We start from the raw sequence: 71,426 nt of genomic DNA, 5'->3' as shown, positions 1-71,426 counted from the left end.
TGAGGACTGATCGACACAGCCAGCGATGGATACAATAACTGTACGACTGTGCATCTTCTCATTGGGGGAGGAACTAGCTCACTGGTAACAAAGAGACCTGTGTCTTCTGGGGCTGCTTTAGTTGCTGAAAGGGAGTCCAGACGTGTGTAGAATGTTGCTGGTGGACGTTGAGTACCAAACGGGGCGCCTGTTGTGAATTCATTGCCTCTTGGGTCCGGCTGCCTTCAGCGTCCTCTAATCAGGCCTCCTGGCGGGGAGCCTGGTGTTGTGCTTTGGAGGGAGGGCCTTCGAGGCCCTGCGTGGGGAAGGAGCTTCTCTCCTCCTCCTGGTGGAGCACGTTTGCCTGTCCTGTCCTGCTTCACCATCCTTCACAGCATCTCCTGGCGCTGGGCTCCAGGACATGGCCAGCGAGGGCTGCCCTTGCTGCCCTTGCAGCCTGGCCTGGCGTGGAGGCCGCTTCGCCCTGGTTCTTTGACACATGGACTCCAGACACTGCATTCACATCAGCCCCTCCCCTGCGGCCCTTTAGATTCCTCTGTGCAGTACTGTCCGATTGTAGGTTCATAATTCTTTATGTTACACTTGCCCTGTTTGAATTCCTGTGTGGTTTCTGTCTCTTGATTAGAACCAGGCTGATACACTACGTAACAAGGAAAATCAAAGCTTTATTAATTTTTTACTACGCTTTTATTAGTCTAAAGTGGTTTCAACACAACATTGTTATACAACCGTGCTCCAATATCAAATAAAAATTAAAAAAACAATGGCCACCTGAAAGAATAAAATAAAATGATTTCAAAATAAAAGATTTAAAAGATGCTCTAAGGAAAGAGTAAACTTGGCAGAAGGGACAAAGTGGAGGGAAAAAAGGCACTGATGCCAGAAATCAAGTGTTAAGTTTTGAGTGTGTAAAATCCCCCAAACGATGTGCTGCGAGCTGTTTTTGCCAATAGAAAACACTCTGACACCCCGTGTGTGGGCTTTTCCCCACAGCAACCCACTCTCCTATGCCAGCTGGGTGTCGCACAATCTAAGTCCATTCTGACAGCATCCACCACAGGTTAGGGGCTCAGTCCCACAGGACTGCCCCCTTCAGCGGCCACTGCAAGACCCTGGCCATGGACGGCCTGTAAATCGGGGTTCCACGCCCCCTCCTCGGGGTTGGTTAGCCCGCCAGAGCAGCTCACAGAACCCAGAGAAGCATTTTACTTGCGTGGTTTCCAGTATATTGTAGAAGGGTAGAACTCGGGAACGGCCGGCTGGAGGAGAAGCCGAGGGCAGGGGTGGCGAGGCGCCCAGGTTCCCGCTGTCTGGGTGCCTCTCCCTGCCAGCCCCTCCGCGTGCTCACCAGCCCCGAAGCTCCCTGACCTTATGCTAGTGGGATTGTGTGGAGGCCTCCTCACGTGGGCCTGACTCACCAGTGACTCCATCTCCAGCCCCTCTCACCCTGGAGAATGGGGCGTGGGCCTGCAGCCTGCTAACCATGGCTCGGTCCTGCCAGCCCCTCTGCGTGCTCACCAACCCGGAAGCTCTCCAAACCCCTTTGTTTGCGGTTTCTATGGAGGCGCTATTACGTAGGCATTGGTTGATTAAATCACTGGCCACTGGTGATTAACTCCATCTCCAGCCCCTCTCCCCTCCGTGGTTAGAGGTTGGGGGTGGGGCCTAAGTTCCAACCCCTAATCGCGGTGGGTTTAGGGGACCAGCCCCATCCTGAAGCTCTCCAGGGGCCTCAGGGTCACCTTGTTAGCATAGTGTCAAGTGTGGTTGAAAGGGGCTTATTGTGAATAACAAAAGATCTTCCTCTCACCACTGTCACTCCAGGAATTACAAGGGGTTTAGGAGCTCTGTGACAGGAACCAGGAACAAAGACCAAACATCTTCATTATATCACAATATCACACAATGTAATGAGACTTTGTAAATATAAACAGCCCATCTATAAAAGGAATATGTACTATTGCCCAAATAATAAAAAAACTTTTGAGCAGACAGAGCCCCGACAGGGCTGGTTGTTGGAACGCCATCACTGCGGGTGTTTTTCCAGGAGGTTGAGACCAAGGGGCTGCTGGGCGTTGGCCCTGGAAGGAAGGCGTCTACTGTGAATTACGCTGAAGCGGCTCCCCCGGCTTTGCCGTCTCTACAGCCCAGAGCCATCGCTTGGCTGGTGGTCGTGGCATTGCTGAGAAGTGCCCCGTCTTTCCGCCTGCAGGACTTCAGGGGTAATGGAAGCGGTGAAGGAGGCTCAGACCCTGTAGCATCTCTGGTGCCAAAGGCCCCCGAGTGCCCTACGGTGAGGGTCTGCTGGCCAGGGAAGGTGGGCTCCTAAGCGGGGTTTCCAGCATCAGTCATGGTGGGGAAGGGGTCCTTTTCCCAGGCAGCAGTGCCTTTGCCCAGTGGATGGAGACACTGGTGGGTCGACAGTGCCCTCTCGGATGCACAAAGCTCCTTCCAGGGTCTTCCTCCTTCTGCCCAGGCTTCACCCACCTGGCCAACATTTAGCACCAGTTAATTCAGTAACCCGAGCCAAGCCTAGCAGAGTCAGTGCAGGGGGAAGCAGTCATTCTGGCTTGAGTTTCCGGGAGGAAAGGCCTTGGGCAGTGCCATTGTTCTCTCGCACAAAGGACAGTGCCATCCACCACCAAGCTGCTCACGAGGTGGGCCACAGTGACCCATGTCCACAGGGAGAAAAGGACGCCTGTGTTCCAGAGGGATGTGGGAGAAGGAACACAAGGCTGCTGTTGTAGCAAACGCAAGTGTCAGGAGATGAAAATTAATTGCCTTTCCTGCTCTAGGGACCGCTGCTCGGCCATCAGCTCTGGGGCTGGAATCTGGAGCTGGGTTCAAATCCTGTCTCTGTGGACAGAACTTTGGCGGATGACTTAAGCCTTCTCAGCCTCAGTAAATGAGGGGAATTTGTGCACGCACACGTGAGTGCACACACACACACACACACACACACGCGTGTACATATAGTGTGCTGTGCCTAATACACCCAATTAATGGTCATTATCATCATAAAAGTTACTATTCTCGTCTATCAAAGGAACCTGCAACCGTCGGGTGAACTCCTGGTACAGGAGGCAGACAAAGCAAAGCAAAGAGCAGCAAAGAAGCAGAGGGCAGGGATTTCTTTCTGAGCCACAGATATCAGGGTCCAGCAGTGCAGAATGAGCTCACTGGCTAATTTAGAAAACTTTGAGTCCAGGAGGCCCCAGTTTGGCCAATTGTGATAGAGCATCTGTATTTCATGGGTATCACGTTTTATTATTTTTATACCACATCAAATTCCATGAATCCATTTAGTTTCTAAGCAGTCATTCCAAAGCCAGAGCTCCCTTCGAGAAGGGCAAGCACAGCGTGAGCAGAGCTGTCAGCCTCCACGATGCTGGGTTTGCTTTGGATCCATGGCGACGTCAGGGTCCAGCTCAAGACAAGAGAGCTTTTGTTTTTGTTTTTGTTTTTGTGCTTTTTTTTTTTAAATTTTGAGAAGGCGCTGGAGGTTGGAGCAGTGCAGCACGCCCCACACGAAGCTGCTTCCTCAGCCTTGCTTTGTGAGTGTAGTTTGTTGCCCTGGAACTGTGTCCGGGGATGTGAGAGAAAGTGATTGATGCTGGGAAAGGCACCCAGAGGAGACTGGCCAGTGCCTTCCCTGGTAGAACTCAGTGCAAATATTTATCTGGTTATACTTTTAAGGACTCAGAAATTTGCCATTGTGAAATAAAATTCATATCTATGGCAGGACAAGAAAAATTTAAACATCAAAATTCTTCTCTGCCCTTTGCACCCTGCCCCCCTGCCACTGTGCGTCGTGTGTCCGCGTTAGGCATCCACCAAACCTCCCCGTCGGCAGGAACACCTGGTCAACCTTAAACAGCAGCATTCTCCCAGCATCAAGACAACTCCTCCAAGATAACTTTTCTTCTTGACCTTATAAAGGGTCACGTGACACACCACGATGGCGCTTAAATCTGGATTATATAAACTGTCAATAATATGTTATTTAATGTACAGCCTCTGTCTCAAAAAACTTATATATTAACTGCGTTTTCTCACAGCCGGGACAGTTCTTAGGGCTTTCTGAGATGCTCTTCCTGGGTTATAATCCTCAAATTTGGCTCAAATAAAATTTTCCAATTCTCTCTTAGATCGACTGATTAACTTTTCGTTCACACCATAAAAACATGCCAGGTTTAAGGTTAAAAAAAATCACTAGATTAGCCTACTTGGTGTTTTTACTCAATGGGAATATTTTTTGTTTAACTGCTTGATAAGCACTGCACGTTTTATTGCCTTGTCCCACGTGGACACAGCACAGCACACGGTATTCAACCACATGAAGCCAAGTGAACCACAACAAAAATCTGCTCAATTGTTAAAATTAGTCAGTAATGAGGATTCCTACACCTTGCTTTAAAAATAACTCTGTGGAGGGCTTCCCTGGTGGCGCAGTGGTTGAGAGTCCGCCTGCCGATGCAGGGGACACGGGTTCGTGCCCCGGTCTGGGAAGATCCCACATGCCGCGGAGCGGCTGGGCCCGTGAGCCATGGCCGCTGAGCCTGCGTGTCCGGAGCCTGTGCTCCGCAACGGGAGGGGCCACAGCAGTGAGAGGCCCACGTACTGCCAACAAAAGTAAAAGAAATAAAAACCCAACTCTGTGGAATTGAACCATCTCTAAGAAGAATGATCTGGGAGGTGGGAATGAGTTAACTTATTTAGAGATTTAAATAAACAATTTATCAAACAAAATAGAGAATATTAAACATAAGAACGTGTAAATCTGGCAGCCTAATCCCTAGCAGTTTTCCTACTGCAGGACAATAATATTTTTTGCCTGTTAAAAACTAAGTTAAAGACACTGTAAAGAGTTGGCCTGATATTTAAAATTTCAGTTTAACTGAAATATGTCCACAGGTATATTTATTATCTAATGGTACAATTGAGTGCCAATATAAATAAAAATGTAAAGAATACTTAGATAAAATCATAGGAAGGATAAACTATTTTTGGAAATTAAAACAACGTAGCCTCCATAATAGAACTGAATAAGTCGATACAGTTCTCTTGATGTGTGTATTACTCACCAGCAAGGCGGTCCCGGGGTGGTCAACCTCCCACATGGGGCCGCCTTTCCCAGAGCAGCTCCCGTCAGAACCGGTGGAGGTGGCATCCACCGTTGAGACCTCAGAAGTCGTGGAGGCCCCTTTGTCATTTCCCGTTGGTTACAGACAGGTGGAAGGCCTGCCTGGAATCCCAGGGAGGGGATGGAGAGGTGGCCCAGCCACAATGGAGAAGAGCATGTGGGAAGGGACACAAAAGGCTCTGCCAAACCCCATGTACATACACGGCAACGCCGCCCCCCAGATCTGCCAACCAGGCCTGCCAGGCCGCGTCCACCAGGGAGGCCAGAGCCCCAGGAGCTGGTCCACGTGCGCAGAGCCTCCTTGGGCATGACTCCTTGGGAACAGCTGCTTGAGGATGTTTCCTTCAAAACTGTGACCTAAAAAGGCAGGTTACCTGACTCCATCCTCTGGCCACACGTCCAGCGTGAGGACAGGCGCAAGAGAGCCTGACTGAGACAGTCCATTCTTTTCTTTTTTTAAAATAGATCTTTAATGCAATATAATTGCTTCACAATACTGTGTTAGTCTCTGTTGTACAACAAAGTGAATCAGCCACATGCACACATACATCCCCACATCCCCTCCCCCCAAGCCTCCCTCCCACCCTCCCTATCCCACCCCTCTAGGTCATCGCAAAGCACCGAGCTGATCTCCCTGTGCTATGTGGCTGCTTCCCACTAGCTATCTACTTTACGTTCGGTAGTGTATATATGTCAATGCTATTCTCTCACTTCGTCCCAGCTTCCCCCTCACCCTCTGGGTCCTCAAGTCCACTCTCTACATCTATGTCTTTATTCCTGTCCTGCCACTAGGTTCATCAGTACCATTTTTTTTTTTTTTTTAGATTCCATATATATGTGTTAGCATACAGTATTTGTTTCTCTCTTTCTGACTTATTTCACTCTGTATGACAGACTCTAGGTCCATTCACCTCACTACAAATAACTCAATTTTGTTTCTTTTTATGGCTGAGTAATATTCCATTGTATATCTGTGCCACATCTTCTTTATCCATTCGTCTGTTGATGGACACTTAGGTTGCTTCCATGTCCTGGCTATTGTAAATAGTGCTGCAGTGAGCATTGTAGTACATGTCTCTTTCTGAATTATGGTTTTCTCAGGGTATATGCCCAGTAGTGGGATTGCTGGGTCACATGGTAGTTCTATTTTTAGTTTTTTAAGGAACCTCCATACTATTCTCCATAGTGGTTGTATCAATTCACATTCCCACCAACCATGCAGAAGGGTTCCTTTTTCACCACACCCTTTTCAGCATTTACCGTTTCTAGATTTTTTGATAATGGCCATTCTGACCGGTGTGAGGTGATACCTCATTGTAGTTTTGATTTGCGTCTCTCTAATAATTAGTGATGTTGAGCATCTTTTCATGTGCCTCTTGGCCATCTGTATGTCTTCTTTGGTGAAATATCTATTTAGGTCTTCTGCCCATTTTTTAATTGAATTGTTTGTTTTTTTTGATAATGAGCTCCATGAGCTGTTTGTATATTTTGGAGATTAATCCTTTGTCCGTTCTTTCATTTGCAAATATTTTCTCCCATTCTGAGGGTTGTCTTTTCATCTTGTTTATGGTTTCCTTTGCTGTGCAAAAGATTTTAAGTTTAATTAGTCCCATTTGTTTATTTTTGTTTTTATTTTCATTACTCTAGGAGGTGGGTCAAAAAAGATCTTGCTGTGGTTACGTCAAAGAGTGTTTTTCTTAGGTTTTCCTCTAAGAGTTCTATAGTGTCTGGTCTTACATTTAGGTCTTTAATCCATTTGGAGTTTATTTTTGTGTATGATGTTACATAGTGTTCTAATTTCACTCTTTTACATGTAGCTGTCCAGTTTTCCCAGCACCACTTATTGAAGAAGCTGTCTTTTCTCCATTGTATGTTCTTGCCTTCTTTGTTGTAAATTAGGTGACGATATGTGCATGGATTTATCTCTGGGCTTTCTATCCTGTATCACTGATATATTTCTGTTTTTGTGCCAGTACCATACTGTCTTGATTACTGTAGCTTTGTAGTATAGTTTGAAGTCAGGGAGCCTGATTCCTCCAGCTCTGTTTTTCCTTCTCAAGATTGCTTTGGCTATTCGGGGTCTTTTGTGTTTCCATATGAATTGTAATTTTTTTTTCCTAATTCTGTGAAGAATGCCATTGGTAGTTTGATGGGGATTGCATTGAATCTGTAGATTGCTTTGGGTAGTATAGTCATTTTAACAATATTCGTTCTTCCAATCCAAGAACATGGTATATCTCTCCATCTGTTGGTATCATCTTTAATTTCTTTCACCAGTATTTTATAGTTTTCTGAGTACAAGTCTTTCACCTCCTTAGGCAGGTTTATTCCTAGGTGTTTTATTCTTTTTGTTGCAATGGTAAATAGGATTCTTTCCTTAATTTCTCTTTTTGATTTTTCATTGTTAGTGTATAAGAATGCAAGAGATTTCTGTGCATTAATTTTGTATCCTGCAACATTAGCAAATTCATTGATTAGTTCTAGTAGTTTTCTGATGGCATCTTTAGGATTTTCTGTGTATAGTATCATGTCATCTGCAAACAGTGACAGTTTTACCTCATCTTTTCCAATTTTTATTCCTTTTATTTCTTTTTCTTCTCTGATTGCCATGGCTAGGACTTCCAAAACTCTGTTGAATAATAGTGGCGAGAGTAGACATCCTTGTCTTGTTCTTGATCTTAGTGGAAATGCTTTCAGTTTTTCACCATTGAGTATGATGTTTGCTGTGGGTTTGTCATATATGGTCTTTATTATGTTGAAGTAGGTTCCCTCTATGCTCACTTTCTGGAGAGTTTTTATCATAAATGGGTGTTGACTTTTGTCAAAAGCTATTTCTGCATCTACTGAGATGATCAGTAGATAAAAATCAGGATGGTTTTTATCCTTCAATTTGTTAATAGGGTGTATCACATTGATTGACCTGTGTATATTGAGGAATCCTTGCATCCCTGGGATAAATCCCACTTGATCATGGTGTATGATCCTTTTAAAATGTTGCCAGATTCTGTTTGCTAGTATTTTGTTCAGGATTTTTGCATCTATGTTCATCAGGGATATTGGTCTATAATTTTCTTTTTTTGCAATATCTTTTTCTAGTTTTGGTATCAGGGTGATGGTGGCTTCATAGAATGAATTTGGGATTGTTCCTCCCTCTGCAGTTTTTTGGAAGAGTTTGAGAAGGATGGGTGTTAGCTCTTCTCTAAATGTTTGATAGCATTCGCCTGTGAAGCCATCTGGTCCTGGGCTTTTGTTTGTTGGAAGATTTTTAATCACAGTTTCAATTTCAGTGCTTGTGTTTCGTCTGTTTATATTTTCTATTTCTTCCTGGTTCAGTCTTGGAAGGTTGTGCTTTTCTAAGAATTTGTCCATTTCTTCCAGGTTGTCCATTTTATTGGCATGTAGTTGCTTGTAATAATCTCTCATGATCCTTTGTATTTCTGCAGTGTCAGTTGTTACTTCTCCTTTTTCATTTCTATTTCTGTTGATTTGAGTCTTCTCCCTTTTTTTCTTGGTGAGCCTGGCTAATGGTTTATCAATTTTGTTTATCTTCTCAAAGAATCAGCTTTTAGTTTTATTGATCTTTGCTATTGTTTTCTTCGTTTCTATTTCATTTATTTCTGCTCTGATCTTTGTGATTTCCTTCCTTTTACTGACTTTTGATTTTCTTTGTTCTTCTTTCTCTAGTTGCTTTAGGTGTAGGGTTAGATTGCTTGTTTGAGATTTTTCTTGTTTCTTGAGGTGAGATTGAATTTCTATAATCTTCCATATTAGAACAGCTTTTGCTGGACAGTCCATTCTGAAGGGGAAATGGGAGGCACAGGGTAGCACCGTCCAGCCCAGCACACAGCACCAGGCTTCATCAGCCCACAGTGCCCAGGAATGATTCCTCTGACTTGGCTTTGACCCCTTTCCATGCTCTGAGTCATTCTTCCTTTTCCATGAACAGTAGCCCCTGTTTGTAGCCTCCACCTACCTGGAGAAGTTCAGGGTCCAAACGCCTCTTTCCATCTTGTGCTGTCTCTGCTTCTTTTAGTGCAAGTTGCTGTGGATTCTGCTGGTACCATTCTCTTAATAACTGTGGGTTTTCTGCAAAGTTCATCGGTGTTCATGCCATTTGACAAAACCTACACCCGAATCTCTTTGAAACAGGCCCTTTTCTAATTGGTCCCCATGAGACTTCTGCGTCCAGTGACCTCAGGTTTGGGGCTGATTAACACAAGAGCATCCGAGGGGCCCGAGTGCCAGGTCTACAGAAGGCTTTTGCCCACCTGAACGGGTCTATGAGGCAGCAATTAAATTGTTTCCGAGTCTTAGAGGGTTTTCCAATCCCACCTCTTCTTGCTTTTATTCTGAGACCACACTTCCCCAACAGTGTCTCGGATTCAGCCTTTGCCCTGAGCTCACTCTTTGTTTGAGAATCTTCTGCTGGGAGAGACTGGAGGTGGGGGCCTGGGGAGAGGGTGGGGGTGAAAAGTAGTTTCATTTTTGAGCCAATCGTGGCTCCTTTATAGCTCTTTTAAGTTCTGTTTGCAAATTGGATAATCCTTCTTTAGTTCCTCTCTCCCTGACAGTAGCTTAGATGTGTAGCTGCAAGACCGCCGCTGACACTCTGACGCTGTCTGGAAGCCGCTTCACCAGTCCTGGCATCACCTCGACTTGCACGCAGGCCACCCTGGTGCCCGGCTTCCTGGGCTGAATAACAGGGGTCTTTCCTCCTGCCTCCAGGAGCATCGTCTTGCTGCCCCTGCCGTGGTCGACCACGCCTCCACCCCCGGTGCGCAGGCCCCCCAGCTCCTGCCTGATTGCAAGCTAGTGCTGTAGGCTTTAGGCTCCTGCTTTGGCGGCAGCCACGTCGAAGCACCAAACTCCACCCCAGTTCCCACCGCCACACAAGAAACACCAGCAAACAGCGTAAAAGCCTCAACCTCTTCCTCATTCTCAGTGTGCACGTCGGTCAGAGTGCAGGGGAACAGCTTGCTCCAGCTCCACAATGTCCGGGACCACAGCTGGGAAGCCTGGAACAGTGGAATGGCTCAAATGATGGCAGTGGGTCCCCTGGCCCCCTCCACAGTTGCACATCTGGCATCTGTGTGGGTCCCTGAGCGGCTTGGGTCCCAAGAGCAAGCATTCCAGCAGAACTAGAGGATGCTACATGGCCGCTTGTGAGCTGGCCTCAGAGGTCACAGCTGTTCTCCTGTTCTATTGATTAAAGCCCACCCAGATTCAGGGAGAGGAATGTGATGGGAAGAGTGTCAAAGACTTTACAGCCCTTAAAACCCCCACAGTTCACCCTCCATCCACAAATTACTTACACACAGTGGAGGGCACACATCTTTTTCAAGACATTGAGAGATTAATTTCAATTGAGGTGTACTTTACATTGTGTGGCTTACATAGTATACAACACCCATTTGCACCCTTTTAAAGATATGGACCCACTCCAGGACCCCAGAAGATTCCTTCACGCCATCCCTCCACTGTGCACCCTTCTTGCACTTATCTGTCGAGGCACGTATGCAATTTTGGGGGGAGGGGGCACATACCTATGAGTGGAATTGTTGAATCACAGGACAGGCATATGTCTAACTTTACCAGAAACTCCCAAATAGTTTCTAACATAATTATACCGGCTTATATCCTCCCTCCCCCAGCAACGTGTAACTCTAATCGGTCAAGGTACTCACCAACACTTCAGTTTTTTTAGTCTTTCAACCATTCTGATGGGCGTGTGGTGACAACTCATTATGGTTTTAATTAGCATTCCTTGATGTATCAATTAGCTTTTGCTGCATACCAAACTGTCCCAAAGTTTAGAGTTTTCAAACAACAATCATTTATTTAGCTCACGATTCTGTGCATTGGTTATTTGGGATTTGTTCAGCTCGTCAGGTCTTATGCTGGTGTCATCTGGACTCACTCCTGTCTGTGGTTACTGCTGGTCAGCCAGGTGGCTTTGGTTCTGGAGGTGACTGATTGTCAGGTGTGTATGTGTGTGTGGTGTGCATGTGCCTGTGTGTTTCTGTGTTTGTGCTTGTGTGCATGTGCATGCATATGCGTGTGTGTGTGTGTGTGTGTGTGTGTGTTTATGTGCCTGTGTGATTTAGCCCTCTATCTCTGCTCATCCAGCAGGCTCACCTATGCCTTTTCACCTGGTGGTATGGGTTTCAAGAGTGAGATGGAAACTGAGTGGCCTCTTGAATCCTAAACTCGGAAATTGCACATGGTCACTTCTGCGACTTCTGTGGGTGCATTGCAAGGCCAGCCAGGATTCAACGGGTCCACTTCTTGCTGGGAAAAACTGCAGAGTACTGTGGCCATTTGGGGGCCAAAATGAAAGAGAAACCTCATCTAAAATGGAGTCAGGATGCCCTGAATGGGGAGATCCCCCCGCCCCGTACCTTCCCTCCCAGCTCGGTTCACATTCCTGGGCCGGAGGAAGCCAACTTTACACCCAGCAGGAGAAGGAGGGTTTTCTTCCTGCCCAGCAGTAGCCCAGCCAATGAGAAGCCGTCACCCTGAAGCCTCCCTTCCCTCCAGTGGACTTGCCTGCAAAGAAGCCCCTCCCAATTCCCCCTTTTCTCTGCGAAATGGCCTTCCTCTCCTGTGTTCTCTAGACTTGCCTACAGTTTGCCATAGCCTGCATGTCCTGAATTGCGATTCCTCTGCTATTCCCAAATAAATCCATTTTGCTGGTAAAATAACTGGCTGTTTTATTTTTCAGGACAGCATTTGCAATCTCCCACACTTAACATTCTAGCCACAAAGTATTTACATTCCTTAAACATAAAGCGTTTGCTCACCCTGTACCCAGACCCCCCCTCCCCGCCCCCGCCGCCCACCAAATCTTATCCCACTGTGGCATCAGGCTTGAAGCTCAGCATCTCATGATTTCAGTCAGGTCTAGTAGCCACTGGGCCTCCTGAGCAGCACCTCTTCTTGTTGCAGAGACTTGTGAGCTAGGAAGACAAGTCGTCTGAATTTCCTGCACACACCCCCAGCACATGCTGGTGAGACAGGAGGGTAGACATGAGAGACACTCCCACTCACGCAGCGTGGAGCACAAGGCACGTGTCCTTGCCCGCTCGCTGCGGCCGCGAAATCAGCAGCGCCAAGTTCCCAGGGTCCCCGGCCCGGGAGTAAGTGTGTTTGGATTAGAGCCTGTTCTGCTCCTTACAGGAGGCTCCCCAGTCCAAGTCCCCCGCTGCTCCCTGGGAGGGCACACAGCCTCCCATCCTTCCTTTTCTGACTCCTCAGCCTAGAAGGTCGGGGTCCCCGGCAGCCTGGTTTCATTTTGAATTATCTCAGTCCCTTTTAGTTCAAGCTGGTCGTGATTTCACCGACGTGAAAGTAAATCTCGTGAGCGGTGTTCATTGTGGGAATACACCACAGTTTGTGTATCCATTCTCCTGTTCAATAACATTTAGAATGGTACCAACTTTTTTGTTATAAACATTCTTGGGCAAGGCACTTGCATTTCTTTTGGAGAATGCCTTGGAGTTCTTTTTCTGGGCTGTAGGGTAGATCAGTGTGACCCCCCAGTATTCATATGTTGAAGTTCCAACCCCAGTGTGATTGCACTTGGAGGTGGCCTTTAGGGGGCCGTTTAGGTTAAATGAAGATAGAAGGGCGTGGCCCTAATTCGATAGGGCTGGTGTCCTTATGAGAAGAGGGGGAGACACAGAGCCTGTCTCTCTGAGCTCTGTGGGGACAGAACGCGAAGGCGGCTGTCCACAAGCCAGGGGAGTGCACTCATGGGAACCGGATTTGCTGGTACCTTGATCATGGACGTCCAGACTGAGACAAAATAAATGTCTGATGTTTAAGTCGCCCAGTCTGTGGTATTTTATTGTGGCAGCCAGAGCCAACTTATATAATATGTATAACTTTACAAGAAAAGGCCAAACATTTTCCCGTAGCGCCTCTTGTACTTTATACTCCCACAGCAATGTACGATAATTATGTTTGCTCCACAGCCGTCCCAACATTTGGGTGTCAGTCTTTTGAATTTTAGCCAGTCTGTGTAAAAGTATCTCATTGGAGTTTTGATTTTCATTTTCCCAACAACTAACAATATTGAGGAACTTTTTTCATGTACTTATTGACTGTTTGTATATCTTCTTTCATGAAGTGTCTGTTAAGTCATTTGCCCATTTCTATTTATTTGTTTATTAATTTAGTTTTTCGGTTTTAGGAGTCATATATTTCATATAGGAACCTTTTGATAGGTAGATGTTTTGCAAATACTTTCTCCCAGTCTATGGTTTCCCTATTCCTTAAAAAAATGTTTTTTTTTTTTTTTTTTTTTTGCGGTACGCGGGCCTCACACTGTTGTGGCCTCTCCCGCTGTGGAGCACAGGCTTCGGACGCGCAGGCTCAGCGGCCATGGCTCACGGGCCCAGCCGTTCCCCGGCACGTGGGATCTTCCCGGACCGGGGCACGAACCCGTGTCCCCTGCATCGGCAGGCGGACTCTTAACCACTGCGCCACCAGGGAAGCCCCTGGAGTATTCTTTGTAAGAAGATTTTTAATTATGAAATTCATTCCTTTCGAAAATCTAGAACTATGTAGATTTCCTAAATATTCTCGTTTAGTTTTGGTAAGTTGTTCTTCAAGGAATTTGTCTAATTTATCTAATTTGTTAAAATTTTTGGACAAAGTTTCATAAAATTACAAAATTTACAAAATCTACAGCATCTGTACTGAATTCCTTTTTCATTTCTTATATTGGTAATTTGTGTTCCTGCTCTTTTTTTTATTATGGTAAGATACACATAAAACTTATCTTAACCATTTATAAGTGTACAGTTCAGTGATATTAAATAGCTCACATTGCTGTGCAACGATCGCCAGCATTCATCCCCGTTAATTCTCATCATCCTGTGAAACTGAAACCCTACACCCATTCACATCGTCTCCCTATTTTCCGCTCTCCCAGGCCCTGGCACCCGCCACCCTACTTTCTCTAGGAGTTTGACCACCTTCTCCTACCTTTCCGGCTCCAGCCACCACCTGCCCCACCCCCATAGCAGTGGCCAATAACGTTATTGTTTTTCTTTAAATCCCAAACTTCCTCTCAGAAGTTTATAAATAAAAAATCACTCTGCTTCCATTTGTCAACTGGAAAGAACGACACAAGGTTCACACTTCACAGTGTGATTGGGAAGGTTAACTGAATTATTACAAGAAAAGCACAAGAAGGCGGGTCCTGCTCCGGAAATCAGCCGCTTCTGTCATTCATAGCGGGTTTCTGACCCCCAGACCAGGATGGCTCCCGCTCCCCGTGGCCTGCGCCGCCACCCCGCCCCCTCCCCGGGCTGCCCCCAGCGCCCGGGGACGCGAGCCCGAGCCCGCACGCTTGGAGCGCAGCGCCCGGGCTCGCGCAACGGCCGAAGGCGGGATCCGCGAGGCGCGCCTGCGCTGGGCGGTCGGTCCAGGACCGAGTCTTCGCCGGGATGCCCCCGAGCGCACTGCGCCTGCGCAGTCCAGGGCGTTGGCTCCCCTCTCCGGACAGCGGGGCGTGTACGGCGGCGCATGCGCGCGAAGCCGGTTCCAGGGCGGGGCTTTCTACTCGGGCAGCCTGCGTACATTGCGCCTGCGCGGGCTGAGGGCGGCGGCTCGGGTTCTTGGTGGGTGCTGGCTGCCCCTCCGTGTCGGAGGTGTGGACGCCAACCTCAGCGGAGAAGCGCGGCTGAGGTAGGTTTCCCGTGGGCAGCTCGGGCGGCTGGACCGCGCGTAGGGCAGGACATGCCAGGTGAGGGGTCCTCGCCCGAAGTGTGCGTCAGCGGGCGGTCCGAGGCCGCCGCCCCCTATCGAGATTTCTCCGCGCCTTCCCGCGTCTGTGCTGACCTCAAGCTTGGGGCCCCGCCCCCGCCAGGGCCACGCCCTCCTGCCGAGCACGCCTACGGCGCCACACCCATCGCCCCGCAGCCCCGCGATCTCCCCAACCACGCCCACAGTGCCCCGCCCTTCCCCTAGCCCCGCCCCAGTGCCACGCCCACATCCCGTCGGCCTTTGGCTTCCGGGCCAATCTCCCACCCTCTCAGAGAGCAGGTCACATTCCCTTCCCTCACTACCCATTCTGCTCACGCGTCACGCCCTGCCCCTCCCTTCATCCTCTCTTCCCGTGTTTCTCTCCCCACCCCGTTGGCCACCTGCCCTTCAGGATCCTTGGCCCTCTCCCCCAACCCTGCCCCGCCCCTCAACCGAGCTCCGCCCCATCCAGGCCCCGCCCCATTATCCCGCCCCGCCCACCCTGGCCCCATCCGTCAACCCGGCCCCGCCCTCCCACCGGCCCAGCCCCATTCTGGCCCCTATGCAGTGTTTCCAGCGAAAATGCAATGCATGTGTATTAGTATTTATAATTACAAACGTCACCCAAAGAAGTATTGGGTCTTGATTGATAAAGTGAAGCCCTCATTTTAAACAAAGAATTGCTGTATAATTGAAAAAAACACACATCCATCTCAGAGCGTAGTATGGGTTACACTGTCACTGGAAAAATAAGATTGAGAATGAGAAGAAAAGCCTCTGGGAGATGCAGACCTTGGTTCCTGTTAGTGGAAACACTTTAAAGCCCCAGATAGGAAATCCTAATTGGAGTTAAAGTAGTCAGGGCCCCAAGGAAGGAATTGACATCAATTTATTGTTTTAATTCAACCCAGTGATCTAACAGAAACTAACAGTCTTTGGCCAATGAACAGTTAACACCTTGCAGGCTAGTGATGAAAATATACACTGTTTGGAGTTCATAAATTTTAAATGCTTTCAGTTGATTTTGTAAGAATTGTGTTTATAAATTTCATTTCTGTTCATTTACATTTACTTCCATTTGGTAGAGGACCTTTTTCGTGGACTTTAAAAGTTATGTGGACTTAATTATTATGCAACATAACAAGCATTTTCTCATTCTCTTTTTAAAATAGAAATGGAGGGGAAAATGAAACATTAAAGCAGCAGCTATGTGCAGATCCCAAAGGAATTATGGCAACACCAGGTGACTGCCCCAGAAGTGAGTTGCAGGTAATTTCGGTTCTGCTGTGTGAGAACTTGTATTTAAAGACCAGGACCATCACAGAGAGTGGAGCTCAGCCCAGCGTGATGGCATTTTCCTTGGACCTTAGAGGGTGGCCACTAACCAGGGGATGCTTAAATAAAGGAAATGCACAGTGTGTAAAGGTCACACATGACATTCTGAAATGGGCACTGTAAACACTTCCCAGGAATCTAGGGTTCCATTTTTGGCACTTGAGCTGGTGAAGAAAGCACATTTTTTTTTTAGTTGTTTAAAAACATCCCAGACATAATATGTTAGAGACAGGTTGGACATTAGAAAAGATTTATATATTCATACTGTTTATCTGCCTGGGACCACATATAATTTCATTCAAGTTAACAGTAAAAAAAAAAGTCACCTTAAATTTAAAGGAATGTCAATTATGTAAAATTAAGAACCAGAATATTCTAATAAATAATGTTTTTTAAAAAACATTTTCATGTCTGTGATGTCAATTTTAACATTTTTTTTCTCTTTACATTCTAATTATTGTTCTAAATTCATTTGGGTTTTTATATATAGAAATTTTATTTATAGTTGGATCATTTCATTAATCTGTTTCTTAAAATTATGAAAATATGATTCTTAAAATATGATTAAAATTAATCATAAAAGTTTTAATTTCATGGATCTCTTAATTTTCTTTTGAGAAATTTAAAAACTACTGGAACATTTACAGAATAACATTGCAGACATCAAGTATCAATACATATTACACAGAAGTGGAAACTTGCTAACATTTTGTTATATTTACTTCAGAATATAAGTATATATATGAATAAAAAAACATAAATAAAGTTTGTTCCCCAACCCCAGTCCCATTCTTCTTCCTCTGTCTCAAGTGCAAACACTACTGTGAATTATGAATTGATATTTGTGCTTCTGCACCATCTTTTATACTTTTATACCTTAAGTAGGCATCTTTGAGCAGCATATGATACTGTTTTTGTGTGCTTTTTAGAATTTACCTAAGTGGTGTCATAGTCTGTGTGTGCTCTGCAGCCTGCCTTTTCCACCTACGTTACTTTTGAGGGATTTGTCTTTAATGTATGGGTACAGCTGGTTTAGTCCTGAAGGATGGTCCCTGTAGTGTGTTCCTTATATGAAATGTATCACATTCACAGGCAGGTATGTAGGTCTATTCAGTCTTACTGTTGTACGTTAGGTATATACCACATTTTATCTCTTTCCCTTTTTTTGGACACTTACATTGCTTCCAGTTTTTCTCTATTTCAAACAGTGCTGCAGTGAACATCCTTCAGTGTGTCTCTTTGTGCACATGTGCTCCAGGGTATTTACCCAATAATGGCATTGTAGGATGGAAGGGATTGCATATTTTCAGTTTTACTAGATAATGAGCAATTGTTCTCCCAGGTGGTTTACCAGTTCACAGGTCTGCCAGGAGCCCAAAGTGCTTGCTAACACTTGAGAACATCAGGCTTTTTAATTTTGGTCAGTCTGTGTGTTAGAAATGGTATCTTGTGATTTTAGTTTTCCTGGTTATTTATGAGTCATGGTAGTATTTCAATAATATTTGTGTTCATCCTGGTAATAACATTCTTCATCACAGAAGAGATGCCTGATAGTTACAGTTTGCGTTTTATCTTTTTAGGATTTTATCAATTTTATGTTTCAAAGAAACCTTTGTTAATTTTCTCTTTGTCCATCTGTGTTCTATTTCATTGATTTCTGGTTTTATATCCTTTATTCTATTCTATTTGGGTTTAATTTTCTCTTTTCATAGCATCCTGAGATGGAAGCTTGGATCACTGATTTTAAACCTTTCTTTTCATATATATTTGTGTGTGTGTGTGTGTGTATGTATGTGTATATATATATATATATAAAATCTCTTTAAAGCTGTAACTTTTCCTCTATTCACTGCTTTAGCTGCACCTCACACATTTAAATGCATTGTATTTTCATTATTGTTCACTTAAAATACTTTCTAATATATCACAATGGAAATTAGAAATTTTCCGGGCTATTCAGAAGTGTGTTGCTTAATTTCCAAACGTGGGAAATTTTATATTTTTGTTAGTTAATTTTGGTTTGATTATGTTTGGTCAGAAAATATAACATTTCAATCTTTGGAAATTTATTCAGGCCTGCTTTATGGTCTCATCGTAAGGGTTATTTAGTGGATGTTCCATGTGCACTTGCAGAGACTAAGTTGTTCTGCAGTTGTTGGGTGTAGTGTTCAATGTCTTCACTGTCAAATGGGTTATTAGTATTGCTCAAATCTATATCCTGTTTGATGTTTTGTCCATTTGTTCTATCAATTACTGAGAGATGAGTTTCAAAAATCTCCACAGTGACTGTGGATTTGTCTGTTTTTTTTGTTATTTCCTTTTGGATCTATCTCTTTTTGCTTCATATATTTTGAATCTCTGTTATTTGGTGCATATGTTTAGGTTAGTTTTTGTTTTCTAGATTAGTTGACCCTTTTATTTTTATGAAGTCTCTTTTTACCTATTAATACTTCTTGCCTTGCATCTACTTTGTCTTAGTGTTTGCGTGGCACACAGACACATATATACCTATATTTTCAGCCAAACTAACTCCATATATTTAAAGTGTTCCTCTTGTAAAGAGCTTATAGTTATGTCTTTCATTTTCCTGTCGGATAATATTTGCCGTTTAATTGGAGTATTCAGTCCATTAACATGTAACATAAGTCTAACATGAGCCTAACATCTTGCTGTTTGTTTTCTGTTTGTCACAATTCTTCCTTTTTACCTTTCTCCATTCTTGCCTTCGTTTAGATTAATAAAACATTCTCTGTAATTCCATGTTATCTCCTCTGTTGACTTTTTAGCTGTACCTTTTTGGGCTGGCCAGAAAGTTTGCTTGCGTTTTTCTAAAGATGTTATGGAAAAACCTGAACAAGCTTCTTGGCCACCCCAATATTATTCTGATGGTTACCCAAGAAATTACGATATGCATCCTTAACCTATTCTAGTCTTTTTTTTTTTGACCACTTCACAAGAATCCTCTAAATTAGTTCCATTTACCACCGCTATTTTTGTGCTGTTGTTGTAACATATTTTACTTCTATATATGCTATAAACCCACAATAAATTATTATTGTTTCTCTATACTATCAAAAGTCTTTTTTATAAAGTATAAGTAATAGTGTTTCCCCACATGTTTACCTTTTCTGGAGTCTTTACACCTATTCCTCTGGCAAAAATTAAAGACGGTTACTCCGTGCACTGCTGCTAAAGTGTGAAGTGCCACATCCTTTATGGAAAGAATCTGACAAATGTTTGAGTGAAAACTATGTTTATGTTTCAGCCCTGTCACTCTGTCTCATAGAGATAAAATGTCATCATGTCAGGATAAATGTGCACAGACGTTGTGGCGGTAGAAGACTGGACATCCAGAGCAAGTCCATCAGTCGAAGATGACTTAAGGCTCAGGCAGAATCCCCGCTGCGGAATGTTATGTAGCCATGTGTTATGTATGTACATATGTACGTACGTAGCATATATGCGTATGTTATGTAGAGTTCTGCAGGTGGGGAGTTTGCCACAAGTTATTGTGTGAGTGAAAAAGAAAAAATTTTTTAAACTGTCTGGTATCTTTTACAAAAAGCCATGTCAGGGCTTCCCTGGTGGCACAGTGGTTGAGAGTCCGCCTGCCGATGCAGGGGACATGGGTTCGTGCCCCGGTCCGGGAAGATCCCACGTGCCGCGGAGCGGCTGGGCCCGTGAGCCATGGCCGCTGGACCTGGGTGTCCGGAGCCTGTGCTCCGCAACGGGAGGGGCCACAGCGGTGAGAGGCCCGCATACCGCAAAAAAAAAAGCGATGTCAAAAGAAAAAATGCACGTGTGACACGAGCACGGGAGGTGTGGGGACCCTCCTCCCTCTCCATGTACACCAGGCAACCATGAGGGTCGGGGGTGTGGGGGGCCGGTGACAGACAGCGCGGGTGGAGCCGCACAGGACGAGGGTGAGCAGAAACGAATCGCGTTACTGTGATAGGAAAATGTGCAAAGGATACAAACAGGTGATTATTAAAATAAAAAAGACGACCAGTGTATAGGTAAAATCATGTTTGATCACTAATAATCAAAGGAAGGCAAATGGAGGTAACCAAGAGGTAATTTCTTGCCTTCAGACTGGCAGAGGCTGCAGTGATGAACATCCTCTATTGATCAGGCGCGGGGAACTCACGAGGCTATGTCCTCGCGTGCAGGAGCTCGAGCGGCCGCCCCATGGAAGGCATCAGGTGGTGGTGTCAAAGCCGTAAAAGACCTTGACCCTCAGTGTCATATTCAGGAATTTGTCCTAAGAAAACTATCAGGGACAGACCGATTCATATTCAAGTTCACCTTAACATACTTTATACTAGTCAAAACTGAAAACAGTTTAAATGCTTATAGGAGATTTGATAAATAAGTTACAATAATTCATGGAATGGAATACTGTGAGATACTGAAAATGTGCTTAGAAGTGTATTTAATGATGGGGAAAAATGTTCAGAATTTAATAAGTGCAAAATATGTCATGAGGCAGAATTTTATGATCCGGGTAAACACCATATAAGGAGGTATTGCGTGTGCACGTGAAGAAAGCCTGAAGCGCTGTAATGGTTGCATGTTACCGTCATTGATCTCTGACCAATGAGCAAAGCTCACACTTAGTTTTAATTTTCCTCTTTGTGCTCTTGTTCTTCCACACATTTTCTAAAATGAACATGAATGATGGTTACGTTTAGGAAAATCTGTTTAAACGTATGTCCGGGCGGGGTTGCTGCAGTGAACTGGATCGCGAGCTGGGGCCCTGCCGCCTCTGGTGTGGCCTCCAGGGAGACCCGTTTGGACACAAAGGGAGGCTGGCCGCGTGCAGCGGAGACCCAGGGCGCGCTCTCCAGTCCTGAGCAGCAGTGCGCCCCGAGGGCTGCGCCCTGCCCCCTGTCGGCCCGCAGCACGGCCGCCCAGCTCTGCCCTCGGGTCTGACACCCAGACAGGGCTGCTTTCTCCTGGGCCGGTCACCACCTTCAGAGCGTTGCTGCTGATGGGGTCAGTCACTAAGTGGTCACTCACGGTGCCTCCTGTTCTTTCTCTGACGTTCACTTAAGGATGCGAGTCATTTTGTACTAGAGACTAAAGTCAAGGTGGAGGAAGGGTGAGATCCTTTCATTCTGCTGGTGGAGACGACCCCAAGTGTTTGTAGGATGAAAACGTGGTCACGTGAATCTTGATTTGAAACCATCCTAATAACCTGGAGCCAAGAGAGACAGACAGAGACAGAGAGGCAGAGGTGGAGAGAGACAGAAACAGAGATGGAGACAGAGATGGAGAGGGACAGAGATGGAGGAGACGGAGACAGAGAGAGAGGCAGAGACAGACAGAGACAGAGACGGAGAGGGACAGAGGCGCAGAAAGAGGCAGAAACAGAGGCAGAGACAGAGATACAGAGAGGCAGAGACAGAGACGGAGACAGAGATGGAGAGGGACAGGGACAGAGACGGAGATGGAGATGGAGACAGAGAGTCAGAGACAGCAGAGACAGACAGACAGAGAGGGACAGAGACAAACAGACGGAGACAGAGACAGATGGAGAGGACAGAGGCGGAGAGAGAGACAGAAACAGAGATGGAGACAGACGGGGAGGCAGAGACAGGTGGAGTGAGACAGATGGAGAGACAGGCAGAGAGAAGGGAGGAGAGGAAGGGCAGCCCCACAGTCACCTCCCTTTCTCCCTTGCTTTGAACAGGAGGGAGAGGACCCCGTCGTGCAGGGCGAGGAGGGGAACCTCCAGGGTACTGTGCACCCCGAGGAGTTCGTGGCCATCGCAGACTATTCTGCCACCGATGAGACGCAGGTAGCCATGTGGGTTATGCTTTGTGGATTCAGCATGTTCAGGGACAGGATTAGATGTAAAATTTGCAGAAGTCATAGCAGATTTAAATAAAGAAGTATTCAGATACTTCACTGCCACAGGAGACCTGTGGGTGACCCTCCCAGCCTAACAAATTCGGGTCCCAAGCCTGATGTGAAGGATTCCCGGGTGAGGAACGGGGGGTGGAGGTACCTGCTTCAGTTTCTGCTTTGAAACCCTTACTTAGAACCTATTCCAATTAATGAAAAATTGGGTGTAAATAAAAATATCTACTTGAATGTAGCATTGTTTACTTTGTAATAGGAATTTCTTAGCATAAGCCTCCAGTAAGCGAATCAGCTACCACCTAGCTGAGTTACGGTGAAGAGGCTGTTAGAAATTTTGTTCTAAGAAATTTACACTGTTTGAAAATGTTTAATCTTTTTTTTAAAAAAATATCAATTGAGGTGTGCTTTTGTTTTGTGTAGATATTCCACAAAAATCTTAAAATCCTGGTATCATTTTCATATCTTGTCAGTTGATGCATTTACCCATTGACTCCTTTTCGAAATTGCTGTGATTTGGGCCCCAGTGATGGGGGATTTATCACGGAAATACGAACTGCAGGTTTTTCTTTAATTTTCATTTCTCCGTATGTTTTTATAGCTCAGCTTTTCGAGAGGAGAAAAAATTCTCATCCTGAGACAAACCACCGCCGACTGGTGGTGGGGTGAGCGTGCCGGCTGCTGCGGGTACATCCCTGCGAACCACCTGGGGAAGCACCTGGAGGACTGGGGCCCCGAGGACTCGTGGCAGGACGAGGAGTACTTCGGCAGCTACGGGACCCTGGTACTGCCTCCCTTGCCCGCCCAGCCAGCTGGCGCTAGCTTCTCGCTAGTTTTAGGTTCTAAGTTTAAAAATAATTTCTGGGCTTCTACGCATCATTCAGAGCAGGGCCCACAGATGTTTTCTTCACCTTAGCTGCACAGCCCTGCCGTCCACATGCTGAGGCAGCTGTACAAAATTTCAAGTGAGCAGGGCTGCGTTCCAATAAAACTTTATCCATAGACACTGAAATTTGACTTCCATATGATTTTCATGTGTCATATTCTTCTTTTGATTTTTAAAAACCGTTTAAAAATGTAAAAGCCATTCTTAGCTTGTAGGCCATATAAAAGCAGGTAGAGGGCTGGACTGGCCCACGGGCTGTAGTGTGCAGACCACTGGTTTAGAGATATTGTTTGAGCAGTGGAGTTATGAACCTTTCTCAGTATTTAAAAAAAAAAGTAATAACTTTTACATTAAAAATGAAATACAAAAAAATTATATAAATCAACAGTAATACCTATAAATAACTAGCTTATTAGTTTGTTTTTTTCCAATGTGAATAAAGACCCAAAGTCCTGTGGTCCAGACAACCCTGTTTATATTTTAAACTAAATAAAACTAAATGCATGATGAACGTTGCAAATACAATGTTGAGTGAAAGAAGGAAGACATCAAAGAATACCCTATGTTTGATTCAGTTATATAAGTTACAAGGCAGTGTTAAAAGGTGCTGCCTATGAATGTACATGTGAGTTGTGGAGCTCTCGAGAGCAGGGGCCTGATTCCCCTGAGAATCTGGATGGTGGTTACTGGTAAGGGGGTGTTCTATGTTTGGCAAGGCCGGGTGAGATGCTCAGGGGTACTGGCAGGGTTCTGGTGTGGGTACAAGAGTGTTTGGAATGTGACTGTGTTAAGTAAACTCTAAAGTACTTTTTAGTGTACTTTTTTGTAGGTGTGTCATATTTGACAATTAAAAATGTTAAAGGAAATGAGAACCCACTGATGTGTGTACATATTTAGAGGTTTCCGTCTACTAAGAAAGACATAGCGGCACCTGGAGTCTGTCTCCTCACTGTGCTCCTTGAGATTTCTTTCAGCAACAGTGCTTGTGCTTCTTCCAAATCTAAGCTGCATCTGTTTTATTCTTTTAAATTTATAGAAGAGGAATAGTGTCACACACAGTTTTTCACCTTGCTCTTCTCACGCAGCGGTACTGTTTTGAAGGTCTGTTCTTTACAACAGCTGCGGAGTATTGTGTTGATTTGAAAAGGATCATATTTAGTTTTCATCACAGCAAGCAATGCTGTAATGGATGTCCTCCTACATGAATCCTGCTAAACCTTTGCTGGACTTTCCACTGGGTAAATCTGAAGGGTGTATGTATGTGTTTCTTACTTGGGTGGATCTTGCCAAGTTGACCGCCAGAAAGATATCAACAGCATAGAAGGTGTATTTCACCACCACAAGTCTTCAGAGTGAAAAAAGATTTCCAGTCTTAAAGGTGAAATATGTATCTCGGTTTTGATTTCCATTTTTTAAAGTGAGATTGATCTTCTTTCATATCTTATTGGCCTTTTGTATTTCTTATTTTTTGATAAACTTTCATATAATTTGCCCATTTTTTGTTTGATTTCTGTCAATTTATGTGTTAAATAGGCAGTTTAGCTTGTATTTATATCTATCACACTGACCATTTGCTGCTGTTTTTCCCCCATGGAACTTTTTATCTTTATATGGTCTAATTTGTCCTTCTTTTCTTTGTAGCTTCTGCGTTTGTGTCCTATTTTCAAGGCCTTCACTCCGAGATTATAAATATCCATGCTTTCTTTTAGAACTTTTGTGATTGCATTTTTTTAACAATGAAATATTTAAATCAATCCGGAATTTACTTGTAAAGAATAAGGTAAAATTCGACTTAATTTCCCCACAAATATACAGCTGTTCCAGCTTTTGGTTAATCTTCCTTTTCTGCATAATGTGAAACGCTCATTTATCATATGTCAAATTGTTAGGGTCTGTTTTGGGAATCTCTGTTCTGTGTCATTTATCTGGTTATTTCTTCTGCAGGTCCAAATGCTTTTCAATGATTGGAAGAGCTAGGCCTCTAGCAGTTCTCCTAATTTTTAGCATTTTCATGGCCTCGTCTGTTTATTTTTTTGAAACTGTTGCCAGCAAATTTTGGCTCCCTGTGCACCGATGCCGAATAGAAATACAGAGACAGAGATTTGGAGGATAAGAAATAGAGAGGCTTTGTATTTTCTTTGCCAGGCAAAGGGAAGACCCAGCAGGCTAGCGCCTCAAGAACTGTGCCCGCGTGTTCTGGGGAATTACAGGGGGTCTGGTAGGTGGAACTCACAGTCCAGGATAAGTGATAGGATCAAAGTGGTGAAGATCTTGCATTCTTCTTCTTCTTGCAGTATTTTAAAACAGTCACTGCTGGCGTCAGGCAGCCTGGTAATTGGGTCCATTCATCTCTGGGTTATCGGCGGCCTGCGACCTTCTTTCTGAAATGTAAACAGCTACAAGGGGTGATTTGCTACAAGTGAATGCATCGAGTAAATGCCAGGTGCAGGGTACGATTCATGTGGAATCAGAGTAATTAACTTTGTTTAGCTTTGTGAAGGACAAGTCTAGCTACCAGTGTTTGTTAGTAGTAACAGCTAAAGAATAACCAAGATGCCTTAACTCTTTCAGGCCTGTTTATGCTGTTTCCCCCCCTGTTCATTGTTGCTCATTGTTCTTGTTTATCAGAAAAGTCTCATTTCTATTTTTGCTGCAACGAAACTAGTTTTATTATCGTTTTGTTGTGCTCCTGACTCCACGCCATCCAGTTGTCTGGCATTCTAATGTGTTACGTGGAAAACGTGCATTAATTTACGGAGAAGTGACATCTCTGTGATGACTTTTCTCATTTCTTAAGCCTTGTGTGATGTGTCGGAGTTTTAAGGTTTTGATCATACAGGGTTGTGTACCTTTCTAGGTAAATCTGTTCCTAGATATTTTTGTGTATTATTGTAAATGGCTGGGTGAAGTGTTCTATCAGTTGGATTAAGTTGGCTGAAAGTGTTGTTCACGTCTCTGTCTTTTCTGATTTTCTGCTTCTGTCAGTTGCTGAGAGAAGGGTGTCGAAGGCTCTGACTATAACTGGGAATTTGTCTGTTTCTTGTTGCAGTTTTACTGGCTTTTGCTTTGTGTACTTCAAAGCTCTGTTATTAGGTACAAGAATATTTAGAATTATTATGTCCTCTTGCTGAAGTGATCCCTGTCTTGTGACGACCTGATGCTCTTCGCTCTGAAGTGTATCGTGTCTGAGGCGAATGCAGCCATGCCGGCCTCCTCCGCTGGGGCCTCCGCATCCTGCTTCTGACTCCGCGTCAGGTGGCCCCGCAAGGCAGGACAGCTAGGTGTCAACTCCGTCCACCCCGGTGGCCTCCCTTTGTCCGTCTCCGAGGAGCCATGGGGCCCGCAAGGCCCGTGCAGGCCTCCTGTTGGTGCTGACCTGGTTTGGGGGGCCGGGCCGCCTGTCCCCCTGTGCGTGGTGCCACTTGAGCTGGGTCTCCATGGCGTGGGGCGTGGGGACGGGTGCTGGGGGTGCCGCCTCGCTTGCAGCCGGGGCTCCAGCAGCCTCTGTGGCCCCAGACTGTCTGGAGGAGCCTTGCTCTGCCTGCCTGGGGACCGGCCGATTCCCGTGGAGTGTGTCCTCAGGTTGGAAGTCCCGCCCGCAGTGCAGCTGGGGACCTGCGCTCAGGCCCGAGCGCCGGCGGGGTCGCTCCTCCCTCCAGTGCTGAGGCTCCTGCTGTCCCCAGGCAGCGAGGGGGGTCACGTGAAGGGCCTTGCAGGGCCCCGCTCGGAGAGGACGCGGCGGGGGCGTGCGCCTCCCGCAGCCTCCCCCAGTCTTGGCCGTTCGCTCTGGGCGGATCGTGGCCACGTTGCGTCTGGACGGCAACGTGGCCGTTCCTCCGCCGCCGTCTCCGTGGTCCACACCTGCCCCTCCGCTCGCCTGGCTGTTGGGGCGGTGCGGCGCGCTGAGCGGGGAGGGTTCCGGAAGCTTCCCTGTCATTCCTTCACTGTCTATTCTGACTTGTGTCTGCTGCATATTTTGGACTTTTATTTTTTAAACGCTGTCACTCGTAGTTTAGGTGTGGGGTGGTGGGGCCGAGCGGGTAGGTCAGGCTCTAACCCTCAGCCTTAAGCCAGAGCTCCAGCTGCAGGCAGTGACCCTCCCTTCATGTGTATTTCCCCTAGAAACTTCACTTGGAGATGTTGGCAGACCAGCCACGAACGACTAAGTACCACAACGTTATCCTGCAGAATAAAGAATCCCTGAAAGATAAAGTGATTCTGGATGTCGGCTGTGGAACTGGGATCATCAGCCTCTTCTGTGCACATTATGCTCAGCCTAGAGCAGTGAGTAGGAGGCAGCAGCTCTTTCACAACTTCGAAGCCGGGTCTTGGTGAAGCGCCCGCCTCGTAGGTGAAACCGGCGGCGCGTTCTTGTAGGCTGAGCCCGCCAGAGGCTGCGACGTGGGTTTCATGAGTCGCAGACAGCACAGAGTGAATAGGACAGAATAGAAAATATCCCAGTGAGTTGCAGCTGGTGGGCTGTGTTTGTGAAACTTATTTCAGTCACGCAAGGAGACACGTGCGTCCACGTGTCTGGGCTGGGCTGCTTGTGTAGACCACCGTCCCGTGTCCTCCCCCGCCGAAAGTGACCCTTGGCAGGGACAGGGTGGACCACTCTCTGGGACTCCTGCTGGGCTCCTGTCCTCCTGTTAAAGTCCGTCCGGGCCAAGGAGAGGTGCCGCCTCTCGACGGCCCCAGCACAGGTGGATGAGGTTCCTAGCTCACAGGTGCAACCGCAGGGCAGTGACCGTCTGAGTCCAGACCCTGCCAGGACCAGGAGGTAGCGTTCAGGACCTCCTGAGAATCTGGATTTGTAATTAGCCGCTGCTACCCTAAAAGTCTGACTGTTCACTTGAGTGCCAAGAATCTCCTGTGTCGGTTACCGAGTGTGTCGCTGCGTGTGTTGGAACCTGGGGCTCTGGGGTGGGTGGCCCACGTGGGTGCAGAGGCTTCTGTCCACCTGCAGCCCTGTGTCTGCGTTTAGGCAGAAAGTGGAGTTACGAGTAGAGGCAGGTCCTCCCAGGGCTCCGTCAGGTGGAGGCGGCACAGCGTGGCCATCCGCCGTCCAGCACGCTGCCTGCCTTCTGTTGCTGGCTCTGACTCAGCCGAGGAGACTCAGGCTTGGGGGAGTGGACAGCGGGCCGCCGTCTGGGGCTGGGGCGCGCACGGATGGTGCTTCTGTCACGTGCAGGTGTACGCGGTGGAGGCCAGTGAGATGGCCCAGCACACAGGGCAGCTGGTCATGCAGAACGGCTTCGCTGACATCATCACCGTGTTCCAGCAGAAGGTGGAGGACGTGCTGCTGCCGGAGAAGGTGGACGTGCTGGTGTCCGAGTGGATGGGGACCTGCCTGCTGGTAAGGGGCAGCGGGCACTGCTGGGGCGGCTGCTCTGGGCTCTGGAATCTTCATAAATCATGATTCATTTTGACCTTTTTCCTAAGGTGATGTGTAGTTGATTTCTTGAGTGAACATTGGCTCAATGTCTTGAATATTTAACTGATTAAAAAATTGCCTTTATGAGAAATCTAAATCAAAGTTAATGTGACTTTCTCGTGAGTGATTTACATAAACTCTGTTCTCTTTGGGAACCTGCGAATAGCCAGTGCTTGGTGTGTGGCTTTTTAATGCCAGCAGAATCTTTGTCTGCAGCGCCTGATTTGCATCCGTGACCAGCTCGAGGCCCAGGCTCTCCCACATTCTCTCCCCAGTCTCACGTGGGTCGGGGTGGAGAGTTTTCTGGTTCTGCCCACCCACCCTGCTTACGAACTCTCTGTGCTCCGAGGGTAAGTGAGAGGTGGGTGGAAGCCGGACCTGCGGGTCTCCTCAGACCCTCAGCCCACCCCCCTTTCTGGCTTAGCAGTCTGAAGTTCAGTCTCTGTCAAACCCAGAAAAATGACATCTGGGGGAAGGGGAGGAGAGCACCACCAGGGTTTCCAGCAAGAAATCCATTCAAATAGTAAGTGAGTAACTTGTATGAATAACAAGAATGCCGGCCCTAACTTCTTACAGATCGCGAAGATGAGGAAAATGATAGTAAATGACATTGGGCCTTTAGCCTCGTTGAAATTGTGTTGTCTGGAGATAGAGTGTAAGTAGACCCAACATCCATGATAGAATTTTGTTGTTAATAACAGCTGTGGATTCCCAAGATGATGCACGGGAAAAAGGGACTTGCTACACCTTTAATCCATGAAGTGGGCATTAGCCTTTGCCCCCAGAACGCTAGCGTTCTTTCGGTAAATGTTATTGAGCACCTTGGGGTGGTGGGGACACAGAGAGCCCGGCTGCGGTGATGTGTCCTTTGGCGCAGTGCGGGTCGGGGAAGCCTGGCTGCTTAGGGTCCCGCTCTGCCCCTGGGAGGGGTTATGTGGAGACAGAGAGGAGGGGTGAGGGGCGGGGAGGGGGAAGAGGGAGGAGGGGAGGGGTGCGGGGGGTGGAGAGGGGGCGGGGAGCAGAAGCCTGGGATTCGGTGTCCTTGCCCCTATGTGCCTGAAGCCCAGTGGTGTGGGCCGGGGTAGGGACTGCATGTGTCCAGCGGGGGAGGCTGGACTCGGGCTCTCTGCCTCCCCGGACGTGCGTGTGTCAGGTAGCCAGCCAGCGGCATCCAGGACTTGGAAGTAGTGGGGTAGGGGTCATGATGCGGAGGCCCCAGGACTGCAGGGCACAGTGAGGCCTGCGGAGCAGAGGGGGGACGGTGCAGGGACCCCTGGGGCGTGCGGGGGAGGGGCCTTGGAGGCACAGCAGAGGCCACTGGGGATGCACCAGCCGAGGGGGCGGCTGAGGAAAGGGCTGGAGCGGGGCGGAGGGGTGGGCCAGCGGGGTTGGGGAGGCCTGTTCACCGGCAGATGCCGGGTCCGTGGAGGGGGCGTGGCCGGGCCGGTAGGGGGTGTGGTCACGGGGGGCAGCCGGAGCGGAGCACGTGCAACGAAGGGGTGGAGAAAGCCCGCGGCAGTCTGGTCCCCGCCTGTCCATTGCAGAACGTATGGTCAGAGGGGCAGTGAGGACTGTGGCGACAGGACAGTGAGGACAGCCTGGGGTACCGAGTGGCTCAGGGCGAAGTGCCTGACCACGTGGAACTGGAGGGCCTGGTGGTTTTGTGCAGACCGGGAGGGACCGTGTGGCGGTGGTGGCCGTTGTGGGCCAAGTGGCAGACGTGGAGACGGGGCTGTGAGTCCGGCAGTATCACAAATCCATCAGCTGGACCATACCGTGTCCCACACAGAACCCTCCGTCCCCTGTGGCTGCCCCTCTTCTGTGCTTTTTTGTCTCCCTGGTATGTCCCCTCCTGTCCACTGCCTGTTCTCAGACCTCAGGTCCCCAGTCTCCCTCCCATCTTCCTACTCTGCTGCTGACATGTAGAAAGTTGGGGAAAAAACCCAAATATACGTGTATTTAGTTTATAATAATAAGAGGTTTCTAATCAGCGAGGTACAGCTATATAATCATTCAAAGATGGGGCCGAAGCAATTGATTATTTTGGAGAAAATGATTAGATTCCTCCTCATACCATATGCTGAAATAAATTCCAGATGGGTTATAGAGTTAAGCTTTTTTTTTAAGGAAAGAAACATGAAACAATCACTAAAAATACATCTGATGTTGGAATGGGAAGATCTTTCTAAGAACAAAGCACATAGAGAAACTATAAAATATTTGATTAATTTTATGAGACCAGCATTACACTAATACCAAAACCAAAGTTAGTACAAAAAATGAAAACTACAGACCAGTGGCACTCAGGAACATTGATGTAAAAATCCTTGAAAATCATAGCAAATTGAATTGAGCAATACATAAGATGAATGCCACACTGCAACAGAGGAGAGATTATCTTCAGAATTCAAGGCTGGTTCAGTATATTAAAGTCATTCAATGTAATTGACTATTAATAATCTAAAGAAGAAAAATCACATGACTACCAATTAATGCACAAAAATTTGACAAAATTCAAAATACTTGAACAATTTCTGTTATGATTTCTTTTTTGACCCCTTGTTATTTAGAAGTGTGTTTAATCTCCAAGTATTTTGAATTTTACAGTTATCTTTCTGTTACTGATTTCTAGGTTACTTCCACTGTGGTCTGAGAGAAGACACTGTATGATTTCTATTCTTTTAAATTTGTTAAGGTTTGTTCTTGTCCCGGAATGTGGTCTCCCTTGGCGAATGTTCCGTGTGAGCTTGAAAAGAATGTGTATCCTGCTGTTGTTGGATGAAGTCGTCTATAAATGTCAATTGTATCCTGATGATTGATGGTGGTGGTCAGTTCAACTATGTCCTTACTGGTTCTCTGCCTGCTGGCTCTGTCCGTTTCTGGGAAAGGGTTGTCAAAGTCTCCCGCTATGACAGTGGATTGATCTGTTGGTCTTTGCAGTTCTATCACTTTTCTGCTCATGCAGTTTGATGCTGTGTCGTTAGGTGCGTACACATTAAAGCTTGCTATGTCTTCTTGGAGAGCTGTCCCTTTACCATTGTGTAATGCCCCTCACTATCCCTGATCACTTTCCTTACTTTGAAGTCTGCTCTGTCTGAAATTAACATAGCTACTTCTGCTTTCTTTTGATTAGGGTTTACATGGTAAATCTTTCTCCATCCATTTACTTTTTTGTTTGTTTCTTTTGAGCTGCGCCGCACAGTATGTGGGATTTTAGTTCCCTAACCAGGGATGGAACCTGTGCCCCCTGCAGTGGAAGTGCAGAGTCCTAACCACTGGACCACGTCCCCCATCCATTTACTTTTAATCTATAACTGTATATTTAAAGTGGGTTCTTATAGACCACGTATAATTGTTTCTTGTTGTTTGATCCACTGTGACAGTCTCTCTTTTAATTGGTGTATTTAGACCATTGGCATTCAAAGTGATTATTGATATAGTTGGATTGATATCTACAGTATTTATTACCATTTTCTATTTGTTGCCCTTGTTCTTTTCTTCTTCTCTTTTTCTGCTTTTCTGTTTCTGTGTGTGTGTGTGTGTGTGTGTGTGTGTGTGTGTGTGTGTGTGTTTTAAGCAGCTAAAGGTAGGGAGTTTAATCAGCATGAATTAATTCAGTGCTCACACATATGTTGGTTTAGAGCCTGACATGAACATGCTTTGATAAAAGTAAACTTAAGATACATATTTTCACAGGGTATATGTCCAGTAGTGGGATGGCTGGGTCATATGGTAGTTCTATGTTTAGTTTTGTAAGGAACCTCCATACTGTTCTCCATAGTGGCTGTATCAATTTACATTCCCACTAACAGTGCAAGAGGGTTCCCTGTTCACTGCAGCACTATTTACAATAGCCAGGACATGGAAGTGACCTACATGTCCATCGACAGATGAATGGATAAAGAAGATGTGATACATATATAGAATAGAATATTATTCAGCCATAGAAAGGAACCAAACTGGGTCATTTATAGATATGTGGATGGACCTAGAGACTGTCATACAGAGTGAAGTAAGTCAGAAAGAGAAAAATAAACATCATATATTAATGCATATATGTGGAATCTAAAAAAATGGTACAGATGAACTTATTTGCAAAGCAGAAATAGAGACACAGACATAGAGAACAAACATATGGAGACCAAGGGGGGATGTGGGGGGTGGGATGAATTGGGAGATTGGGACTGACATATATATACTACTATGTATAAAATAGATAACTAATGAGAACCTGCTGTATAGCACAGGGAACTCTGCTCGGTGCTCTGTGGTGAGCTAAATGGGAAAGAAATCCCAAAAGGAGAGGATATGTGTGTACATATGGCTGGTTCACTTTGCAGAAACCATCACAACGTGGTGAAGCAACTATACCCCAATTAAAAAATATATATGTTTTCATAAATTGATGGGATATTCACTTACTGGCCCATTTCCAAGTTTTAAAAATTCTCAGTTTTTAAATTACTCTCTCCTGAAGCTTACTTCTTTTATCTATTTTCACTTTTATTAAGGTATAACTGACAAAATTGTAAGGTATTTAAGTGTACAGAATGATGATTTGATATCTGTATACATTGTCAATGAATTGCCCCCATTGAGCTAATTAATACATCTGTCATCTCACATATTTACCTTTATTTTTAAAGTGAGAATACTTAAGTTCTACTCTCTTAGCAAATTTCAGTTACATAGCACAGTGTTATCAACTGTGGTCACTATGGTATACAGCAGATCCTCAGACCTTGTTCACCTCGTTACTGAAAGCTTGTGCCCGATTACCAGACTCTCCCTATTTCCTTCACCCCCACAGCCCCTGGCAACCACTTTCCTACTGTTTCTCTGAGTTCAGATTTTTTTAGATTCCACATATGAGTGATACCATGAAGTATTTGTCCAGCTTCTTTCACTTAGCAGAATGCCTTCTAGGTTCATCCATGTTGTTGCAAATGGCAAGATTTCTTTCTTTTTCATGGCTGAATAATACTCCATTGTGTGTGTGAATATATAAAATCACATTTTCCTCATCTATTCCTCTGTCAATGGATAGGTTCTTTCCATATCTTGGTTATTGTGATAATGCTGCAGTGAACATGGGAGTATAGGTATCTCTTTGAGACAATGGTTTCATTTCCTTTAGATATAAACCCAGATGTGGAATTGCTGGATCATATGGTAGTTCTATCTTTAATTTTTTGAGGAGCTCCACCGTGTCTGTCCCACTAACTGTGTACAGAGTTTCCCTTTTCTCCACATCCTCGCCAGCTTTTGTTACTGCTTATCTTTTTGATAATACATATCCTAACAGGTGTGAGGTGATATCTCATTGTGGTTTTGATTTGCATTTCCCTGATGATTAGTGATATTGAGCACTTTTTCATGTACTTATTGGCCATTTATATGTCTTCTTTGGAAAAATATCTATTCAGGGTCTTTGCCCAGTTTAAATTGGGTTGTTTTTGTTATTATTTTTGCTATTGAGTTGTATGAGTTCTTTATATATTTTGCATATTAATCCCTTATTAGATAGGTGGTTTACGGACATTTTATCCAGTTCTATAGTATATCTTTTCATTTTGTTGATGGTTTCTTTTTAGTTCAATTTTGTTGATGGAAGCTTTTTAGTTCAATGTAGTCCTTCTTACTTATTTTTGCTTTTGTTGCCTTTGCTTTTGGTGTCTAATCCATAAAATTATTGGCAAGACCAGTGTCTCAAGGAGCTTTCATTCTTATGCAAGTGGCTATCAAGTTTTCCCAGCACTGTTTTGAAGAGATTATCTTTTCCCCATTGTCTGTTCTTGGCTTATTTGTTGAAAATTAGTTGACCTCATATGTATGGGTTAATTTCTAGGCTCTGCATTCTGTTCCATTGATCTATGTGTCTGTTTTTATGCCAATTCCATACAGTTTTGATTACTCTAGTTTGAAATCAGGAAGTGTGATGCCTCTAGCTTTGTTCTTCTTTATCAAGATTGCTGTGGTTATTTGGGGTCTTTTGTGGTTCCATACAAATTTTAGGATTGTTTTTTCTATTTCTGTGAAAAATGCCATTGAAATTTTGATAGTGATTGCATTGTATCTGTAGCTTTCTTCGGGTGGTATGAACATTTAAACAATACTGATTCTTCCTATCCGTGAACACGGGATATCTTTCCATTTGTTTGTGTCTCCTTCAATTTCTTTCATTAGTATCTTTTAGTTTTCAATGTACAGATCTTTCACCTCCTTGGTTAAATTTATTCCTAGGTTTTTTTTTTTGATATAATTATAAATGGGATTGTTTTCTTAATTTCTCTTTCTGATAGTTCATTGTTGGTGTATAGAAATGCAACTGATTTTTGTTGATTTTGTATCCTGCAACTTTACTAATTTTGTTTATTAGTTCTAACAGTTTTTTGGTGGAGTCTTTAGGGTTTTCTATATATAGTGTCATGTCATCTTCAAATGGAGACATTTTTACTTCTTCCTGTCCAATTTGGATGCCTTTTCTTTCTTTTTCTTTCCAAATAGCTGTGCTGGGACTTTTAGGACTGTGTTGAATAAAAGTGGTAAGAGGGGCATCCTTGTCTTGTTCCTGATCTTAGAGGAAAAACTTTTAGCTTTTCACCATTGAGTATGATGTTAGATGTGGGCTTGTCATATATGGCCTTTATTATGTTGTGGTATGTCCCACCTATACCCAGTTTTTTGAGAGGTTTTATAATGGTAGGTAGTTGAATTTTATCAAATGCTTTTTCTGCGTATATTGAGATGATCATATGATTTTCATCCTTCATTTTGTTAATGTGGCGTATTACATTTATGGATTTGCTAAGTTGAACCATCCCTGCATCCCAGGAATAAATCCCACTTGATTATGGTGTGTGATCCTTTTAATGTATTTTTTTTAATTTTTAATTTTATATTAGAGTATAGTTGATTCACAATGTTGTGTTAGTTTCAGGTGTACAGCAAAGTGACTTAATTATACATATTCATATATCTATTCTTTTTCAAATTCTTTCCCATGTAGGTTATTACAGAGTATTGAGTAGAGTTCCCTGTGCTGTACAGTAGGTTCTTGTTGATTGTCTGTTTTACATTTAGTAGCGAGCATATGCCAATCCCAACCTTCCAATTCACACCCTCCCCCGACCTTTCCCCCTAATGTATTGTTGAATTGATTTGCTAATGTTGTATTGAGGATTTTCCAACTATGTTCATTAGGGATATTGGCCTGTGATTTTCTTTTCTTGTAGTGTTCTTGTCTGGCTTAGGTATCAGGGTAATGCTGGCCTCTTGTACAATGAGAAATGAATTTGGAAGAGTTCCCTCCTCTTCTGTTTTTGGAAGAATTTGAGAAGGTTTGGTATGAATTCTTTAAATTTTTGGTGGAATTTGTCAGTGAAGCAGTTTGGTCCTGGACTTTTGTTTGTTGGGAGGTTTTTGATTACTGATTCAATCTCCTAATAGTAATTGGTCTGTTCAGATTTCTTGTATCTTCATGATTTATTCTTGGTAGGCTCTGTGTTTCTAGGAATTTATCAATTTCTTCTAGGTTATCCAATTTGTTGGCATATAATTATTCATACTGTCTCTTATGACCCTTTGTGTGATATCAGTTATAATAGCTCCTCTTTCATTTAAAATTTTATATATTTCAGTCCTCTTCTTGGTAAGTCTAGCTAAAGATTTGTCTATTTTGTTTATCTTTTAAAAAAGGAAACTCGTTGATCTTTTCTGTTGTCTTGTTAGTATCTATCTCATTTATTTCCTTCCTTCTACTAACTTTGGGCTAATTTGTTCTTCTTTTTCTAGTTCCTTGAGGTGCAAAGTTAGATTTGCTTATTTGAGATATTCGTTTTTTCTTAATGTAGGCAGTATTACCGTAAACTTCCCTCTTAGAACTGCTTTTGCTGCATCCCATAAGTTTTGGTGTGTTGTATTTCCATTTTTGTGTGTCTCAAGATATTTTTGATTTCCCTTTTGAATTCTTCTTTGACCCATTGGTTGTTTGGGAGCATGTTGTTTAATCTCCACATATTTGTGAATTTTCCAGTTTTCTTCTTGTAATTGATTTCTAGTTTCATACCATTGCTATGAGAAAAGATGTTTGATATGATTTCAGTCTTCTTAAATTTATTAAGACTTGTTTTGCGGTTTAACATATGACCTATCCTGGAGAATGTTCCTTGAGTTCTTGAGAAAATGTATATACTCTGCTGCTGTTGCCTGAAATGTTGTACAGGTCTGTTAATCCATCTGGTCTAATGTGTAGTTTAAGTCAAGTGTCGCCTCATGATTTTTTGCCTGGATGACTTATCCATTGTTGAAAACTGGCTATTGAAGTCCCCTACAGTTATTGGATTGCTGTCTATTTCTCTCTTCAGCTCTCTTAATATTTTCGATAGTATTTAGGTGTTCTGTCTTTTGAGGTTTTAATTGAGCATGTTATATGACTCCATTTTCTCAGCATAGCAGTTATACTTGCTCTTTTTTGCTTTTTTAATTGGTTTCCATACAGTTTTCAATGTGTATTTACAGCTGTTCCGAGTCTGTTTTCATCTAACACTCTTAGGTTTCATGGTTAGTGTGAGCACTTTAGGATAACAGGGTAATCCTGATTTCTCCCTCCTGTCCCTTGTATCATCATTTTCATTCATTTTATTATATATAAGTATAGATATACATATGTACATAAGCATACATGGTTAAATACTGTGTTGCTATTATTTTGGACAAGATGTTAAATTGATTAAGAATAGGAAAAATAAAAGTTTTAGTTTTATCTTCATTTATTTCTGTTTCAGTGATTTTCTTTATGCAGATCCGTGTTTCTGATCTACAGGCAGACCTCAGAGATATTGCAGGTTCAGTTCCAGACCACCGCAATAAAGCAAGTTGCACGAGTTTTTTGGTTTCCCAGTGCATATAAAAGTTTTGTTTACACTATGCTGTAGTCTGTTAGGTGTGCAGTAGCATTATGTCTAAAACAGCAATGTACATACCTTAATTAAAATATACTTTATTGCTAAAAAATGCTAACCATCATCTGAGCCTTCAGTGAGTTCTAATCTTTTTGCAATAGTAACATCAAAGATGTTAATCACAGATTACCATAACAAATACAATAATAATGAAAAAGTTTGAAATGTTGTGAGAATTACCAAAATGTGACACACAGACACAAAGTGAGCAAAGGCTTTTGGAAAATGGTGCCGATAGGGTTGCTCGACGCAAGGTTGCCACAGCCTTCAATTTGTAAAAAGGACGGTATCTGTGAAGCACAATAAAATGAGATATGCCTGTATATCATTTTCCTTCTTTCTAAAGAACTTCTTTTAACATTTCTTGCAAAGCAGGTCTACTGGCAACAAGTTCCCTCTGTTTTGTTTGTCTGAGAAAGTCTTTATTTCTCCTTCACTTCTGAAGGATAATTTCACAGGGTGCAGAATTCTAGGTTGGTGGGGTTTTTTCTCTCAACACTTTAAATATTTCACTCCACTCTCTTCTTGCTTGCATGGTTTCTGAGAACTCAGATGAAATTTTATCTTTGTTCCCCAGTAGGTAGGTGTCTTTTCTCCCCAGCTTCTTTCAGGATTTTTTCTTTATCTTTTGAGTGTCTGTAGTTTGAAAATGACATGCCTAGTTTTACTTTTTTTTTTTTTCCCCACATTTATCTTGCTTGGTGTGCTCTGCACTCCTGGATCTGTGGGTTGGTGTTTGACATTAATTTGGGGAAATTCTGTCATTAGTTTTTCAACTACTTCTTCTGATCCCACCTCTCATTCTTCTCCTGGTACTTCCGTTTTGTGTCTACTATACCTTTTGTTGTCCTACAGCCCTTGAATATGTTGTTGTATTTTTTAGCCTGTTTTCTGTGCTTTTCAGCTTTGGAGGTTTCTGTTGTCATTTCCTCAAGCTTGGAGGCTTGTTGCTCAGCTATGTCCTAACTAATGAGCCCATTGAAGACATCCTTCGTTTCTGTTACATTGTTTTTCATCTTGAGCATTTTTTTTTTTTTGGTTCTTTTCAAGAATTTTCCTTTCTCTGCTTACATTGCCCATCTGTTCCTGCATGCTGTCTGCTTTATCCATTAGAGCCCTGAGCATATGAATCATAGCTGTTAAATTCCCAGCCTGATAATTACAGCATCCCTGCTGTGTCTGAGTCTGGTTCTAAGCCTTGCTGTGTGTCTTATACTGTTAGTATGTCTTGTGGTTTTCTCCTGATAGCCAGGCTTGATGACTGGATAAAGGTTCAGTGCAAACAGGCCTGTAGTGATGTGGTGGTGAGATGTGGGTCGGGGAGTGTTCTGTGGTCCTTCTGGGGTCTCAGTGTTCAGTGAGCCTGGGCCTCTGCACTGTGAACTTCACAGGTGCTTCTCAGTTTCTTTTCCTCTTTTAGGTGGGACAGGATGGCTGGAGGGGGCTCAAGTTGGATATTTCTCGTTCTCCAGCTGGTTAGGTTCTGTTAACTAGTTTTCCTGAGTGCAGACCCTGTTAAGAAGAACAGAATACTCTGGTGTATTTCAAATGCTTCCTTTCGAACTTGTCAGAAGCACGAGGGGGCTTTTCTCTGACGTTTACTGTGGGGACCCCTGTGACTGAGCCCATCTGGAGCTTTGACTCTCAGGCTTGTCCACAGTGGGCCCCAGCAACTTGTCAACCACAGTTCATGTTTCCTCCCCTGGCAAGTTGTGATTCTCTGTACGATCCTCCTCGACTTATGATGGGGCTGCATCCCGACACACCCATCATAAGTTGAAAATATCAAAGTCCAAAATGCAGGGACTTCCCTGGTGGCGCAGTGGTTAAGAATCCGCCTGCCAATGCAGGGGACACGGGTTTGAGCCCTGGTCCGGGAAGATCCCACATGCCGCAGAGCAGCTAAGCCTGTGAGCCACAACTACTGAGCCTGTGCTCTAGAGCCCACGTGCCACAACTACCGAAGCCCGCACGCCTAGAGCCTGTGCTCCGCAACAAGAGAAGCCACCACAATGAGAAGCCTGTGCACCGCAACGAAGAGTAGCCCCCACTCGCTGCAACTAGAGAAAGCCCGCGTGCAGCAACGAATACCCAACACAGTCAAAAATAAATAAATAAATTTATAAACAAAAAACTTCAAAATGCACATAACACACCTAAGTTCCTGAACATCACAGCTGAGCCTTGCCTGCCTTAAATGTGCTCAGAGCACTCACATGAGCCTACAGTTGGGCAAAATCATAACCAAAGCCCATTTGATAATAAAGCGTTGACTGTCTCATGTAATTGACTCAGTACTGTACTGGAAGTGTCGTTCACCCTAGCATCATGGCTGACAGGGCTGTGGCTTGTGTGGCTCATGCGTTGCACTGTGTATCGCTAGCTGGGAAAAGATCAAAATTCAAAATCTGAGGCATAGTTTTTACTGAATTCCTGTTGCACCGTTGTAAAGTTGAACCATCATAAGTAGGGGACCGTCTGTATTAGTCTCTCAATTTCTCCTATTTGGGGGCAGCAGTTTGCTCCGTGACCTCATTTCTCTTACGGATCTAGGAAGAGTTCTTGATGTTTCAGTTTGTTCAGCTTTTAGGACAGAATGGCAACTTCCCCCTAAGAGCAGGAGTGATGCAGGGAGGGCCGCTCCACCACTTCTACTCCATATTGTACTGGGAAACCTAACCAGTGCAAAACGGAGAGAAGAAGTGAAAGGCACACAGAACGAAGACAAAGAAATAAACCATCCCTTTCTCAAACAGCATGATTGTCTTTGTAGAAAATCCCAAGGAATCTCCAAAAACTTTCCTAGACTAGTAGGCAAGTTTAAGAAGATCACAAAGTCAACATACAAAAACCAGTCATATTTTTATATAAATACTAACACTGTACAATACTATTTACAGTAGCTCCAAAATGATGAAATCTGACAAAACGTACAAGATCTGTATGCTGAAAACTACGTGATGCCGGTAGATACACATTGTTCATGGGCTGGAAGACAACCTTCTAAGGATGTCTCTTCTCCCCAGATTAATCTGTAGATTTAATACGATTCCAGTAAAAATCTAAGCAGGAGTTTTTGTAGATAAGTTCATTGTAAAATTTATGTGGAATGTAAACAAACTAGAATAGCTGATACAATTTTTAAAAGAACAAAATTGGAAGACTTATAGTACCTGACTTTAAAACTTAGTATAAAGCTCTGGTAGTCAAGACTGTGAAACTAGTGAAACAATAGACACGTAAGTCGATGGAACAGAATAGACAGTGTATTCCTACAAATATGGTCAACTGATTCTTAACAGAGGGGCAAAGTTAATTTAATGGAGAAAAGATAGTCTTTTCACCTAATTATATTGGAACAGTTGGCCATCCATGTGCAAAAAAAAAAAAGAACTTCATCTTTAAGCCTCATACCTCATACTAAACAATGAACTCAAAATTGATTACAGATCTAATTGCTTAGAACATAAAACTATAAAACTCTCAGAAGAAATCACAGGAGAAAGTGTTCCTGGGTTAGTCAAAGGGTTTTTAGGTGTGACTCTAAAAGCATAATCCATTAAAGAAAAAGTTGATAAATTGGACTTCGTCAAAAGTAAAAATGTCTGTCCTGTAAAAGAGTGTTAAGAGAATGAAAAGACAGGCTAAGGTTAGGAGAAAATATTTGCTAATCACATATCCAGTGTGTATCCTGAATATACAAAGAATTCTCAAAATTCAACACTCCCGAGGGGCACCTAGGGGCGCTGGGCCGCTCTTGACTTCGGTGCAACGTGACCTCTGTGGCACTCCTGCTTTGATGTTCCACTTTTTTTTTCTTTGTTAAATAAACATCAACATTTTATTCAAAATTAGGCCAGGAAATTGACATAGTCAAATATAATCTAGGAACAGTTACTTTTTTTTTTTTAACATCTTTATTGGACTATAATTGCTTTAGAATGGTGTGTTGGATGCTGCTGTGTAACAAAGTGAATCAGCTATATGTGTACGTATATCCCCACATCCCCTCCCTCTTGCATCTCCCTCCCACCCTCCCTATCCCACCCCTCTAGGTGGTCACAAAGCACGGAGCTGATCTCCCTGTGTCATGCAGCTGCTTCCCACTAGCTATCTATTTTACGTTTGGTAGTGTATATATGTCCATGCCACTCTCTCACTTTGTCCCAGCTTACCCTTCCCCCTCCCCGTGTCCTCAAGTCCATACCCTATCTCTGTGTCTTTATTCCTGTCCTGCTCCTAGGTTCATCAGAACCTTTTTTTTCTTTTTTTAGATTCCATACATATGTGTTAGGATACGGTATTTGTTTTTCTCTTTCTGACTGACTTCACTCTGTATGACAGACTCTAGGTGCATCCACCTCACTACAAATAACTCAGTTTCGTTTCTTTTTATGGCTGAGTAATATTCCATTGTATACATGTGTCACATCTTCTTTCTCCATTCATCTGTTGATGGACACTTAGGTTGCTTCCATGTCCTGGCTATCGTAAATAGTGCTGCAGTGAACATTGTGGTACATGACTCTTTGAATTATGGTTTTCTCAGGGTATATGCCCAGTAGTGGGATTGTTGGGTCATATGGTAGTTCTATTTTTAGTTTTTTAAGGAACCTCCATACTGTTCTCCATAGTGGCTGTATCAATTTACATTCCCACCAACAGTTCAAGAGGGTTCCCTTTTCTCCACACCCTCTCAAGCATTTATTTTTTGTAGATTTTTTGATGACTGGTGTGAGGTGATACCTCATTGTAGTTTTGATTTGCATTTCTCTAATGATTAGTGATGTTGAGCATCTTTTCATGTGTTTGTTGGCAGTCTGTATATCTTCTTTGGATAAATGTCTATTTAGTTCTTCTGCCCATTTTTGGATTGGGTTGTTTGTTTTTTTGATATTGAGCTGCATGAGCTGCTTGTATATTTTAGAGATTAATCCTTTGTCAGTTGCTTCATTTGCAAATATTTTCTCCCATTCTGAGGGTTGTCTTTTGGTCTTATTTATGGTTTCCTTTGCTGTGCAAAAGCTTTGAAGTTTCATTAGGTCCCATTTGTTTATTTTTGTTTTCATTTCCATTTCTCTAGGAGGTGGGTCAAAAAGGATCTTGCTCTGATTTATGTCACAGAGTGTTCTGCCTATGTTTTCCTCTAAGAGTTTTATACTGTCCAGCTTTGCATTTAGGTCTTTAATCCATTTTGAGTTTATTTCTGGGTATGGTGTTAGGAAGTGTTCTAATTTCATCCTTTTACATGTAGCTGTCCAGTTTTCCCAGCACCACTTTTGAAGAGGCTGTCTTTTCTCCATTGTATAATCTTGCCTCCTTTATCAAAGATAAGGTGACATGTGTGCGGCTTTATCTTTGGGCTTTCTATATCCTGTTCCATTGATCTATATTTCTGTTTTTATGCCAGTACCATACTGTCTTGATTACTGTAGCTTTGTAGTTTAGTCTGAAGTCTGGGAGCCTCATTCCTCCAGCTCTGTTTTTCTTTCTGAAGATTGTTTTGGCTATTTGGAGTCTTTTGTGTTTCCATACAAATTGTGCAATTTTTTGTTCTAGTTCTGTGAAAAATGCCATTGGTAGTTTGATAGGGATTGCATTGAATCTGTAGATTGCTTTGGGTGGTACAGTCATTTTCACAATGTTGATTCTTCCAATCCAAGAACATGGTATATCTCTCCATCTGTTTGTATCATCTTTAATTTCTTTCATCAGTGTCTTATAGTTTTCTGCATACAGGTCGTTTGTCTCCTTAGGTAGGTTTATTCCTAGGTACTTTAATTTTTATGTTGCAGTAGTAAATCGAAGTGTTTCTTTAATTTCTCTTTCAGATTTTTCATCATTAGTGTATAGGAATGCAGGAGATTTCTGTGCATTAATTTTGTATCCTGCTACTCTACGAAATTCATTAATTAGCTCTAGTAGTTTTCTGGTAGCATCTTTAGGATTCTCTATGTATAGTATCATGTCATCTGCAAACAGTGACAGTTCTTCTTTTCTGCTTTGGATTCCTTTTATTTATTTTTCTTCTCTGATTGCTGTGGTTAAAACTTCCAAAACTATGTTGAATTATAGTGGTGAGAGTGGGCAACCTTGTCTTGTTCCTGATCTTAGAGGAAATAGTTTGAGTTTTTCACCATTGAGAATGATGTTGACTATGGGTTTGTCATATATGGCCTTTATTATGTTAAGGTAGGTTCCTTGTATGCCTACTTTCTGGAGAGTTTTTATCATAAATGGGTGTTGAATTTTGTCAGAAGCTTTTTCTGCATCTATTGAGATTATCATATGGTTTTTATCCTTCAATTTGCTAATATTGTTTATCACATTGATTGATTTGCATATATTGAAGAATCCTTGCATTCCTGGGATAAACCCCACTTGATCATGGTGTATGATCCTTTTAATTGTGCTGTTGGATTCTGTTTGCTAGTATTTTGTTGAGGATTTTTGCATCTGTGTTCATCAGAGATATTGGCTGTAGTTTTCTTTTTTGTGATATCGTTGTTTGGTTTTGGTATCAGGGTGATGGTGGCCTCGTAGAATGAGTTTGGGAGTGTTCCTCCCTCTGCTATATTTTGGAAGAGTTTGAGAAGGATGGGTGTTAGCTCTTCTCTAAATGTTTGATAGAATTCGCCTGTGAAGCCATCTGGTCCTGGGCTTTTGTTTGTTGGAAGATTTTTAATCACAGTTTCAATTTCAGTGCTTGTGTTTCGTCTGTTTATATTTTCTGTTTCTTCCTGGTTCAGTCGTGGAAGGTTGTGCTTTTCTAAGAATTTGTCCATTTCTTCCAGGTTGTCCATTTTATTGGCATAGAGTTGCTTGTAGTAATCTCTCATGATCCTTTGTATTTCTGCAGTGTCAGTTGTTACTTCTCCTTTTTCATTTCTATTTCTGTTGATTTGAGTCTTCTCCCTTTTTTTCTTGGTGAGTCTGGCTAACGGTTTATCAATTCTGTTTATCTTTTCAAAGAACCAACTTTTAGTTTTATTGATCTTTGCTATAGTTTCCTTCATTTCTTTTTCATTTATTTTTGATCTGATCTTTATGATTTCTTTCCTTCTGCTAACTTTGGGGGTTTTGTGTTCTTTCTCTAATTGCTTTAGGTGTAAGGTTAGGTTGTTTGAGATTTTTCTTGTTTCTTGAGGTAGGATTGTATTGCTATAAACTTCCCTCTTAGAACTGCTTTTGCTGCATCCCATAGGTTTTGGGTCATTGTGTTTTCATTGTCATTTGTTTCTAGGTATTTTTTTATTTCCTCTTTGATCTTTTCAGTGATCTCTTGGTTATTTAGTAGTGTATTGTTTAGCCTCCATGTGTTCGTATTTTTTACAGATTTTTTTCCTGTAATTGATATCTAGTCTCATAGGTTGTGGTCAGAAAAGATACCTGATACAATTTCAATTTTATTAAATTTACCAGGGCTTGATTTGTGACCCAGGATATGATGTATCCTGGAGAATGTTCTATGAGCACTTGAGAAGAAAGTATTCTGTTTGTTTTTGGATGGAATATCATATAAATATCAATTAAGTCCATCTTGTTTAATGTGTCATTTAAAGCTTGTGTTTCCTTATTTATTTTCATTTTGGATGATCTGTCTATTGGCGAAAGTGGGGTTTTAAAGTCCCGTAGTATTATTGTGTTACTGTCGATTTCCCCTTTTATGGGTGTTAGCATTTGCCTTATGTATTGAGGTGCTCCTGTGTTGGGTGCATATATATTTACAATTGTTATATCTTCTTCTTGGATTGATCCCTTGATCATTATGTAGTGTCCTTCTTTGTCTCTTGTAATAGTCTTTATTTTAAAATCTGTTTTGTCTGATATGAGAATTGCTACTCCAGCTTTCTTTTGATTTCCATTTGCATGGAATATCTTTTTCCATCACCTGACTTTCAGTCTGTATGTGTCCCTAGGTCTGAAGTGGGTCTCTGTAGACAGCATACGTATGGGTCTTGTTTTGTATCCATTCAGCCAGTCTATGTCTTTTTTTTTTTTTTTCTTTTTTAAAAAATTTTATTGAAGTATAGTGGATTTACAATGTTATGCTAATTTCTGTTATACAGCAAAGTGATTCAATGATACATATATATATATTCTTTTTTTTTTTTCTTTCTTTCTTTTTTTTTTTTTAACATCTTTATTGGGGTATAATTGCTTTACAATGGTGTGTTAGTTTCTGCTTTATAACAAAGTGAATCAGTCATACATAAACATATGTTCCCATATGTCTTCCCTGTTGCGTCTCCCTCCCTCCCACCCTCCCCATCCCACCCCTCCAGGCTGTCACAAAGCACCGAGCCAATATCCCTGTGCCATGCGGCTGCTTCCCACTAGCTATCTACCTTACTGCGTTTGTTACTGTGTATATGCCCATGACTCTCTCTTGCCCTGTCACAGCTCACCCTTCCCCCTCCCCATAACCTCAAGTCCGTTCTCTAAGAGGTCTGCGTCTTTATTCCTGCTTTACCCCTAGGTTCTTCATGACATTTTTTTCTTAAATTCCATATATATGTGTTAGCATACGGTATTTGTCTTTTTCTTTCTGACTTACTTCACTCTGTATGACAGACTCTAGGTCTATCCACCTCATTACAAATAGCTCAATTTCGTTTCTTTTTATGGCTGAGTAATATTCCATTGTATATATGTGCCACATCTTCTTTATCCATTCATCCGATGACGGGCACTTAGGTTGTTTCCATCTCCGGGCTATTGTAAATAGAGCTGCAATGAACATTTTGGTACATGACTCTTTTTGAATTTTGGTTTTCTCAGGGTATATGCCCAGTAGTGGGATTGCTGGGTCATATGGTAGTTCTATTTGTAGTTTTTTAAGGAACCTCCATACTGTTCTCCATAGTGGCTGAACCAATTCACATTCCCACCAGCAGTGCAAGAGTGTTCCCTTTTCTCCACACCCTCTCCAGCATTTATTGTTTCTAGATTTTTTGATGATGGCCATTCTGACTGGTGTGAGATGATATCTCATTGTAGTTTTGATTTGCATTTCTGTAATGATTAATGATGTTGAGCATTCTTTCATGTGTTTGTTGGCAGTCTGTATATCTTCTTTGGAGAAATGTCTATTTAGGTCTTCTGCCCATTTTTGGATTGGGTTGTTTGTTTTCTTGTTATTGAGCTGCATGAGCTGCTTGTAAATTTTGGAGATTAATCCTTTGTCGGTTGCTTCATTTGCAAATATTTTCTCCCATTCTGAGGGTTGTCTTTTGGTCTTGTTTATGGTTTCCTTTGCTGTGCAAAAGCTTTGAAGTTTCATTAGGTCCCATTTGTTTATTTTTGTTTTTATTTCCATTACTCTAGGAGGTGGGTCAGAAAGGATCTTCCTTTGATTTATGTCATAGAGTGTTCTGCCTATGTTTTCCTCTAAGAGTTTGATAGTTTCTGGCCTTACATTTAGGTCTTTAATCCATTTTGAGCTTATTTTTGTGTATGGTGTTAGGGAGTGATCTAATCTCATACTTTTACATGTACCTGTCCAGTTTTCCCAGCACCACTTATTGAAGAGGCTGTCCTTTCTCCATTGTACATTACTGCCACCTTTATCAAAGATAAGGTGTCCATATGTGCATGGGTTTATCTCTGGGCTTTCTATCCTGTTCCATTGATCTATCTTTCTGTTTTTGTGCCAGTACCATACCGTCTTGATGACTGTAGCTTTGTAGTATAGTCTGAAGTCAGGGAGCCTGATTCCTCCAGTTCCTTCTTTCGTTCTCAAGATTGCTTTGGCTATTCGGGGTCTTTTGTGTTTCCATACAAATTGTGAAATTTTTTGTTCTAGTTCTGTGAAAAATGCCAGTGGTAGTTTGATAGGGATTGCATTGAATCTATAGATTGCTTTGGGTAGTAGAGTCATTTTCACAATGTTGATTCTTCCAATCCAAGAACATGGTATATCTCTCCATCTATTTATATCATCTTTAATTTCTTTCATCAGTGTCTTATAGTTTTCTGCATACAGGTCTTTTGTCTCCTTAGGTAGGTTTATTCCTAGATATTTTATTCTTTTTGTTGCAGTGGTAAATGGGAGTGTTTTCTTGATTTCACTTTCAGATTTTTCATCATTAGTATATAGGAATGCCAGAGATTTCTGTGCATTAATTTTGTATCCTGCCACTTTACCAAATTCATTGATTAGCTCTAGTAGTTTTCTGGTAGCATCTTTAGGGTTCTCTATGTATAGGATCATGTCATCTGCAAACAGTGACAGCTTTACTTCTTCTTTTCCAATTTGGATTCCTTTTATTTCCTTTTCTTCTCTGATTGCTGTGGCTAAAACTTCCAAAACAATGTTGAATAAGAGTGGTGAGAGTGGGCAACCTTGTCTTGTTCCTGATCTTAGTGGAAATGCTTTCAGTTTTTCACCATTGAGGATGATGTTTGCTGTGGGCTTGTCATATATGGCCTTTATTATGTTGAGGAAAGTTCCCTCTATGCCTACTTTCTGCAGGGTTTTTATCATAAATGGGTGTTGAATTTTGTCAAAAGCTTTCTCTGCATCTATTGAGATGATCATATGGTTTTTCTCCTTCAATTTGTTAATATGGTTTATCACATTGATAGATTTGCGTATATTGAAGAATCCTTGCATTCCTGGAATAAACCCCACTTGATCATGGTGTATGATCCTTTTAATGTGCTGTTGGATTCTGTTTGCTAGTATTTTGTTGAGGATTTTTGCATCTATGTTCATCAGTGATATTGGCCTGTAGTTTTCTTTCTTTGTGACATCCTTGTCTGGTTTTGGTATCAAGGTGATGGTGGCCTCGTAGAAGGAGTTAGGGAGTGGTCCTCCCTCTGCTATATTTTGGAAGAGTTTGAGAAGGATAGATGTTAGCTCTTCTCTAAATGTTTGATAGAATTCGCCTGTGAAGCCATCTGGTCCTGGGCTTTTGTTTGTTGGAAGATTTTTAATCACAGTTTCAATTTCAGTGCTTGTGATTGGTCTGTTCATATTTTCTATTTCTTCCTGATTCAGTCTTGGCAGGTTGTGCATTTCTAAGAATTTGTCCATTTCTTCCAGATTGTCCATTTTATTGGCATAGAGTTGCTTGTAGTAATCTCTCATGATCTCTTTTATCTCTGCAGTGTCAGTTGTTACCTCTCCTTTTTCATTTCTAATTCTATTGATTTGAGTCTTCTCCCTTTTTTTCTTGATGAGTCTGGCTAGTGGTTTATCTATTTTGTTTATCTTCTCAAAGAACCAGCTTTTAGTTTTATTGATCTTTGCTATTGTTTCCTTCATTTCTTTTTCATTTATTTCTGATCTGATTTTTATGATTTCTTTCCTTCTGCTAGCTTTGGGGTTTTTTTGTTCTTCTTTCTCTAATTGCTTGAGGTGCAAGGTTAGGTTGTTTATTCGAGATGTTTCCTGCTTCTTAAGGTGGGCTTGTATTGCTATAAACTTCCCCCTTAGAACTGCTTTTGCTGCATCCCACAGGTTTTGGGTCGTTGTGTCTCCATTGTCATTTGTTTCTAGGTATTTTTTGATTTCCTCTTTGATTTCTTCAGTTATCTCTTCATTATTAAGTAGTGTATTGTTTAGCCTCCATGTGTTTGTATTTTTTACAGATCTTTTCCTGTAATTGATACCTAGTCTCATGGCATTGTGGTCAGAAAAGATACTTGATACAATTTCAATTTTCTTAAATTTACCAAGGCTTGATTTGTGACCTAAGATATGATCTATCCTGGAGAATGTTCCATGAGCACTTGAGAAAAATGTGTATTCTGTTGTTTTTGGATGGAATGTCCTATAAATATCAATTAAGTCCATCTTGTTTAATGTATCATTTAAAGCTTGTGTTCCCTTATTTATTTTCATTTTGGATGATCTGTCCATGGGTGAAAGTGGGGTGTTTAAGTCCCCTACTATGAATGTGTTACTGTCGATTTCCCCTTTTATGGCTGTTAGTATTTGCCTTATGTATTGAGGTGCTCCTATGTTGGGTGCATAAATATTTACAATTGTTATATCTTCTTCTTGGATCGATCCCTTGATCATTATGTAGTGTCCTTCTTTGTCTCTTTTAATAGTCCTTATTTTAAAGTCTATTTTGTCTGATATGAGAATTGCTACTCCAGCTTTCTTTTGGCTTCCATTTGCATGGAATATGTTTTTCCATCCCCTTACTTTCAGTCTGTATGTGTCTCTAGGTCTGAAGTGGGTCTCTGTAGACAGCATACCTATGGGTCTTGTTTTGTATCCATTCAGCCAGTCTATGTCTTTTGATTGGAGCATTTAATCCATTCACGTGTAAGGTAATTATCGATATGTATGTTCCTATTACCATTTTCTTAATTGTTTTGGGTTTGTTTTTGTAGGTTTTTTCCTCCTCTTGTGTCTCCTGTCTGGAGTAGTTCCTTTAGCATTTGTTGTAAAGCTGGTTTGGTGGTGCTGAATTCTCTTAACTTTTGCTTATCTGTAAAGGTTTTAATTTCTCCATTGAATCTGAATGAGATCCTTGCTGGGTAGAGTAACCTTGGTTGTAGGTTTTTCCCTTTCATCACTTTAAGTATGTCCTGCCACTCCCTTCTGGCTTGCAGAGTTTCTGCTGAAAAATCATCTGTTAACCTTATGGGGATTCCCTTGTATGTTCTTTGTTGCTGTTCCCTTGATGCTTTTAATATTTTTTTCTTTGTATTTAATTTTTGATAGTTTGATTAGTTTGTGTCTCGGCATGTTTCTCTTTGGGTTTATCCTGTATGGTACTCTCTGCACTTCCTGGACTTGATTGACTATTTCCTTTCCCATGTTAGCGAAGTTTTTGACTATAATCTCTTCAAATATTTTCTCAGACCCTTTCTTTTTCTCTTCTTCTTCTGGGACCCCTATAATTCAAATGTTGGTGCATTTAATGTTGTCCCAGAGGTCTCTGAGACCGTCCTCAATTCTTTTCATTCTTTTTTCTTTATTCTGCTCCCTGGAGGTTATTTCCACCCTTTTATCTTCCAGGTCACTTATCCGTTCTTCTGCCTCAGTTATTCTGTTATTAATTCCTTCTAGGGTATTTTTAATTTGAGTAGTTGTGTTATTCATCACTGTTTGTTTGCTCTTTAATTCTTCTAGATCCTTGTTAAATGTTTCTTGTATTTTCTCCATTCTGTTTCTGAGATTTTGGATCATCTTTACTATCATTACTCTGAATTCTTTGTCCGGTAGGTTGCGTATTTCGTCTTCATTTATTTGGTCTTGTAGGTTTTTACCTTGCTCCTTTGTCTGTAACATATTTTTTTGTCGTTATATATATATTTTTTGATGGGTGGTGCTGTATTCCTGTCTTACTGGTTGTTTGGCCTGAGATGTCCAGCAGTGGAGTTGGCAGGCAGTTGGATAGAGCTGGGTCTTGGTGCTGAGACGAAGACCTCCTGGAGGCCTGGCTCCAATTGATATTCCCTGGGGTCTGAGGTTCTCTGTTAGTCCAGTGGTTTGGACTCCAAGCTCCCACCACGGGAGCTCGGGCCTGACCTCCAGCCTGGGAACCAGGATCCTGCAAGCTTCATGGCACATTAAAAAAAAAAAAAAAAAAAAAAGGAAGAAATAAAGAAAAAAAGGAGCAGTACAATATCAAAGAATGAAAAACAAAATAAAATTAGAAAGATAAAAAATATATTAGGAAAAATAAAACTATAATTGAAACAACTGCAACAAGGTAAAGTAAAACCACAGCAGAAAAAAGAAAAAAAAAGTGGGGGGGGAGCAACAAGCCAGGAGGAGAGATCACTAACGAAGTATAAAGAATAAAATAAAATTAGAAAAATAAAAGGTTTATTAGGAAAAACAAAAATCTAAAAGAATCAATGACAGTGAATCAACAAGGTAAAATGGAACCCCAATCTAAAAGAGGACAAAAGAAAAAGAAAAAAAAAAAAAAAAGCCTTGGCTATGAGGGCGGAGTTCTGGTGAAGGTGGAATAGGCAGGGGCGGGGTTTAGGGTGGGGCGGGACCTATGTGGGTGGGGGGTGACGTTTGAGCGTGGGGTGGGGCCTCTGCTTAGGGTGGAAGGGGAGAGGCAACACGTGGAATGGAGGGCGTCTGGAGTGTGGAGCTAAGGAGTTTGGAGGTAGGGCCCTGAGTGGGGGTGTGTGGGTGGGGTTTAGACCCAGCGCATTGGGGCAGGTCTCAGAGGGGGTCTTCGAATGTAGGGGTGTGGCTTGGGGTCTGCACAGCAGGAGGGAGGCTGGGAGGGCAGAGGATCAGGCTGGGCTTCTGGGGGCCCGAGTGGGCAGGGGAGACCTGGCCACGCTCCCTTTTGATCCTTTGCCCTCCCAACGGTCCCCCAATTTCCCCTTTCGGGTGTGGGATCCCTTCCCCTCCCCCAGGCGCCCCTTAGGGGAGCCAATCCTGTCCCACCTCTGCTTCTCCTTCCCCCTCACTCCCCCCACTTCCTGCTGGTCGTTGAGGGTTCCTCCCGTCCCCTTAGGTGTCCATGGGTCCCCACCGGTGCCTGGTAGGTGCCCTAGTTGTGTGGAGACGCAAATTCCGAGTCCTCCTAGTACGCCATCTTGACTCCGCCCCCGGTGTTCCACGTTTTTAAGAAGTGACTTCAGCCAACTTAAAGGGTGGTGAGAATCCTGAGGATACCCCAGACCAGGTTGATATTGTTGGAGAGTTAACACCCTGAAACACTTGAGGGCTTTAGGAACGTGGGGACAGCTGACTGCTGAGTGAGTGGGGTGGGCGAGAGGCTGATTTCCCGCCCATTAGCCACGCCCAGTTCCGAGCTCCACGCGGCTCGATGGGGCTTAAACCCAGGCTGTGACTGGACTCGGTGACCACTGCCGTGTGGGCGCAAGAGAAGCCCTCCCCTGGGCTGGGCAGCTCAGCCCGTTCTGTGCCTCTGGAGGTGACAGACGTGAAGACCCCAGAATCTGAGCAGCGAGGGGGCTGCACAGACACGGTGTCTCCTGTGCGTCTCCCTCCCTGCAGTTTGAGTTCATGATCGAGTCCATCCTCTATGCCCGGGACGCGTGGCTGAAGGAGGACGGGGTCATCTGGCCGACCACGGCCGCGCTGCACCTGGTGCCCTGCAGCGCCGACAGGGACTACCGCAGCAAGGTGCTCTTCTGGGACAACGCCTACGAGTTCGACCTCAGTGCCCTCAAGTGAGTGTCACCGGGCGCTCCCGGGCTGCGGGAGCATGCGGGGCGGGCTGCAGGTCTCAGAGCTTTCACCGTGCTGAGCTCAGTTTGCTCACGTGACTAAGAAGTTTGCACGTTGCCTTACAGGTCTTTAAACCAACAGATGTGATGGGAAATTGAAGTGTCCCATTTATAAGACCCCAAATATAATGGGAAAAATAAAGTCATGTTTATAAATGCGTGGGCTGTTAAAACAAATGGATGTTCCCACTAAGAGCCGTAACTTTTTAACAGGAGTCAGAAAATGTGTTAGTGAAGGCATCGCTGGCATTTGGCAAAGAAAGCGGTGCTCCACAAAAGTTCATTTCCTCGTGTGTAACATACGTCAGGCTTGTGGTAGAGCTTCAGGTTTTAACATAAAACAGTCTTCTCTCAAGGCCTTCATGGTTGTCACATCGCCTCCTCTGAGAAGGATAGTGACACGTGTCGGCTGCGTCCCCTCTGAGGTGCCGTGGGACGTGGGCAGGAGAGACCCAGCAGCAGCCCTGGAATTAGGGAAGGGCCCCTTTGTCAGAGGCAGAAAGAAGCTTCTGTTCAATGAGCCTGGACACCTGCTAAGTGTCCAGCTGGGGAGTTGGCAGCAAGATGGGGGCCTCTGGGCCTTTTTGTTTTTTGTTAAAAAACTCAAAAAAAGAAAATGTATCAACATAAAGGTATGGAATCTTCCGTAGTCAATGTACTCTCAACCCAAATCCCAAAGGGGATGGAGAGGAAGGGTCTCCAACAGAATCGTTCCGTGGTTCATGTAGGACTAATGTGTGGGAAGGGCTGGGAAGGTTTGAAAAGAGCAGGGGGTGGGGGTGGGGTGTGGTTTCTCATGCTGCCCGAATTAACGCTCCGTAATGAAAGCGACAAGGAAAGATGGAGGAAGGTCTGAACACGGTCTGTGGTGTCCAGAAAAGGCACACCGTGAACTGGAGGGTGGGGGGATAACGTGCTGAGGCCGCACGTTATCCGGGACACTGGTTGGCCCCTTGGAGGAGATGTCTGTTCTCCTCTCACACCATTCGTTAACATTTAATTTCCCGTGGATTCCGTGTTCTCTGGGTGTGTGCTGAGACCCCGTGAGTAGGACACTGAGGGTCCCCGGAGGGCTAGCCGTCTCAGCCCCGCCTCTCGCCCGGTGAGTTAGAATTCCTGCTGACGCAGAGGAGGCGTGATAGCCTGAGATGTGGGTAAATGATATTGAGCAAAATTACTTTGACTTTTCCCCAGATCTTTAGCAATTAAGGAGTTTTTTTCGAAGCCCAAGTATAACCACATTTTGAAACCAGAAGACTGTCTCTCTGAGCCATGCACCATATTACAGCTGGACATGAGAACCGTGCAGATCGCCGACCTCGAGGTGAGAAGAGGTGACCCTTCCTTCCTGTTCAAATAAACAAGTTAAACTTGTTGCTATTGATTTTCCCACAGTCTTTTTTTTTTCCTATTCTGATTTTGTTTTTTGTATTTTTAGGTTATTTTCTTTATAGTTAACCTCTTTAACGTCTTCAGTTACTTTTAGATTTATGTGTAATATTCTCAGCATCTTCAGATTCAAATAAATTATATGTTTCATCATGGAATTTGAATTAAATTTTTTTTCTAAGTTTTTTTAACTCCCATTGATGAGAAAATTCTTAAAATTCTTTTACTTACCCTCTGTGGCCACGAGGTGGCGTGTGTGGGCTCTGGACGACCCCATTATAAGGGCTGCTCTGAGGTGGAGGAAGCCCCTTCTGGAGCTTAGATGGGCAAAACCACGTGCAAACTGAACTTTTGAGGCTTTAGTTAGTTTGGGGATTGTAGAGACTCAGTCTGGAGCTTTATATTTGTACAAAGAATTGAGAAAAGGAAGTATTCCACCTGAATTTGGGGACAGAAAATTAGGCAGATGAGACCCAAATTGCTCAAAACCTTTTCTGATTATCTGCAGCCTTTGAGTTCAGGATGCAGGTTTTAACATTTACTTTCCCTAGGAGGAGATATGGTTTTTGATGTGTTCAGCTAAACTAGCAGGTTACAGATTTGTGGCATAACTACTGCAATAGACGGCGTGGCTGCCTGGGGCAGTGCTGTGGGATCCGGGACGGAGCCCCATGGAGGTGGGAGCTGCTTCCCGGTCCCCAGCGCCCTTTTCTGACTCATTTGCTTGAACACAGATGATGAAAGGTGAGCTGCACTTTGACATCAAGAAGGCAGGCACCCTCCACGGATTCACAGCCTGGTTCAGTGTCCGGTTCCAGAACCTAGAGGAGGATGAGCCACAGCTGGTGCTGAGCACGGGCCCGCTGCACCCGTGAGTGTGCCCCTCCTTGTCCTGGGGCAGCACACAAAGCCTGGCAGAGCCACGAGTTTCAAGATCTAGTAATATCGGGAGTGGGCCCAAATCTCTCCAGACGCGGTTGAGCCCTGGCCCAGGGGCGGGAGGGCTGGCGGTGAGTCCGGGTTGCCCCCCCTGGCATCGGGCTTCCTCGGGGCCGGGGTCAGGGGTCCCCGACACCCTGGATGGTCAGGCTCCACCTTCTCTCCGTGGCCCCAAACGCTGCTGCAGCTCTTCACCATCTGACACAGAAACAGCCCACAGGGTTCCAGGGGCTTTTACTCCGACTTCTGGGGAAGGCAGATGTTTCCCGAGATGCATCTTCTGAGCAGTAAGGTTTCGAGGCTGCACGCTTGCTCCTGTGCGTGGGGAAGCGCACCTTGTCTGTCGTGCTGCCGGACACAGTGGCCCCTCGGGGGGGCGCCACCTTCATTCGGGGACTTCCGCTGCCCCTTTCAGGGACGGCCCCAATGCTCCCCTGCACCGTGTGATCGGCAGAAGTGAGCAAGGCCCAGGGAGGGGCGCAGACGCCTGAGTCAGACACCCCACGGTCTTGGGGCCCAGGGGTCCTCAGCGTCCTTTGTGGAAGTCGAGCAGGAGAGCGAGCTGCCTGGCCAGAGCCTCCTTCCAGGGCCCGCAGGAGAGGGGCCTCAGGGGCCCCCACGAACTGTGTGTGCCCGGCGTTTCCCACCTGAGCGTCTGCGTGGGGTCATCCATACACAGGTGGCATGGGGACGGGATGGGGGGCAGGGCGTGGGCCAGGGAGGGAGACCCCCATCACGGTGGCTGAGGGGGTGGCCCAGCGTCAGGGAGGATGTGACACGAAGGGGAGACACAGCAGAACCTCACCGCGGGGTGTGACCTGGGTCCTTTCAAGCGCTTGGGTGTGAGAGTCACAGGACTTACAGAATCCGGGGTGTCACTGCTCCCCCCAATGCTGCACTTGTTTGCTCACACTCAGCTGAACCTTCACAGGAATTATGACTTTTTTTGGACACGATTTCAGCAGCGTGTATCTCACTTTAACTGCAGAAACTAGAACCGTGGGCGTCAGCAGTTCAGAGAAGGTGGCTTTGGGTGGGCACTGCCGTGCCAGCTCGTGGAGGCTGGGTTGACCCCACGAGGGGCTGGGGACAGGCGGCCCCTGGGGACCTGGGTCTGGCCACGTGCCCCTGAGGCCCGGCCTCCCTGGCACCAGGGAGTCCGTGCAGCGTCCAGGAGGCCCCCCGGGTTGTGGGTCCACGCGGGTCCCATGAAGCCGTCTGATCACAGGGTGGGGGCATGGCAGTCCCGATGGGCTCCCTGAGGGGTGACACCACGCCCCTGTCTTGCAGCACCACCCACTGGAAGCAGGTGCTGTTCATGATGGACGAGCCCGTGTCCGTCCTCGCGGGAGACGTGGTCACAGGCTCAGTGGTGTTGCAGAGAAACCCCGTGTGGAGACGGCACATGTCTGTCACTCTGAGCTGGTCCGTCACTTCTAGACAAGACCCCGGGTCACAGAAAGTAAGATATTTAGCTGTGGAGTCACGGGCTATGGTGCCAGTCCGGGCAGCTGGTGGGTCTGTGGCGGTTGCAGTGGCAGATGCCTAATCCCACCCGGCGGACCCCGTGGCCAGAGCTGGGGCCGAGGGCCGGGCCATGGTGCAGCCTCTCTCCCCCCGCATGCCTTGCCGTGGGCAATGTGGACGTGCGGTGGAGTCGTGTTCTGGCCGTGGCAGCAGTTAGAGGGCTGAAGTGAGCATGTGGCCAGGCGGGGCCTTAGGGCTCACGGCTCACAGAGCCCACGGGAAATCCTCCTCTTCAGACTTAGGGTTAATGCAGGAGAGGGAAGAAAATAATCAAATGGTTTCCCTTTATTTTGTAGTACCTGCTTTGCGCTTTGCTTTATGCTGATTTACGTTAAAAAAGTTTAAATGTTTGTTGTTGAAAGTCTGCACCTGAATACCAGACTCTTGTCCACTATTAAATTATTATTAGGAAATACTGTGTGTTAATCAAACTGAAATGATTTATCATCTGATTGGTTTGTTTTCTTTGTCTTTCTCAGGTTGGAGAGAAAGTCTTTCCCATCTGGAGATGACAGGTGCAGCTCTGTGCGGGATGCAGCGTTGTGGAGGGACAGACGCGACTCAGTGGCGTCAGCCCTGGACGGGAACGCGTGTCCTGTGGAAGTTGCGGACTTGCACCAGGATGGGGTGGTAACACCCTTACCCGAGGGCGCGGGGCCGCGGGCCCTCCCCAGACGCGCCCATGCTCCTCGGGGTCCACGCTCGCCATTGTCACTGTCCTGCCTATCCTTAGAACTGGGCTGTGTTTCCAGGTGTCCACCTGTGGGTAGTTGATGGCCCAGTGTCCCTCAGCCAGGTCTAGTTCTAAGCTCGTAGGACACTCTCGTCAACCCTGTGCTCCTGTGAAGGTGGCTGTTCGTGCGTCGTGTGTGTGTGTCCTTCCCGCCCTCGGCTCACCCACTCAGCTCGCGGGATGTGGGGTCACACAGAGCCTCGTGGGAGCCTGAGGTGCGATGCATGCGATGGGGCTCTGCATGGGGTAGTCCACTTGTAGAGACGTCTTCCAGATAAATTATGTGTCGGCACATAGTACATGCTCAATAAATATTTTTTAATAAATGAATGTTGGTGTATATCCTGGTTCTGTGCACGTACATTATTTTGCAAAAGCACGGATCATACTGTGTGCATTGCTGTGTAACCTTTCTCATCTAATATGATGAAGAAACTTTCATGCCAGTAGGTACATGTCTGCATTTTTTGGTGTGTGTGGTTTTGATTTTTAGTTAACTTTTTATTGAAATATAAATTATATACACCAAACCGCGTAAGTCATGAGTATACAGATGGATGGAGTTTCACAAAGTGGGCACACGTGTAACCAGTGTTCAGGCCCAGACCCTCCAACACGCTGGAGGCCCCAAGTGCCCCTCCCACTCAGAACCACCCCCAAGGCTGATACCTGGCTTCTATGACCAGAGAAGACTTGAGCCTGGTTTCAAACATTGTGTGAATGGGCTTGTACACTGAATTTGCTGTAGACTGAAGGTTTGTGACCTCTCAAAATTTATGTGTTGAAAACTAATCCCTAATATGGTGGTGTTAGGAGATGGGGCCTTTGGGAGGTAATGAGGTCATGAGGGTGGAGCCCCAAGGATGGGATTAGTGTCCTTATAAAAGAGGCCCCAGAGAGCACCCTGGTCCCCTTCCTCCATGTGAGGACACAGCAGGAAGACTGAACCAGGAAGGGGGCCTCACCAGACACTGAATCTGCTGGTGTTTGACCTTGGACTTCTCAGCCTCCAGAGCTCTGAGACAGATGTTTCTGTTGTTTATAAGACACCCAGCCTATGATACTCTGTTACAGCAGCTCAAACACAGGCCTCAGCATGTGAATTTTGGAGGGACACAGACCATAGCATTCTGCCCCCGGGTCCCCCAAATTCATGTCCTCACCTGCAAATACATTCATTTCCATCCCAACAGCCCTAAAGTCTTGACTCAATCCAGCACCAGCTCCGAAGTCCAAAGTCTCCTCTAAATCTCATCGAAACCAGATATATGTGAGACTTGAGGTAGGATTCATCCAGAGGTGACTCATGGAACCACATGAGTTTGTGCTTCTAAAACATAGTGACAGGACAGGCACAGGACAGACACTCCCACTCTGAAAGGGGAACTTGGAAGGAATAAAAAGGTGGTGAGTCCCAGGCATGTCCAAAACCTAGCAAGGCAAGTTCCATCAGTATTTAGGTCTGGACAATAATCCTCTTTGGTTTGATGCTCTTCCCTCCAAGCCCACTGGGTGGCAGTGACCCTTCCGCTTGGGCCACCCAAGGAGCTCTCTGTGAGGGCCCCACTCTTGAGGCCCTGGGCTGGGTCATCCTGGTGCCCTGAAACCGAAGAGGCACCGCCCCCAGCCCTGCCCTGTGAGGAGGAAGCAGCCTCACCTCCTGGGCCTGTGGGGGCAGTGGCAGCCGCTGGGGTCAGTCTTCCCTTTCCTTGAAGGATAATCGTGTTCGCAGTTGAACAGCTCTGTGCTGTCGAATCCAATGCTCGGTGCCTTTTTTTGCTCTTCCTGCTTTAATATTTGTTCTTTGTCTTTGATCTCAGCAGTTTTATTACATTGTCATGGAGCTTCTTGAATCTGTGGGTTGATATTGTTTGTCAGTCTTAGAGAATTCTGGGTCATTCTTGCTGTACACGTCGTTTCTGCCCTGCTTTCTCTCTTCTGTGTATTAGGTTCCTTTACACATTTGTTGGAAACTACTCACTGTGCCCCACGTGACTCACAGGCATCCTGGCGACTTTCTACCAACCTGCTGTCCAGCTCACTCACCCATCGTGTCTTTCACTGTGTTGGATCTTGAGCTCCTGGGCCCTTCCCTGGTGTCGGCCATGGGGGGAGTGTGGGTCCTCTTCCAGCATCCGGGAGAGCCAAGCAGATGGTCCAGACGGGCCGTCACCCTAGGGGGATATCCAGACCTGAGCGAGCAGGCAGGACTCCTCTTGGGGCCGCTGAGTAGGAGGCACCCTTGGATATTCTCTCATATTTTATCAGAGAATAAAAAATGAGAGAATATTCTCCACTTGTTTTATTGAACCAGTATAAATGTACCAAAAGTATACAACGACATTGTGGAAAAAATAATTATAGGTGAATACCAGCAAGTTAAAATCAGTGATATGTAAAAATAAAGTATCATCAGCAGGTATATTTGAATTCCAGGACTAGAAGAGTGAATCAACATTTAAATATAAACTACTCAAATGCAGTGGGGAAGTAAATTGCCCACATGAGTAGGAAAGGAGTAAAAATCATGTAATTTTTAAAAATGTAAAAATGATAAAATTCGAAACACATTCATAATAAAAAATTATTAGCAAAGTAGGAATAGAAGAGAGATTTCTTAATCTGATAAAATTCAGAGGAATCCTGCAGCAGACATAGTTTTCACAGGGGTTAATTAAACTTTAACTATATTTTTCTATTACCTTTTGAATAGAGCCCAGAGGCAGAATAAAAAAACCCCACACTTTTCAATACTGTGTCTTTTCTTTCAAAACACTTTTATGGCAATGTATCCTTCTATTGAGAGGAAGGCTGGGTGGTGACCATGCCATCACTATTAATTCCCTTTTATTAGAGAGCATTCTCATCTTGGCAAGGGAGGAGTTGAGGCAGGAAATTCTACTGGCATTTTTCAGCATCACCAAAGGACACATGGCTGGGTAGCAAGAGGACAGAAATCCAATGATGCTCTCTAGCAACATGGTACTTTCAGATTTTAAGGACAAGTAAGTGGTAAGGCAGCCAAGAAAAGAAGACAAAGCAGCTTACGAGCAGAATGGTGTTGGTGGCTTTGGTTTCAGGAGATGGCCTGGGAGAAAGGTTGTTGTCATGAAGATTCTGAATTGTCTTGTGGTGATTGTAGAAGAGCATCACCATGCAGCCACTGGTCCAGACCGTGAGGTTGATGCAGAGGAAAACCCGGATGAGCATGGCACTCTGAAATACTGCTGACTCCCTGTAATCCCCTCGCTTTGTTTTACAGTAAACCGGAGAATAGCCGGGTTGAGCAGCTGAGGCATTGGTGACGGTCTCATTGTTTGTGACGATCCAGATGCAGATGAGCATGTTGATGACCCAGAAAAAGAGGAATGAAGGCAAAACGCATGTGGAGGTTTGGGGTTTGAGCCACGCCCACTTAGAGTTTCCGGGGCTAATTTTGATGGCCTGAAAAGTGTTCAAGATAGAAATTGTGCAGAGAGAAATGCCTTGAGTCACGCTAGGCATGTACAACAATGATTTACAGCCAATATCACCCATTATAGGCCAAATTCCAAAAGATGACATTGCAACTTGAATGCCCCTGAACATAATGGTCATGATATTAGCTAGGGTTAGGTGCATGAGAATCGTGTCTGTGGGCTTCTTCTGGTGTGGATGAATTTTTTAAATGCACATGTATAATATTAATATGAACAGGTTTCCCAGATTCCCAATGCCAACTTGAGAGATGAAGAAAATTTCCAAAATGGTAACAGTTGATTATCTAATTCTTAGAAATTTTGTACAACAGTCTAAAGAGGACCACACCTCTGTCATACGAATAAAAATTGGCAATAGTTGAGCCTCAGGAAGAAAATATCAACGTAATGATTCTGTCTCATAGGAAGAGATTTCTCAGCTACTCAGAATTCCAACCATGAGTCGTGTTTCAGGAGTCTGAAAGCAAGGAATTGATAAGGTCTCTACAGTAAAGAATCCAGGGCTCAGAGGAGGTGAGCTTCCTGTTTTATCCCTATTAATTTAGGCTTTCTCTTGGGAAATTCTAGGCCTTTCCCAAAGGTCAAATTTGCAATTGGCAATTGACAATTTTTCTCCTAAACATTAGAGTTAATTTCAACTATACTCTTGTATTTTTAAGTAGTCTGGCTAAAATATCCCTGAGAGCCATTACCTATTGATTTTTTAGGACAATTTTTGTGTTTTTTTAAAATTTATTTCAGTATCTGATTTATTAGATTCATGGAATATCAAGGATAGAATTGATGGTTGCTACTGTGATAAAGTTACTTGATGAGCTTATTTACGTAGATTGTTTTGAATTTGTGTATCTAAAATCTTTCTCGTCAACAATATTCTTCTCATTCAATAAAATGGTGAGTTCTCTCTTATTGGCACTTACCTTTCATTTGGCTGTGCAGCATCACCCAAGTGTTTCTATTCCAATCGAATGTTTTTCAGAGCAAAGCTACTTAAAGAGCTTTTCTAACATACAAGGACCAAGCCTACTTCTTTAGCTATAATACTTCCTTTAACACCCTTTCCCATTTTCTTCACTATAATTTTTACCATCTAGGAATATAATCTTATATTAATGCAGGATCTAGTATGTAAGACATTCGATATCACAGATCTCATTTTCCTCACTTGGTTATATAAACTTTGCATTGTTATCTTTATTTTGCAGGTAATGCAACTGAATTTCAAGAAACAAACACCTGTGTCTACATTAACTGTGCGTGTGGTTGCTGGTATTGTTACTTGAACCCAGATTCATCTAATTTCAAATCTTCACTGATGAGCTGGGAGATAAATACATTGTCCTAATCAATATTCAATGTTCAATGTTCAATCAGTGTTCAATGCTTGTTTCACAATATCTTTGTGATGTTTGATTGCTGTTTTTAATGAAAAACTCTGTTATCACTGCTTCGATTGCATGACATTTTCCTATAGCTATTTTAAAAAATTTCCAAAGACTTTTGCTAGCATTGTATGCATACAGTTCCATTTCTGCCCTAACATTTAATTATGTAGGGCTCCAACCTCACTTTTACTTTACTGTGATGCATTCTTCCCTTCACCCGCCTATTAGTCTATGACCCAAACACTACTTGTAGTTGATCTATAACCCAGACCACTCTCTTGAGTTCCAGAATAACAGACAGTGGCCACAAAGGTCTTCCCAATCTCTCCTGCCTATGTTCTTCCTCTCCTAATATTCTTTTCTTGATCAGTAAAATTGATTGAGTTGCAGAAAATTCTATTATTGGACAGTAACCAGGTCAACACATGGACGGTAGAGGTATCATGTGCACCTAAAACTCTGAGGGATCCACTCCACTCAGATTAAAGGAGCTGTGGTCCCAAGAGGATGAGTAACATATTATTGTTTTTTTTCTGTATCTTCTTACCACTTGTCCCAGATACACATGCAGTCACAGGAAAGGTACAGAAGGGCAGGTAAATCAAGTCCTAGCATTCTGGCTGGAGTGCCAAAGAAGAGAGCTCTAGGGACCCCGAAAGTACTGAGGACATCCAGAAAGGGAGGATCTCAGAAAAAGAACGTTACAAGCTTGTTGCTGAACTCCCGGCTTGCCCTCAAGCTGTGCATGCGTGAATGTGACCTTAGGAATGTACCACAGACTCTGAGAATAACTACAGGATAGACCTCTACCTAGGTGTCAGAGTGGCCACTGGGTGACACACATGTGACAAATCCAAAGAGTCAAGCCTTTGAAAGCATAACTGACATTGAAAGCAGAATCCACTGAAGTCTGGCCAGAACTGTGGCCTGGACATAACTTGGTCAGTTGCCGGCGAAAACAAACATTTTCTCATATTCCATTGTACTTCAGCAAGATCCAGAGGTCATAACGTAATATTGAAAATGTCCTGGTTACGTTACATATTCACTTAGCAGGTAATTACTCAGAAGCATCAGGAAAACTTCAATTCACATGGGAAAAAAATACATAAGTCAACATTTAGTTAGCCCAGATTTTGGAATTATCTAATAAAAAACTTGAAAGAAACCACCATAAATATTTTATAACACAAAATGACAAAGACTCTTGAAATGGATAGAACGACGGAAGGTCTCAGCAAAAGAAATAGAAAATATAAAGAAGAACCAAACTGAAAATTTGGAACTGAAAAAGCACAATGGCCAAATTTTAGAAATAACTTCACAATATAAGCTCAATAATAGGAAGGAGAGGAAAATTTACAGAGTATACTATAAATGAAAAAGGGTCTCAAACATTTAATCTAAACTTCTTCCATAAGAAACCAGAAAAAGAAAAGAAAAATAAATTTAAAGCAAGCAGAAGGAAAGAAATAATAACTGTAAGAGCAGAAGTAAATGAAAATAGGAAAATGATAGAGAAAATCAATGAAACTAAAATCTGATTCCTTGAATAAATCAATAAGATTGATAAACCTCCAGCAAGGATGACAAAAATAAAGAACATGCAAATCATCTATGTCAGGACGAGATGGGGGATATTGAGAAAGAAACTCCAGCTGTGAAAAAGATAATAGGGAAATACTATAAACATTTCTACACTCATACATTTAAAACTTAGAAGAAACAGTCATGCTGAATTCCTCAAAAAACACAAATACCAAAACTCAACAAATGAGCTAGATGATCTGAATAGTCCATTAAAGACATTGAATTTATAATTAAGTAGCTCCCAACAAAGAAATCTCTGGGCTCAGCTGGTTTCACAGAAAAAGTCTTCCAAACATATAAAAAGAATGAACATGAATTTTACAATCTCTTCCATTACGGAGAAGAAGGAATGCTTAAAACCATATTTTATGAGGCTAATATAACTCTGTTACCCAAACCAAACAAAGACGTTGCAAGAAAAGAAAACTCAGACCAATATCGTTTACCAATTTAGATACAAAACTCCTGAACTAAATATTAGCAAACTAAGTCCAACAATATAAAAAAGAATTATATACAGATTAAGTGGAATTTATGCAATGTAGCAAGGCTAGTATTTGAAAATAAATTGGTATAATTTATCTTCACTGTAAACCATCAGTCCAAAGAGACAAAGAATAAAAGTCGTAACAAAGAAGTGAGGCAGAAAAACAATTTTATAAAGTGTAATACCTGCTCATGGTAAAACCTCTCAGGAAGTTAGGAAAAGAGAATTGCTTCACTTTAACAGCATCTACAAAAGACCTACAGGTAACGTCATACTTAATAGCAAAAGAGGAATACTTTCTCCCTTAGGTCAGTAACACGGAGAAACAACAGAGAAAGTTAATGCAACAAAAATTTTGTTCAATGAAAAGATTAACAAGGATGTTCATTTCCGGTACTCTATTCAACATTATACTAGATGAATTAAACCAGTCACAAAAAGACAAATTCTGTATGTTTCCATTTATACGAGCTACTTAAAGTATTCGAAATCATGGAGACAGAAAGTAGAATGGCTGTTTCCAGGGGCTGAGAGGAAGGAAGGGTGGGGAGCTCTAGTTTACAGGGATACCTGGTGTTATTGTGCTTTGCTTTATTTCGCTTCACACAGATATTGTGCTTTTTGTTTTGTTTTACAAATGGAAAGTTTGTGACAACTCTGTCAAGCAAGTCTATCAGTGCCATTTTCCCAACAGCATTTACTCATCTTGTGTCACATTTTGTAATGCTCACAGCACTTCAAACTTATTTTTACTGTTATGATATTTGTTATGGTAATCTGCGGTCAGTGGGTTTTTTTTTTTTTTTTGGTAGTACGCGGGCCTCTCACTGTTGTGGCCTCTCCCGTTGCGGAGCACAGGCTCCAGACGCGCAGGCTCAGCGGCCATGGCTCACGGGCCCAGCCGCTCCGTGGCATGTGGGATCTTCCCGGACTGGGGCACGAACCCATGTCCCCTGCATTGGCAGGCGGACTCTCAACCACTGCGCCACCAGGGAAGCCCAGTCAGTGGTTTTTGATGTTACTACTATGACTCACTGAAGGTTCAGATGGTGGTTAGCATTTTGTTAGCAATAAAGCATTTTGTAATTAAGGTATGTACTTTTTTAAAGACATATTTCTACAATACACTAGACTACAGTATAAACATTACTTTCATATGCTCTAGAAAACCAAACGCTTTGTGTGACTCTTTACTGAGGTGGTCTGGAGTCAGTCCTGTAATATCTCCAAGGTATCCCTGTAATGGGTATAGCGTTTGTGTCACAAGATAAAAGAGTTCCATCCATCAGGAGACGGATGGTAGTGATAGTAGCACAGCATGACTGAACGTATTCAGTGCCACTGAACTGTACACTAAAAATGAGTAAGGTGGTAAATTTTGTATTCTGTATATTTTAGCAATGTAGAAAAATAAAAAAATACTTAGAGAAGAATGAAAATGAGAACAATACACCAAAACTTGTGCAAAACAGTGAAGCAGTGCTCAGAGAGAAATTTATAAGGGTAAATGTGAATATTAAAAAAAGAAAGCTCTCAGTCCAGTGAATAACTTTACACCCTAAGGGTCTAGAAAAAGAAGAGCCAACTTAACTCTAGGAAGCAGAAGGATTGAGCTCTTGAGACATGCAACAACTTGAATGGATCCGGAGAATAATGTTGTGATAAGAGCAAATCCCAAAAGATTGTATGCTGTAAAATTATATGATCATATTTAGATAGTGTTCTTGAAAAAACAAAGTTATAGTGAATAAAGAGGTAGTAGCATGAGGGAAATCTTTGTGTGGATGGAACAGTTTTATATCTTCGTTTTCTTCTTTTTTTTTTTTTTGGCCACACCACGACTTGTGGGATCTTAGTTTCCCAACCAGGGATCAAACCCGGGTCCACGTCAGTGAAAGCCCAAGTCTCAACTACTGGACCTCCAGGGAATCCCCAACAGTTTTGCATTTTGATGGAGATGATGGTTACATGAATCTACACATGTGGTAAAATGACGTGACTATACATAAACATTACATCAATGTCAAAAATTTTTATATTGTGCTATAATTGTGAAAGATGCAGCCATTGGGGAAACTGGGTGAAGGGTTAATGGGACTTCTCTGTACTACTTTTACAACTTCCTGTGAATCTACAATTATTTCAAAATAAAAGGTTTAAATTTTAAAATGTAAATTTTTCATGTGTTTAAAACTGCGTAAGTTATATCATTGAGTAAGTACTGGGAATTCAAATAAAAACTAGGATTTGGTCATTGACCAAGAAAGAGCAATACGCTTGTTTTGTATGGAAATGATAGAAACTTGAAATTCAGCTCTGAATAGTCACCACCCCAGCCTCAGGGATGCTACATGGTGGCCAGTGTAACACTGAATATTGGCATACTGTTTGTCAGCTGAGAGAATTAAACTTATGATTACCTTCCAGGCATTGTTCTGGAACCCTGAGAAATAATTACCAAGCTTAGTTCAACTCAGGAACAATCTATGACTTCAGAAGGTAATTGCACACTTGAAACTGTTGAGCCTAGGGAGGGCAGTTTAGGCTTCCCTGGGCATGCCAGATTGAGTCCCTGTACACAAGGCCATTTCCATTTTGGATAACAAGCTAGTTAGTGCCCAGTGGGAGATAAATCACACAGCTCCTTCCCCATAACTCTTGCATCCGGTCGTTGCTTTTCAGCACAGCGTATGAGATTACCCTCCTGCACCAGGGCAGCGGAGACTGGCTTTGGTCAGGATGCTGGTGTGACTGGGGTCTCAGGGCTGTGAAGGAGATGCTAAGCCTTTTCTAGAATCTCTCCTACTCACTCTATTCTCTTCTTTCTAAATCTGAACTCATGCTCATATCTCTTGCATTCTCCCCTCTATTTCAATTTCTTCTTTGTATTAATTTTTTATGGTACGATTACATTGTGGTTTTACTATAGCAACTTTAAAAATTTCTTCTGTTTATCTTTTTTTCTATTCTACTAGTAATTCCCCTTTAACTAAATTCTTCTTTCCTGTTTAAATTTATTTCTTGGTTTCCCTGGTCATTTCCATTTCTCTTCTTTAATATTTGTTCATTTTCAAAAAACACAAAAATCTCTTCCATGTAATTAAGATAATCAAATATACTTGATTATAGATCAAAATATATCCTGTACTGATTGCATAACCTTTTTGTCCTTTTTCTTTTATTATTTCTTCTTGGCCCTTTACACCTTAAGAATGTGTTTTAACCCCTGTTGTATTTCTATTCCTTGCTTCTTTTCTTGGTTGTGTTTTCTCTTCAACTTTCATGCACTCATTTTTTTAGAGTCTTTTGTTTCTTTTAAGTATATATCCAATCATTTTTCCTATGATTAATATTTCAAGTAATTTTCTTCATTCTTCCGTTTATCTACTTCTGCAACGTACATCACCCTTTTCTCTTTCTGCTACTAATTACAGTATTTCTGCTGTTCCATGATTTTCCACCATCTTCTATTTTCAGAGGAGTATTTGTTGTCCTTTTGTTTTTCTTTCCCTTGTTTTCCTTTGGTTTATACTTAACTCTAATATCTTTTAGTCGAAACACATCTGCATACCCTAATACATCTGCACACCCTAATGCATCTGCACACCAGAATTTGCAGTTATGTTTGTGGCAAATATCTTCCTCCTCCATAGGGCTGGTTATTACACTTGCTTTATAGTCTTAACTTTAATGTGGTCAAGTCTTTTAATATTTTTATCTTTACTTCTATTTTTAAACATTTGAGGGAAATGTATCTGGTCTAAACTCTTTAAGATATTCTCTATATTAATTCCAAAGTATTTAATAGATTTGTTTTTATAATTCGATGTTCAATGCATATGAAAATGATGGCATTATATCAGAAATATCTGAGATCATTTGTAGAAAAGAACATCATGTTTGTGAAAGACTCTTCCCACTTCTCTTCTTTACTTCCTCCATCACATATCAGGACTAGAAAAATGTGTAGGGTGATTTCCAGGAATTCTAATGTGTTTTGTAGGGGCCTCCTGGACCAAAATGATTGTATTTAATGATTTAACTTTATAATGATTTCTCTTGATCCCTCCTGGAAAAATTGTTTACACATTTTTCTTCTGTTAAAAATTGCTTTGACTATTCTTGACATTATGCATATCATAGACATTCTACCGTTGGGAAAATCATTTTTCAGAATTAGATTCGGATTCTGTAATATCCATATTATCATTTCTGAAAAATTGTCATCATTAACATATTAAAGCTTTGAGTCTTTGAATGTAGTGTATCTTTACATTTATTTAGGGTTTTAATATTAAGAAATTGATATACTTCTACTGCTCTCATGTCTTTTGTATTTAAAGTTATTTGATACTTTTATGCTATTTAGAGAGTATCTCAACCTTGAAATTTATCTGGTAATAGAGTTTGTTTCTGATATAAACAAATACAAGTGATTATTGTATAGTGATATTTTTATCCACTTACCTTGTAAAGCTCTCTTATTTCTACTTTTTAAATCCTAGGTTATTTGGAGTTTATGTACACAAAATAATAACATCTAATGGGAAAACTGTGTTTCTTCCTTTCCCAAACTTATGCTAGTCATTTCCTTGCCCTGTTTTGTGGATCATCTCCTCTGGTACAGAGATGATGAAAAGAGTTATCCTGTTTTCTTCCCATTCACAAAGAGTGAGTTCACAGGGTTTAACCATTATACAGGATGATTATGGACCAAGGGTTTTAATTACTTTTACTAGGTTAAGCATGTACCATTTTATCGTTACTTTTCTACAAGTTATTTTAATTTTGAATCCATTTTGGATTTTATCATGGAATTTTGAGGCAAATACTGGGATGGTCATACTTTATTTTGACCTGTGAATATAGTTATTTCATTGACTAATTTCTTTTTAATATTAAGGTTAGGGTTAGGGTTAGGGTTTAGGGTTAGGGTTAGGGTTAAGGTTTAGGGTTAGGGTTAGTGTTTGGCTTTGGGTTTAGGGATTAGGATTAGGTTTAAGCATAACTGGCCCTCTTCACCTTCCTCTCTCCCCATCTCTCTGAGACCTGCATGAAGGACAGGACTAGTCCACAGTCACAAATGGCTCAGGGAGTTGACCTGGACCATTGTTTTTCTGACCCCTAGTCCTGGGCATAGTTTTGTGTACTGTCTGTGTGTCTTCTTTGGCCAGGTGTCCATTCAGATGTTTCCCTATTTTAATTGGGTTGTTTGTGTTAGAGTTATTTGTATGTTTTGACACAAAACCTTTATTAGATATGTGTTTGCAAATATTTTTCTCCTAGTTTGTGACTTGTCTTTTGATTTTCTGAGTAAGGTCATTCATAGAGTACAAATCTTTAATTTTATTGCGTCCATGTTATTGCTTGTTTTCATTTTTAGATTGCCTTTTTGTGTTGCGTGTTAAAACTCCAAAGCTCATGATTTACATGGGCAAATCCAAGCTCATGTCAATTTTCTTCTATAAGTTTGAATAGTTTTGTATTTAAAATTTGTCTGTGGGGACTCCCCTGGTGGTGCAGTGGTTAAGAGTCTGCCTGCCAGCACAGGGGACTAGGGCTCGAGCCCTGGTCCGGGAAGATCCTACATCCCGCAGAGCAACTAAGCCTGTGCTGCGCAACTACTGAAGCCTGCGCGCCTAGAGCCGGTGCTCCCCAGCAAGAGAAGCCACTGCAATGAGAAGCCCGTGCACTGCAACGAAGAGTAGCTCCGCTCTATGCAACTAGAGAAAGCCCCCATGAAGCAACAAAGACCCAACGTAGCCAAAAATAAATTATAAAATAAAATAAAAATTGACTCTGAATAACTTTGAGTGAATTTGGTATAAGTTGTAAAGTTTGCATCTACATTCATTTCATTCCAAATGTTTTCCAATTAATTGTTCCTTAACTAATTTTAGAAAACTTTTGGGATAGAGACTCCATTTCAGTTTGAATTTCCAGTTTAATGGATTCAGCAGTTCTGTCAGTAGGGGCCGCTGTCTCCAGTGACCTGTGAGGGAGGCGCGGCCTGCACTTCCTGCACTGACCACAGGGTGGCGCCGAGCTCGCCTCTCTGACCCACAGCGCATGCGCGTTCCCTGCGAACTGGATTCTGAGCGCAGCTGAGAGGAGTTGTGCCTCCTCAGGCGCGGGGGCGGGGGCTTCGGGTGGGACGCCCGGCTCAGCGTCTCTGCTGACAGGAGCTCGGTCTCCTTAGGACTCGCTGGGGTTTCGGCTTCAGGACAAAGTGGGGCTGCGTCCACGCTGACTAGGGAAGAGGTTTCCTGAGGACCCAGGTGATGCCTGAGGGAAAGGTGAAGAGACAGTGAGGAAAAGTGGGGAGAAGCTTCCTGTGGGCGACTGACGGCCGAGAGGGTCCGTCTTCATGTGACCGAGGAAGGGCTTGGTGTGCAAAGCTGGGTTTTGGGTCAGGTTTGTGTGCAGGGTAGCCAGCATGAGTTATGGGGTGTCCAGTTTCCCCAGCACCATTTATTGTGGGGAGTGTCGTGCTCCGTGGTGTGTCCTTGGTCCCTGTGTCATGAATTAACTGACCCCGTCCGTGTGGGCTGAATTCTGGCTCTCCGTCCTGTTCCTCTGGTCCCTGCGCCTGTTTTGAGCCAGTTCTGCGCTGTTTTGGGGACTGTAGCTTCGTGATGAAGTGTGAAGTCAGGGAGGGAGATGCCTCCAGCCCGTTCTCCTTTCTCAGAGTTGCCTTGGCTCTTCGGGGTCCTTTGTGGTTCCACACAGATATTAGGAGGATTTGCTCTATTTTGGGGGAAAATACCATGGAATTTTGGGAGGGATTGCATTCACTGTGTCCATTGCTTTGGGTAGAATGGGTATTTTAACAATATTAATTGTTCCATTCCCTGAGAACAGGATGTCTTTCCATTTATTGGTGTGTTTTTCAATTTCTCCATCAATGTCTTAAACTTTTCAGTGTGCAGGTCTTTCACATCCTTGGTTAACTTTATTCCCAGGTATTTTGTTCTTTTTGATGCAGTTGTTAATAGGGTTGCCTTCTTTCTCTTTCTGATGGTTCATTATTAGTGTTTAGAAATGCAACTGATTTCTGTGTATTGATTTTGCAACTTTACTGAATTCATTTATTAGTTCTAATAGCTTTTTTGTGGAATGAAATGGAAAATTGGAATTCAAAAATCCCACTGTTTCTACCGTATCCAGGTCGTCCGCAACACGGAGGACAGTGGCTCCTAATATAACCTTCCCCCAGTGCCTCTAAATGACATGTGGACTTTGGGTGAACTGGATCTGGGTAAAGCTTGGCTTCTATATGGAAGTTTGATGTTTTCTCTGCTTTTCTGGCGTGCTATTGACATACATGATGTTTTGAAA

At 43.3% G+C, this 71,426-nt stretch overlaps 1 protein-coding gene across 1 annotated transcript; it reads left to right on the top strand.

Moving 5' to 3' along the window:
• The first annotated feature begins 14,786 nt into the window (after positions 1-14,786).
• On the top strand, positions 14,787-57,477 carry PRMT2 (protein arginine methyltransferase 2). Its single transcript, XM_060010181.2, has 11 exons — positions 14,787-14,836; positions 16,066-16,162; positions 21,921-22,028; positions 22,692-22,874; positions 27,099-27,260; positions 28,168-28,332; positions 52,327-52,502; positions 53,754-53,883; positions 54,683-54,819; positions 56,178-56,349; positions 56,894-57,477. The coding sequence occupies exons 2-11, from the start codon at positions 16,124-16,126 to the stop codon at positions 56,924-56,926; spliced, it is 1,305 nt and encodes a 434-aa protein (XP_059866164.1). The 5' UTR covers positions 14,787-14,836; positions 16,066-16,123; the 3' UTR covers positions 56,927-57,477.
• Positions 57,478-71,426: the final 13,949 nt, after the last annotated feature.

Source organism: Delphinus delphis, chromosome 4 (assembly GCF_949987515.2).
Source record: "Delphinus delphis chromosome 4, mDelDel1.2, whole genome shotgun sequence".
Classification (NCBI taxonomy): Eukaryota; Metazoa; Chordata; class Mammalia; order Artiodactyla; family Delphinidae; genus Delphinus; species Delphinus delphis.
The sequence above is the reverse complement of the archived record's forward strand: the minus strand, read 5'-3'. Positions and strand labels throughout refer to the sequence as shown.

Coding starts and splice junctions, on each gene's coding strand:
- PRMT2 (XM_060010181.2), top strand. CDS start 16,124: ATGGCAACACCAGGTGACTGCCCCAGAAGTGAGTTGCAG. Junction 54,820..56,177: donor AGCACGGGCCCGCTGCACCC/GTGAGTGTGCCC, acceptor CCTGTCTTGCAG/CACCACCCACTGGAAGCAGG. Junction 56,350..56,893: donor AAGACCCCGGGTCACAGAAA/GTAAGATATTTA, acceptor TGTCTTTCTCAG/GTTGGAGAGAAAGTCTTTCC.